At 52.9% G+C, this 70,265-nt stretch overlaps 1 protein-coding gene across 2 annotated transcripts; it reads right to left on the bottom strand.

The window, feature by feature from the left end:
- Positions 1-20,942: 20,942 nt before the first annotated feature.
- Positions 20,943-56,036, bottom strand: LOC115643941 (tripartite motif-containing protein 15-like). 2 transcript variants are annotated; one of them, XM_030547958.1, is made up of 8 exons: positions 55,960-56,036; positions 36,173-36,363; positions 33,497-33,592; positions 31,127-31,357; positions 27,965-27,987; positions 25,850-25,962; positions 24,588-24,620; positions 20,943-21,947 (listed from the first exon to the last, which is right to left on the bottom strand). In XM_030547958.1, the coding sequence occupies exons 2-8, from the start codon at positions 36,350-36,352 to the stop codon at positions 21,394-21,396; spliced, it is 1,230 nt and encodes a 409-aa protein (XP_030403818.1). In that variant the 5' UTR covers positions 36,353-36,363; positions 55,960-56,036; the 3' UTR covers positions 20,943-21,393. The 2 variants fall into 2 exon arrangements, with proteins under 2 accessions (XP_030403818.1, XP_030403817.1); XM_030547957.1 differs by lacking the exon at positions 55,960-56,036 and adding an exon at positions 36,547-36,624.
- Positions 56,037-70,265: the final 14,229 nt, after the last annotated feature.

Here is a 70,265-nt window from a genome sequence, read left to right as displayed (position 1 = left end):
GGGAAGCAGGCCAGCAGCCCCCCCCCAAGGGGCTGTAGGTGGAGTAACAGCAGTAACTGAGGTGGGGGGGGGGAACCACCAGCCAGCCAGCAAACAGACAGCAGAGAGAGGGGTAGGTGGTGGTGTCTAGCCCAGCCAGGGAAGCAACAGGAGCAGGAACAGCAGCAGAAACAGCAGCAGCGAGGGCCCAGCGCCCAGCAGGAACAACAGCAGCAGCAGCAGCAGGAGCCCTCTCCCTCCTTCCTCTACAGCAGAATGGTAGAAGAGAGATTTCTGGCCCCAGGAGAAGCAGGCTTCTGTTCTCTGAGTGACCAGAGCAGGGGCTGCACTAGAGTAATCAGGAACCTGCTAGAACCAATTAAGGCAGACAGGCTGATTAGATTACCTGCAGGCAATCAAGGCAGGTTAATCAGGGCACCTGGGTTTAAAAAGGAGCTCACTTCAGTTTGTGGGGTGCATGTGAAGAGCTGGGAGCAAGAGGCACAAGGAACTGAGAGGGAGAGGGTGTGCTGCTGGAGGACTAAGGAGTACAAGAGTTATCAGACACCAGGAGGAAGGTCCTGTGGTGAGGATAAAGAAGGTGTTTGGAGGAGGCCATGGGGAAGTAGCCCAGGGAGTTGTATCTGTCATGCAGCTGTTACAGGAGGCACTATAGACAGCTGCGATCCACAGGGCCCTGGGCTGGAACCCGGAGTAGAGGATGGGCCCGGGTTCCCCCAAACCTCCCAACTCCTGATCAGACACAGGAGGAGTTGACCCAGACTGTGGGGGAAGATCACTGAGGTGAGCAAATCTGCCAATAAGTGCAGGACCCACCAAGGTCGAGAAGGAAATTTGTCACTAACCTCAGTCATTTTTGAGTAAGGACAATTTGAAGCAATTTGCTTTTTCAGCAAAGCCCCTGTTAGCAAAACCAGCGTCTGGGAGTCAGTGGGTCAGAGAGAAGAAGGCTGCTTCTTCCCTGACTTTTTAACAACTACAAGTGAAAGTTTTGTAAAGGAACAAACACTGGGACAGACAAGTCTGTCTGAAGACAGAGCCCTTTATTTAACACGTTTACATGTGTGTTTCAATAAAAAAATGAGCCTGAAGAAACACCCCAGAGTGAACCCCCCAGAACCTTAGTAACAGCTGGTTTCTATTCCCCTTACTCTGTAATCCAGGGGATCGGTGAGAAGTTTATTTTCCTCCCCACTTGGTAACAAATCCATGCAAAAGTTCTATTAAGCTTTCATTTTCTTAGGACTTCTAGATTTAAGCAGGAATTTTTCTGTTGCATTATCAGAATGTCTTTGTTTTTAAATGTTTGTAACCCGTGTGTTGAGACACAGGTACAAGCTCCTGTGTTTGTTTTGGGTCCATAGATTTTATTTAAATAACACAGCACCAGGGCTGCTCAGAGAGGGGGACAAGTGGGGCAATTTGCCCTGGGCTCAGCAAGGGGGTCCACAAGAATGGCTGAGGCTCCCTCCCTGGCCCCGGCCCCACTCCCAGAGCCTCAGTGCATCCAGGAGCTTCGCTTGACAGCAGCAGCATGGCTCTGACGGGGTCTCTGAGCTCCACCCCGCTCTGAGCCGCATGGTCAGGGGGCAGGGCTGCGAGCCCAGGCCGAGCGGAGGATGCTCAGGCCCCACTGTAGCTTGCAGCCCTGCCCCCTTTCCACGTGGCTCTGAGTGGGGCTGAGCTCAGGGGCCCTGCCGGAGCCACACTGCTGCTGTGCAGGGATGGTCCTGGATGCGCTGAGGCTCCGGGAGAGGGGTGGAGGTGGGGGTAAGGTGCCAGGGCTGGGGGGGGGTTTGGATCAGGGGCAGGGAGTCCGAGGGCAGAGGTTGTGGGGAGGGAGGTCAGGGGACAGGGATTGGGGGGCTTGGATTGGGGGTGTTCTGGGGGGGTCTGTCAGGACTCAGCAGGGGGTGGATAGGGGTCGGGGACAGGGAGCAGGGAGGGGGTCCTGGGGTGGTGGTGGTGTCTCTAGGGGATGGTGAGGGGACAAGGAGCAGGATGGGTTGAGGATTCTGAGGGGGGTGGGCAGTTGGGGGGCAGGAAGTGTGTGGGGCGGTCAGATAGGGGGCAGGGCCAGGCTGTTTGGGAGGCACAGCCTTCCCTACCCTAGGGAACTCATTCAGCAGTTTGAGGCTTGCAGAGGAGCCAAGCTGTTAGCTTTTCTATTAGGGCTACTATCCCTTTCACTTCTCACATGCCAAATTATAGTCTATATTTAATTTCAGTGCCACAGGGTGTCATAACCTAGTCCCAGATTTGGATCTTAGCATCCAAAATATGGGGGTTAGCATGAAAACCTCCAAGCTTAGTTACCAGCTTGGACCTGGTACTGCTGCCACCACCCAAAAGATTAGAGTGTTTTGGGGCACTCTAGTCCCCCCGAAACCCTTCCCTGGGAACCCCAAGACCCAAACCCTTGAGTCTCACAACAAAGGGAAATAAACCTTTTCCCTACCCCACTCCAGGTGCTCCTGGAGAGAGACACAGACGCAAGCTCTGTGAATCTAAACAGAGGGAGTCCACCCTCTGTAATTCCAGTCCTGGAAACAAAAGCACTTTCCTCTTCACCCAGAGGGAATGCAAAATCAGGCTAGTAAATCTAACACACACAGACCTCCCCCTGACTTCTTCCTCCCACCAAGTCCCTGGTGAGCTGCAGACCCAATTCTCTGAAGTTCCCCACTAAAGAAAAACTCCAACAGGTCTTAAAAGAAAGCTTTATAGAAAAAGAAAGAAAAATACATACAAATGGTCTCTCTGTATTAAGGTGACAAATACAGGGTCAATTGCTTAAAAGAAATACGAATAAACAGCCTTATTCAAAAAGGAATACAATTCAAAGCACTTCAGCAACTATAGACATGTAAATACAAAAGAACATATAAATCCCTATTTGATCTTTGGTACTCACAACTGGGAAACAGAAGATTAGAAAGCAGGAAATAGAAAAACTTCTCATCCAAGAGAGAATACAGGCAGAAGATAAAGAACTCAGACACAAAATTCCCTCCACCCAGAGTTGAAAAAAATCCTGTTTCCTGATTGGTCCTCTGGTCAGGTGGTTCAGATTACTTCTTTCCAGGTGAAAGAGACGTTAACCCTTAGCTATCTGTTTATGACATAGGGAGATTCATGTCAGGGAAGGGTAACTTCATTTAAAATTAGCCACTGGGGGAGGGATCACATGAGAAGAGCAATATCCTTCCCCACACTACCAAGGGAGACCCCCCTCCCCTGCATTCCCTGATGCTCCAGAGGGGTTAATTCAGTGGTTCTCAAACTTTTGTCCTGGTGACCCCTTTAACATAACAAACCTCTGAGTGCGAGCCCCCCCTTATAAATTAAAAACACTTTTTTTATATATTTAACACCATTATAAATGCTGGAGGCAAAGCAGGGTTTGAGATGGTGGCTGACAGCTTGTGACCCCCAGTAATAACCTTGTGACCCCCTGAGGGGTCCTGACCCCCAGTTTGAGAACCTCTGGGTTAATTTAATGTTAACACTGTGTCCATTCACATGCATGAGCTATTTTGAGCATTTCAGTTCTCATAACATAGGCTCATCCCAGATTCTGGAACCAGCTCAAATGCTCAGTTCATGGAGTATGTACACCGTCTATACCAAAGACAAACCCACAGTAACCATCTCCAGTTTGTGAGGGACCCCATGGAGCCAGTCTCTAGGAAACAGATAAATTCATGGAGGTTAAGTCCATAAATGGCTATTAGCCAGGCTGGGTAAGGGATGGTGTCCCTAGCCTCTGTTCGTCAGAGGGTGGAGATGGATGGCAGGAGAGAGATCACTTGATCATTGCCTGTTAGGTTCACTCCCTCTGGGGCACCTGGCATTGGCCACTGACAGACAGGATACTGGGCTAGATGGACTTTGGTCTGACCCAGTCTGGCTATTCTTATGCTCCAAAGTTATGGAAACAGATATGAGCCAAGGAAGCCAGCAGAGTATGAGAAACCTGGAAAAATCTCTGACTGGATGGGCTCAGGCATTTGGTCACAAGCTGAGGTGGTTCAAAGTTTTGGATTTTTTTTTTAAGTAAAATTTTTTGTATTGTTTCTTTAAACAATCAAACACAGCAAGCAGCAAATATTTGGCCACACACTTCTGAAACCCCAAACCATGTTCAGGTTTTGGCAGACTAATTTCAGCTTTTCAATTAAAAAAAACCACAACAAATTTTGAAGGAAAGCAGACATTGTCCGTGATTTTTTTTCTGCTTTTTAAAAATTCCTGGTTTTTGATCTAGAAAAAGTTTTCACGGAAAATATTTGTCCAACCTTTTTAATGAGCTTTGGTGCCTTTTAGCACTAGGTGATGCTGAGAACCAGTGATACCTTGTAAAGAAGTTTTCTCAAAACTGGGTTTGTTCTGAGATGTGGAAGGTTTATTTTTCCGTGGGTGCGGAGCAAGTGGGGCAATTTGCCCTGGACCCCACGGGGTCCCCACGAGAATATAGTATTGCAATTTTTTGTGGAAGGGGCCCCTGAAATTGCTTTGCCTCAGGCCCCTAGAATCCTCTGGGTGGGTCTGGGCCAGAAGCAGAAACCAGGTGCTGAGGGAGCTAGTTACTGAAAACACAGATGCTGAGGGAGTTTAGGCACCTTCAGGGCTCAGCAGGAGTCTTGTGAATTGCAGTGGAGGCTCCAACTGGGGTTTAGACACTTAAGTAAATACTGTGATTCTAGACCCCCCGACAGGGAAACTGAGCTAAGGACGGGCTGGACACTGCACAGGTGTTCACACTCGGCTCACGCTCGCTGTGACTTATCTGAGCAGTCTCAGAACCACACTGTCATGCAGAGCATATTTTGATATATCACCGGCCTTGGCATTTCTAAGTGGGCCTGAGAAATAATCTTTCCCCCCTTCCCCTACGATAACCAATTCCTGAGCCACCCCCAGTAAACACTGGAATTGCCGGAGAATGTCAGGGAGAATCAGTGAGATGAGTCCCTGGGACACAGTCCAAGCAACTCTAACTTTGACACACAGAAACTGGTGGGCATGTGGCAGCTTTAATTCTTCTTTTACCTCCCCCCTGCCCCCTACCCAAAAAGTGCAGCCGAACTCCTTGAGCCTTGCAACCACAGTGATTAATGAACATCAGTTGCATTTTCAAGACTCCCTGCTAGAAAAGATGTTTAACGTGGCTTGGGTTTTACTATGGAGGGGGAAGAGAAGGAGCAAGGGGGGTGTTGCTTGGCTGAGGAGGAACAGATGGCAAGGAATGGACATAATTCTTTCCCAGTTGCCAAAGCCTGTGTGTTCTCCTCCCTGATCCTTCCCTCCGGAAAACAGGACCCTGGATCTTCATTTTGAAAATATGGGCACCCTGCCCATGCCGCTGCAGATTTCAAGAAATCTGCTGGAATGGGCCAGGCCCCCAACCATTGTCTATCCTGTATGAGAAGCAAACTCTGCTCCCCTGCAATGATTAAAAGGAAACTGTGTGAGCTGGAACTGGTGGAGTTTTCTGCTCCCGCGGGGGATTTTTCCGTGCACAGGGGATGCCCTTGTTCTAGGGCACTGGTTCTCAAACATTTGTCCTGGCAGGGATACGGGGAGGAGGTTTTGGATTCCTTGCAGTACTGAGTGATGCAGGGTTGGCAGAAATTGTGCCCACACTTGAGAATCACCATGTCATTACAATAATCCTAGCAAATTGAACGAAGGACAGCCTCTTGGAGATCTTTGTCCTGTCTTCTCGAGGCCATGGAACCTACTAGAAAGAGGAAAATTAGTTTAACTTTCACTTTGCTCCCCGATTGAAGCTGGCCTCCATGTTTCCTGCAGCTGCCTGCCTCCTGCTTCCTTGCTGATCTGTTGTGAATGTGTTTGCTGGGCCCTGGGATCCTTCAGTTCTCTAAAGGAGAAAATATAAGGAGATAGGAGAGAGGTATATAAAATAATGACTATATTGAACTCCTACATCTGTACAGATTAAACTTTAAACAAATATTTCCCCATGCAGTCATAAAGAGAATTAAGTAAGTCAAGTCACTGAAGAGATAAAAGCATTTCTAAATAAAAGAGCTGATCATAAAATCCCTCAACTTTCTAGAGGTCAACAGTATTGGCAGAATTATGGCAAAAATATGCCATTATATGGCACTTTCCTTCAGCCATCATAGTTAGAAATTTCAAAACAGAATCTGATGTGAATTAGAAATAGATCAGAGTTGCAACGTTAGTTTGATTGGGACTCTAACTTTGCCAAAGTTCTCGATCTAATCAGATCCATTTCTAATACAAATAACAGATGTAATTACTGTATGTTGCAACATTTAAAAACTTCCTATCAATTATCTAAACAATTAAATTAAAAATCCAGAGCTATAGAATGCCACGTTAAATCAGCTTCTTAATTTATTTGGAACATTCAACTACATTCAGTATTGCCAACACCACGTATTCAAAAACGATGAATAAGCGCTAAAAAAAATGTTGTTTTTTTGTAATTTGCCTTGTGGTTACTGAGCCATTAGATAACACTTGTGTCATGTTTTCGGTAGAGGTGGTTGAAACAGAATTTCTGTTCCATGGGAAGTTCTGACATTTCAAAATGTATTTTGATTCTGAATCAGAATTTAAAAAAATTGAAATTTTCCATTAAATGAAAATGTTGGAAAAAAATATTTTGGGACAGTCAACACATTTCATTTTAATGAAACCAAAATATTTAATTCTGCTTTTGACTTAAAAATAAGATGGTTTTCAAACAAAACTGTGAACCAATCCACTCTGAAATGTCAAAAGGAACATTTCAACAATTTTGATCTGAAACTCTGGCGCTGTGGCTTGTGGGGAGGGGGGGGCATTCTGGGTCCTGTCCCAAAGCCCCCTGATGCATCGGTTCACATCCAATAATTCCTGTGCTTCCGTCCATATTTGGCACAACGCTTCAACGTTTTTTATACTGTGTGTGGTCTGTCTTCCCTTTCAGTCTGTGGGAATGGATCCTGAACTGCTGAGGAATATGCTGATGAGTCTTGCCAGCACGTCACGTTTGGCAGTCGAGTTACTTCTTTAAGATCCAAACTAACAGTGAGGACTCCGACGATGATACCGACATGAGATTGCTCGTGGCATTCATGGACATGCTCAGCACCATGGAACGCCGCTTTGGGGCTTGGGAAACAGGACTGAGGGGTGGGATCACATCGTCATGCAAGTCTGGGATGACAAGCAGTGCCCGCAGAACTTTTGTGATGAGCTCACCCCCACCCTGAGGCGCAGGGACACGAGATTGAGAGCTGCCCTGCCGGTGGAGAAGCAGGTGTCTGTTGCAATCTGGAAGCTGGCAACTCCAGACAGCTACCGATCGGTCGCTAATCAGTTTGGAGTAGGAAAATCAACCGTTGGAATCGTGTTGATCCAAATTTGCAGGGCCATTAATCACATCCTGCTCAGAAGAACCATGACTCTGGGTAACGTGCAGGACATTGTGGCTGGCTTTGCACAAATGGGTTTCCCTGACTGCGGAGGGGCGATAGATGGGACGCATATTCCACTTCTGGCACCAGCCCAACTAGCCTCTGAATATGTTAATCAGAAGGGGGTATTTCTCTATGGTTCTCCAGGTGCTTGTGGCTCACCATGGGTGTTTCATTGACATTAACGCAGGCTGGCTCGGAAAGGTGCATGACGCACGCATCTTTCGGAACACTGGCCTGTTCAGGAAGCTGCAGGCTGGACTTTTTTTCCCAGCCCAGAAGATCACCATGGGGGAAGTCGAAATGCCCATTGTGATCCTTGGAGACCCGGCTTACCCTTTAATGCTGTGGCTCATGAAACCCTACACAGGGAGCCTTGACAGCAGCAAGGAGCAGTTCAACAACAGGCTTAGCTGGTGCAGAATGACTGTGGAGTGTGCTTTTGGCCATTTAAAGGGCCGCTGGCGCTCTCTGTATGGGAAGCTGGAGCTGGCCAATGACAACATCCCCGCGGTTATATCTGCATGCTGTACGCTCCATATCATTTGTGAAGGGAAGGGGGAAAGATTCACTCAGGCATGGAACTCAGATTCAACACCTGAAGGCTGAATTTGCACAGCCAGAGAGCAGGGCTATTAGCGGGGCCCAGCACAGGGCTGCAAGGATTAGGGATGCCTTGAGGGAGCAATCTGAGGCTGAAAGCCACCAGTAATGTCTGGTGCCCTGCACAGGAGTGAAGTGCAGTGGTTCCAGTGTTAGTAGGAATCTGTGTTTGCTCCACTGACTTGCAGTGCCTGTTTCTTTCCAGGGCTAAGGTATCTTTCACTTTATGCAATAATAAAGAATGTTTTCAAAGCCAAAAAAATCCATTTATTGAAAAGAAACACAACTGCTTGGGAAACAGAAAGGGCAAGGGGGTGGGGAACGGCACAATCGCACATTTGTGTATGTCCCGTTATCCTACTCAGCCTTCCTGTCTGGGGTGCTGGGCAATGACTGCTGCACTTCAGAATGGCTATGCTGCATGGTGATGGGGGTTGAGTGCAGTGGGTAAGGGTCGTCGTTTTCAGGGCTGGCTGGTGAAGATACTGGTGTGGGAGGCAGCTGGTGGCGATAAGAACCAGGAAGTTGGGGAAAGTGGGTTGGAGGTGACATGGGGGCACAAGAGAAAGAGTTGTGGTGCAAGGCCTGCAGGGGGTGTGGTACTGCTCCATCTGCATGGCTACGAGCGCCTGGATGGAGTCCACTTGGTGCTCCATGATGCTTATCAGCCGATCCGTGCTTTCTAACTCACGACATGGCCACACTGGCAAGGCACGTAGAGCGCTCCTGGTACTCCACCTCGGCGAGTGGAATAACATTTGACGCGCTCCCCGCTGGAGCACCACAGAGCCAGTGTGGACACCCGGGTCTGTTAGTTCACTCTGATCGGCCTCCAGAAGTGTCCCACAATGCCTGTTCTAGCCACTCTGGTCATCACTTTGAACTCTACTGCCCTGTCCTTGGGTGACCAACCATCAGACCCGCCCTTTAAATTCTCTGGGAATTTTGAAAATCCCCTTCCTGTTTGCTCAGCCAGGCGTGAAGTGCTCTCAGGGAATCTTTCCAGGTGACATGCCTCCACATGCCAGGTGACCCCAGCATGGAGCAATGGTGAGGTGCTGGACCTCATCCATGTTTGTGAGAAGGAAGCTATCCAGTCCCAGCTGTTTCAAATAAATTAAAAAGTGGATTGAACATGGCACTCTATAGTTCTGGATTTTTAATTTAATTGTTTAGATAACTCGTAGAAAGTTCTTAAATGTTGCAACATACAGTAATAATAAAATTACATCTGTTATCTGTATTAGAAATGGATCTGATTAGATTGAGAACGCCAGAACGTTGGCAAAATTCCAGTCCCAATCAAACTAACATTGTGACTCTGATCTATTTCTAATTCACATCAGGTCCTGTTTTGAAATTTAAAAAATAATTTCTAACTATGATGGCTGAAGGAAACTATAATGGCATATTTTGAACATAATTCTGCCAATACTGTTGGCTTCTATAAAGTTTTGGGGGGCATGGAATGAAGGATTTTATGACTGGCTCTTTTATTTAGAAAATGCTTCTATCTCTTCCGGAAGGAGTCCGGTGGCACCTTAAAGACTAACAGATTTATTTGGGCATAAGCTTTCGTGGGTAAAAAACTCACTACTTCAGAAAGCTTATGCCCAAATAAATCGTTAGTCTTTAAGGTGCCCCGGGACTCCTCGTTGTTTTTGTGGATACAAACTAACACGACTCCCCCCTGATGCTTGTATCTCTTCAGTGACTTGATTTACTCAATTCTGTTTATGACGGCATAGGGAAATATTTGTTTAATCTGTACAAATGTAGGAGTTCAATATAGTCATTATTTTATCTCTCTCTCCCCTATCTCCTTATATTTTCTCCTTTCCAGAACTGAAGGATTCCAGGGCCCAGCAAACACATTCACGACAGATCAGCAGGCTGCTGCAGGAAGGGCGGAGGCCAGCTTCAGTTGGGGATAGACACATTGCTGAGCAAAGTGAAAATGAAACTTACTTTCTTATTTCTTGTAGGTGCCGTGGCCGCAAGAAGCCAGGTAAAAGATCTCCAAGAGGCTGTTCTCTGTTCCATTTGCCTGGCTTCTTTTAACGATCCAGTGATTCTCATCGTGTCGGCACAATTTCTGCTGATCCTGCATTGCTCTGTACTGCAAGCAGTGCAAAACCTCCCCTCTCTATCCCTGCCCTCAGTGCAGAGAACCCTTCCGGGAAGCATGGGGGGCAAGTTTGTAGAAATTTTGGTGGTGCCCAGAACCTGCCCCCCAACTCCGCCCCCACCTGCCTAAGGCTCTGGGAGGGGGTTCGGGGGGGAGGTCTGGGGTGCAAATCCTGGGCTGGGGATTAGGGTGCAGGAGGGGTGCAGGCTTTGGGATGGAGTTTGGGTGCTGGGTGCAGGCTCTGGGCTGGGGCAGGGGGTGAGTATGCAGGACGGGGTGAAGGGTGCAGGCTTTGGGATGGAGTTTGGGTGCAGGCTCTGGGATGGGGGTGGGGGCATAGGAAGGGGCGGGGGTGCAGGCTCTGGGAGGGAGTTTGGGAGTGGGAAGGGGTGTGTGGGAAGGGGGAGGGGGTGCACCTTCTGGGGAGGGAGCTTGGGAATACGAGGGAGTACAGGGGTGAGGGCTGTGGGGCTGAGGATGAGGGGTTCATGATGTGAGGGGGCTCAGGGCTGGGATAGAGGATTAGGGTGCGAGGGGATGAGGGTTCTGGCTGGGGATGAGGATTAGGGTGCAGGGGGATGAGGGCTCTGGGTGGGGATGAGGATCAGGGTGCGGGGGGATGAGGGTTGGGGCTGAGGATGAGGATTTGGGGCATTGGAGAGGCTCAGGGCTAGGGCAGAAGGGCAGGGTAAGGGCAGCCGGCCTTGCCATTAGCGGATGGCAGGCGCTAGGACTCTGGGGCAGCAGACAGCAGTTCTGCCGGGAGCCGCTCTACCCCAGCAGCAGAAGCAGGCAGGGGAGAGGCGCCGCGCTGCTTTCTGTCAGGCAGGGACACGGCGAGGAGGGGGAGGACACGCAGGGGGAGGGGTGGCAGGGGGGAGCTGGGACCTGCTCCAGGCAGGGCCGGGGGAGAGACCCAGTTCCAAATATTGCTGGAGCAGGGCCCCCAGCCCTGAATATAACCTGCCGCCTCTGTGTGCAGTATTCAGCAGAGTAAGAGGTGACAGCCCAGAGAAATTGTGTAAGCCCGAGTGAGTGCCTTTTACTCTCCTTTCCAGTATCAGACAATATTCATGATATTTGTGAGGCGAGCGTGACTATTTCTAGTGGACTCATAGCTCTGTTTAGCATCTTAAAGCTGAGCGTGTGTGCAGATAATACGCCTGCAAGGGGGATAGTTTTGTGAACTGCAAAAGCCCAGAGCGTGCTAGTGATTTGGCAGATGCTTCATTTTTCAGAGCCGCTTTCCTTAAGATGTAGTGGTCTCTGGTAGGAGTATTCAGTCTTGGAGTTTTTTAAAAAACCTGAAAATTTGAACATTTTCAGTGTTGAAATGGAAAAACTGTGAAATTCTAATGTAAATTTTTTTTCATATTTTGAATTTCACAATGGGAATATTATATTTTTAATCAAAAATTTTCCCTGATCAATTTAGAGCATTTGTTTATTAACCACAATGAAACCATCATGATGATTCTAATTTTTTGACACCTTTAAATTTCCCTCCTCAATTTTTTCATCCACACTAGCGGCATCCAGATAAACATAAAATTAATTGCTAAATATATTTTTATAGAAAGAAAGAAAATTCATCTTGCTTTAAGATTTTTTTATAGTGGAAAATTATCGTATTTAGAGTTCTTTTTAAATAAATGGATAAATTATGCTATTTCTAGACTTTTCAAAATCTGATACATTGTATTATTTAGACATCTTTTCTTTAAAAAATGTGATTGTCATTTTTGGAGATTTTATCACCTATAAGGAAACTGGCTTATTTAGAGATTTTTTAATAAATGGGGAAATTGTATTTCTAAAATGTTGTTAAAATGGGGAATGTTTCTCGTTTACAGTTTTTCTAATCAATGGGAAAATTGTCCTATTTTCCATTTATAAAAAAATCTAGAAATAAATTTTGACATTTTATTTAAATAAATACATAAATAGGCTCATCTAGTGACTTTTAAAATAGAAAAACTGACATGTTTATAGACATAAATGGATACATTATCTGATTTCCAGAATTTTTAAGTGGATAAATTGTTTAATTTAATTTTTTTCATAAATTGATTGTCTTATTTAGAGAATCTTTTATAAAAAAGAAAATTGTCTTATTTTCCTCTCTTACCCCAAAATGACTGCAAGCATTTGCCCTTCACATGATAACAAAGAAACCTCAATTTTTTTATGTGTGGAAAAATATTTCAGCACAAAAAGATTATTTTTAAGGAAAAAAAAGTCAGGTCTGTGTTTAATGGAACTATCAGGCTGTAAAATTTAAAATGGATCAAACAAAATATCTTGTCCCCAAAAGCACAGTTGGCCTGAGGAACTCATGGCCATGAGATTTCATTGGAACCAATAGTTTAGGAAGATATGAAAGAGGATTGGACATTTATTGGGAGAAGAGAAATGTGGTCAAAATATTGGGTTTGCCTAGCTGAGAGCTAATAACAGCCTGACAGGGATAAGGAAAAATGCTTTATTTTGCAGAAAAATGGAGAGCCTTGTATTTTTGGTACAAAAAACGTTTATTTAATACAAAAATTAAGAATTTTTTTCTACACGCTCACACACAGGCTTCAGTCGTGCCAGCATTTGATTGGTGGTTAACAAACCCTGCACTTTTGCAATTTGCTTAGCAAAAACCAGCCAAGAACCAGCTTTAACTGCCTCAAAACTGATAAGGGGAGACAGTTCAAAAGTTGAGGGTACTGTGTCCATGAGGCTTCTGCCTCTTCCTACTGGCTGCTTGTAAGCTGTTAAGGGGGGCTACCAGTGACTTTCACAGAAACATCCAAAGTTAGAATAGTGAAACCTCAAAATAAAAATGAGTCTGGACCTAACATTGTCAGGGTTTAAACCGATCTCTGGAGATTTGGAAGAAATTTTCCCCACAGAGAAGTTATTCCATCACTGGTCTCTTGCACCAGCTAGTGTTGGCATGCTAAGGTGACTCTCCCTTTGCATCTCAGCAGAGTCCCTCCCCAACCCGACCCCATTAATTTCTTCCTCCCTGGTCAATATTTCACAAAATAACTGCAGCGAAATGCCTCACAAACAGGCCCCACGACCTTGATTGTGTGGTGGTGTCATAGTATCTTTCCCCAATCTGAACCTTAGAGTCCAGAAGTTGGGGTACTAGCATGAATTCCCCTAAGCTTAATTACCTGCTTAGATCTGATAAGCTGCCACCACTCAGGAATTCGAGTGCCTGGTACACTCTGGTCCCCCCAAGACCTTCCCTGGGGACCCCCAAGACCCAGTCCCTCTGGATCTTACCACAAGGAAAGTAAACCCTTTCCCTCACCATTGTCTCTCCCAGGCTTCCCCTCCCTGGGTTACCCTGGAAGATCACTGTGATTCAAACCCCTTGAATCACCACACAGAGAAGTTAAGTCTCCTGGAGAGAGAGACAGATTCACGCTCCGTGAATCTAAAACAAAGGGATTCCACCCTTCCACTCCCTTCTCCTTCCCTGTTAAGTACAGACTCAATTCTCTTGAGCCTCCACAAGGGGAAAAAAATCAGACAGGTCTTAAAAGCAAAACTTTTAATAAAAAGAAAGACCTTTTACTTTTTTCTATCTCTGCAATTTAGATGGTAAAAAGTTACAGGGTCTGTCAGCTTAAGAAATTGGAGAAACAGCCTCCTCCAATAGAAATACAATTTAAAATACTTCCAGCCAAACACACATTTGCACACAAAGGAACACAAATAAAAAGACTATACCGCCTTTCTACCTTTATACTTACAACATTGGAATAGAAGATTAGAGAGCCTGTAGGTACACGTGGTCACTCTCAGAGCCCAGAGAGAACAAAGCCAAACTCAAAAAACACAAACAAAGGCTTCCCTCCACCGAGATCTGAAAGTATCTTGTTTCCTGATTGGTCCTCTGGTCAGGTGTTGCAGGTCACTGTTTGTTAACCCTTTACAGGTAAAAGAGACATTAACCCTTAACTATCTGTTTATGACAGGTGGTTGCCTGCAGCGGACTGGTTTTGTGACCCATCAATTCCCTTCCAGTCCTGTGTCCTTGTCAACAGCAGAGAGGGGAAAAGACGAGCTTAGAGCACAGGGCTATAGGCTTCCTCGGGGTTACTTTCTCCCACAACATGTCAAACATTCTATACAATCTAGGATGGGAAACCTTTGTTATAAAGTCCCTGCAAAGACCCACGTAGCAAGAGACATTTGCAGCACACAAGAAGAGTTTTATTGGTACTACAAGGCCCAGGCAGATGGAGAAGGTGGTGGCAGAGACGATGAATGACTTACACACATACAGACATCTCGTTTCCAGAGCAGTCTCGTGGCAGCCTTGTTCCGTACCAGGATTCCAGACAGGTCAGTTCTTTGACTCCAGCGGACTCCAGATTTTTAACCCAGCACCCTCCCTGCCCAACCAAGACCTAACCAGACCCAACCAAGACCCATCCAGGCTTTGACACCATCAGTTATCAATCGGCCACAGTGAAATACTTCACGATCTTATCCCCCATCCCGGCACATCAACAGTGTACTGGGTGCTTCCGTCTGGCAGCTGGGAGACGTTTATGGTATTTGCTCCTTCCCCAGACATGAACACCAGCACCCGCCCGTCACTCTTCACCACCATCTTGGTGTTGTCCTGGATGCACTGGGGCTCTCTGGAGAACCCATTCTTTGCTTGCTCCAAGCAGGACTTCAGCCCTTTGGTCATCTCCCTCCAGCAGATCATCTTGACCATCACTTTGTCCAGGTTCTGCAGGCTCAGCACCAACATCCCACTGGGTAACTTCTCTACTGGACTGTCAAAGTTGGGGAGCTGCACCCTATAGTGGGGTGCTCTCTGGACGTAGGAGACCTGGATGGTGCTCTCGCTCTGGCCCAAGAAGAACACCAGCTCCTGCCCCTCACAGTGGATCACCAGCCGGGTCTTCTCCTGTAGGTAGCCGACCTCCCGGCTGAACGTCAGCAGCGCGTGCTCCAGACACTCCTGCATGGGGCGAGAAAGGCCACCCAGAGACGCCAACTGATCCGCACCTTGGCGATGTTCTCCACGCTCAGCACCTCCGGGCGGGTGGAAATCGAGGCACAGGGATCCATTGGTCCCTCGCACTGGTTCCAGGTGCTGCTGGCTGATGGGAATGGATGGAAACTTGGTAACAAACTCACAAGCTCTGAAAGTGGGAGAGGAAACAGGTCATGGGGTCTGAGATCTCCCTTTGAGGCACAGCTGAGATGAGTGTGTGGAGGACTCAGCCTCGTTGGGGGAATGGAGCTGGTGGAAAATGAATCGTTGGGTCTGATTTCACCCGTAATTCTACTGGAGCAATTCCACTGGCTTCTGGATTTACACCAGAGTCACTGAGATCCAAATCTGGTCCTGATCTGGGTTAACCCCCCAGCTCTGGGAGGGGAGTGGGGGCTGGTGGGTTAGAGCAGGGGGGCTGGGAGCCAGGACTCCTGGGTTCTCCCCCCGCTCTGGGCGGGGAGTGGGGGCTGGTGGGTTAGAGCAGGGAAGGATGGGGGAGCTGGGAGCCAGGACTCCTGGGTTCTGTTAGGATTTGTCTACACCTGAAGCCCAATTTGAATTAAGACTGGGTGCAAACGTAAAACGCAGTTGCTCTTCCTGACTCCGTCTAGGCCTCCTGGCATAGCAGAATCGCTCTGCAGTTCTACAAGCCCTTTTCTCCTCCTCTGCCCAGACAGGCGACAGAAACCAGGAGGAGTCTGTTACCCTTGATGGAGAAATTGAAAGTTAGGGGGGGCTGGGGGAGGGGGGTGGGGCTTGGCTACACCCTGAGGGATTTAGAAACAGCAACCTCCTGGCCAGAGACACAGGGAGGCGGGGGCCCTCGTCCATTTATCTGGCTCTCTGTCTGTCCTGGTACATTAAGCACTGGGAGGGCGGGTAAAGGTGGCATCTCAGGGCAACGAAGGAGCTGGGCACAGGGTTGGGATCCCCTGACTCCCGACCCACAGCCCCTGCTAGCCCAGCCCTACGCTCCCCCTGCTCTGCCGGTGCCCCTCACTCTCGACCTGCAGCCCATGCAGAGCTAGGCTAGGCTAGCAGGCAGCTGCGGGTTGGGAGTGAGGGGCACCGGCAGAGCTGGGGGGGCAGGGCTGGGCTAGCAGGGGCTGCAGGTCAGGAGTGAGGGGCACCGGCAGGGCTGGGGGGAGCCTTGGGCTGGAGGGGGTCAGGGGTCAGAAGCTGGGGAGGGAGCCTCCCGGACTTACGGCTGCTCCTGTGTCCAGCGGAGTCTGAGTGAGGGGAACGGGGTCCCTGTGAGATGATTCCTCCGGAGCAGGGACTTAACCTTGCACCCTGCGTCTGTCCTGTTTCCTCCTAACAAGAATGCCTGGCACCCGGCCCTGGAAGCTGCCCAGCTCTAAGCACAGATCTAGGGCTGCCCCGTCCCATCCACGGGGCCGGGCCAAGGCTCCTTCCCCTGGGATCCGTGTCTGGAGGGCCTGGGCTGGAGGGGACGATCATAGCCTGGGGGCTGCTGGTGCTGTTCATCCCCATGTGGAGCCAGCCCCCATCCCCTCAGCAGCTCTGAGCTCCAGTGAAATGTGGTGATGATTTTATTCACAAATAAACCACTTAAACAGCAGGAAATTAACCCAGGACGGCAGCTGACCCTCAGCAGAACCCTGGCCTGGCGCTCGTGTTACAGTGGGGGGGGGGGGGATCTAAGCCCCAGAAGCAGCTGCGTTTGCCCAAGAAACCACCAAAGAGGGCAGGGAGCAGCCTGAGCACAAGGGTTGCTGAGCCAGCTGGGCTGGGAGCCAGGACAAGAGCTTCCTGGCCAGGCCTCGTGGCTGGGGAGATCCGGGCACATGAGTCAATAGGAAAAACCAAGAGCCCTGATACAAAGGGAGAGAAGCTGGAGCCACGAGTGTCACGTGCCGTTGTCAACTTTGTATGTAAGAAATACAGGCCAGATGTCCTCACGCTGGTGATGTTCGCGCTCCGTGCTCCTCTCCAGGGCAGGGAAGGACACACTGTACCAGATCTGCACAGGCCAGGCCAGGCGAGCCCAGCATCGGGGGTCAAAAGCCACAGAGCTGGGTCAGGTCTGGCCCCTGTGACTTCCTTGCCAGGTCACCATGTTGCTACCACTCTTCGATCCAGCACCGCCTGCTGCCCCAGTGGCCTCCTCCCACGACATCTCCTGGGTGCTTCAGAGCGGCTGAGACTGGGGCATCCTGTGGGTCCAGTGCCAGTCCAGCCTGGGCTCACATGCCCATGTGCTGGGTCGGGCAGGAGCGGCCCCTCTGCTCCCTGCTGCCTGCCCTGGGCCGCTGGGTGTGAGGCAAGGACGGCCCCAGATGGGCAAAGCAACAATCTGTCTCTGCCCCTGCCTCCTGCAGCCCTTCACCGGCCACCTGCGGTGTCCCAGGCTCCTCGGTCCCCAGCCAGGCGGGAGCAGGGGCGCTGCCCGGGGACCGAACGTCGCAGCCGCCTCTACTGACCAGAGTCACCTCCGTACACACCGGCCCCTCAGGCTCCAGAGCCTTTTTGTAGCGCTGGATTACAAGATGATAATGAAGTGCCATCAAGGAGAAAACATCCTGTTTTTAAGGCGGTGTAGTGGGGCGGCTGCCCTGCGCCTGGGTAAACGGGTTAAAAGAGGCTGGGGCAGGCTGAGTGTGGAATCAGCCACAGCTGGGGCCGCGCCCCAATCAGGACACAGCTGGCCCTATGTCAGGGTTCCTCCCCCACTCTGAACTTTAGGGTACAGATGTGGGGACCTGCATGGACACTTCTAAGCTGAATTACTAGCTTAGATCTGGTAACTCTGCCACCAGCCAGAAATTTCAGTGTCTGGAGCACTTCCTGTCCCCCCAAAACCTTTCCCTCCCTGGGCAGCCTTGGGAGGCTTTTTCACCAAGTTCCTGGTGAACACTGATCCAACCCCCTGGATCTTAACACAAGGAGAATTTAACCATTCCCCCCTCCTTTCCGCCACCAATTCCTGGTGAGTCCAGATCCAATCCCCTTGGATCTTAACACAAGGAAAAATCAATCAGGTTCTTAAAAAGAAAATTTTTATTTTTCTTTCTTTAATTAAAAGCTATCTCTGTAAAATCAGGATGGAAAATACTTTACAGGGAAATCAGATTCATAAAGCCCAGAGGAACCCCCTCTAGCCTTCGGTTCCAAGTTACAGCAAACAGAGGTAAAATCCTCTCAGCAAAATAGGACATTTACAAGTTGAGAAAACAAAAATAAGACTAACACGCCTTGCCTGGCTGTTACTTACAAGTTTGAAACATGAGAGACTGATTCAGAAAGATTTGGAGAGCCTGGATGTACGTCTGGTCCCTCTTAGTCCAGAGAGCGAACAATGAACCAAACAAAGAGCACAGACAAAGACTTCCCTCCACCAAAATTTGAAAGCTTCTTAATCCTTTACAAGTAAAAGAGACATTAACCCTTAACTATCTGTTTATGACACCCTATATGAGGGCTGTGGGCCAGGAGCTGGAGGAGACTCTCTCCAGCTTTGGAGGGAGGAGGGCCTGGCTGACTAAGAGCAGGGGACCTGGACCTGGACCTGGACAAGGGCAAAGGGAGCTGGGTCACTCCAGCCTGGTAACACCCCCGGCTGCAGGCCTTGGCGAGGGCCTAAACAGGAACTGGTGTTGTTGAGGGGCAGCCAGGGCCTAGGCAGGGGCAGCTGCTCCAATCCACTTGCCAATGATGAGTGGCCATCACAGACTGCCGTCGGCCCCAGTGAGTGGGGGCTAGATGGTGACTGGCAGTAGCCACTGAGTCAAGGTGGGTTTAGAGGGTGGGTCTCCCTGGGAGGGGAGACTCAGATCTGTGGGTTACTGCAGTGGGCAGCACCCCAAGGTAAAGAGGCACTGGGCTCTGGGAGGGACACGGGGCCAGCAGCAGGTGAGACGCTGGCCTGCCGAGGGTGCTCTGTGCTGGCAAAAGAGCTAATTCCTGGACGACCAGCAGGAGGCGCCATGCTGGGGAGTTGTTGCATCGCTGTGGCGAGTTCGGCTCAGATTGTTCGAGAGATTCTCGAAGGACGTGGGAAAGGAAGCCCGTTTCAGGGAGAACCGCGGTGCCGGAGACACTGCGTGTCGATGGGAGAGCCGCGGATCAGGCTACTTTTGGAGTTGGTCCGTGATTTGAGGCTATTAATGCGGTAGAAATCTGGTTAACACCAACTCCCTGGCCCGGGGGGAGGCAGAAAACCAGAGGAGTCTGGATGACCCTTGATGTGGAAATCGAAAGTTAGGGGCCATCGGGAGAGGCTGGGGGGGGGTCCTGGTGATGTCCTGAGAGTACAGAAACAGCAAGTTGTGGCCAGAGACACAGGGAGGCAGGGGCCCGGGTTACTGTGTCTGTCTGTCCCCTTACAAGCCGCCTGCACTGGGTGGGGTGTTGAGTCCAAGGGGGCAGAGCTCTGGGGGGCAGGGGCTGCTGTGGGGGATGAGTCCAGGGTACTGCAGGGAGCCAGAGGGTTTGGCGGGGCTGGGTGTGGAGGGCCAGGTTCAAGGTGCTGGGAAGGAGGTGGGGACTCTGGGGGATGAGTACAGGGTGCTGGGGGAATCGGTCGTGGGCTCCCAGCTCCCCCTTTGCGCCACAGCGGAGATGAGTTTGTGCAGGACTCAGCCTCGCCGCAGGAATGGAGCCAGTGGAAAATGAACCGTTGGGGCTGCTTTTCCCTTTACTTACGCTGAAGTAAGCTGGTTTCTGGGTTTACACGGGGGAGAAGAGAACAGGGCAGGAAAAGGGAAAAGAGAGCCCCTTTGCAAAGGGCAAAGATAGACAGCACGTGGCTGAGTCAGAGAGAGGGATTCTGGAGATGGAGGCAACTTCCCAGGTTCCCAGCCCCTCAGGCTTGTTATCGCCGCCTTTGGAAGGGCCCGATCCAATGCGGTTCTCCAGCAGTGTCACAGAATTCATTTTCCTGAATCAATCCTAGAGTCCCAAGATTTTTAAACAAGACCCACCTCCCTCCCCTCCCCCTTTAACTACCTTATTATTATCTAAAAAAACAGACCCCAAGCATCTTTCCTGCCATGTAGCCCTTTCACACAGGGGCTTTAACAAAAGCTAAAACTATAAGCCCTTAGTAACAAACAACTTTTAAAAGTTTTAGACTAACCTTGGTCACTTTTCAGTAAGGACAATTTGAAGCAATTTGCTTTTTCAGCAAAGCCCCTGTTAGCAAAACCAGCGTCTGGGAGTCAGTGGGTCAGAGAGAAGAAGGCTGCTTCTTCCCTGACTTTTTAACAACTACAAGTGAAAGTTTTGTAAAGGAACAAACACTGGGACAGACAAGCCTGTCTGAAGACAGAGGCCTTTATTTAACACGTTTTGTCACGGAGTGTGGGGGAGTCCAGCCCTGCACCCCTCGTCCTGGGACCACAGTGACTCTCGGCCAGCCAGTAAAACAGAAGGTTTATTGGACAACAGGAACACCGGTTACAGCAGAGCTTGCAGGCACAGTCAGGACCCCTCCACCGAGTCCTTCTGGGCTTTCAGGGTGCTTGGATCCTAGCTAGGATACCCTGAATTCCCCCCACACAGCCCCAAGCCCAAACTCAAACTGCTTCCCTCCTGCCGCTCCCTTCCTTTGTCCCCTTCCCGGGCAAAGGTGTTGACCTTTCCCCTCCCTTACCTAGCTCAGGTTACAGGCCCTGGCATCGCCCATCCCCTAAAGTCCTCCCCTGCTCTCCCACTCCCCACACAGACAGTCCCTACTGCATCACACGTTTACATGTGTGTTTCAATAAAAAAATGAGCCTGAAGAAACACCCCAGAGTGAACCCCCCAGAACCTTAGTAACAGCTGGTTTCTATTCCCCTTATTCTGTAATCCAGTGGATCGGAGAGAAGTTTATTTTCCTCCCCACTTGGTAACAAATCCATGCAAAAGTTCTATTAAGCTTTCATTTTCTTAGGACTTCTAGATTTAAGCAGGAATTTTTCTGTTGCATTATCAGAATGTCTTTGTTTTTAAATGTTTGTAACCCGTGTGTTGAGACAGAGGTACAAGCTCCTGTGTTTGTTTTGGGTCCACAGATTACACAGCACAGGCTGGAGCTGTGGCTTTCCCTCCATGTTAAAAACAGAGAAGACTAATTAGGTGAGCCAGTGATCCATGCAAGGGGAGACAGGCTGAGTCCTCCAGGTCATAGAGATCAGGAGGAAGGGGGCTCGAGGAGCCTGTTTCATGGGGACAGGCAGGGCACCTCAGGGGCACAGTGTGAGTGGCACAAGACCATGAACCCGGAAGAACGGGCGGATCGTCTCCCCGGCGAAAGAGGCCGGCGGGAAAGTGGCGATCGACATCCCGCGACCAGCATCGAAAAATGCCACCTGCCCCCCTTCATAGTCCAGATAAACCCGGATCCTGCGGGGTGCCCAGATGTTGCGGTGTCCCCGGATCGGGTACAAGGGGATGCGCTGCGCAGGAGACGTGAGAGCCCAGTACGTTCCCCTTCTGCACCCCACAGCCCAGATCCCCTCCTCAGGGATAGAGTCGATCTCTGCCTTCCTATTCACAGACTCTCTGGCCACCCCGACATCACACATTCCCCTCCCTATCTCCACCTGCGCCCCAAACTCCACCTCCCAGTAATGGCTGCCCGAGCTGAATCCCTCACAGCCCAGCACACAGGGCCAGCTGTCAAATCTCTCAGGGTTGTTGGGCAGGTCCTGCTGTGTGACTCCCCAGCTCACACCTTTCCGATCCGCAGACAGGATGAGTCGGGGATGGGCCGTGTCTGGATCCAGGGTCACGTTCGCTGCAGAGAGAGAATCAGAGCGTGAGGGGCAGAGCCAGGGCCGGCTCTAGTGATTTTGCCGCCCCAAGCACGGCGGCACACCGCGGGGGGCACTCTGCCACTTGCCGGTCCCGTGACTCCAGTGGACCTGCCACATGCACGCCTGCGGGAGGTCCACCAGAGCCGCCTGCCGCCCTCCCGGCAACTGGCAGAGCACCCCCCGCGGCATGCCGCCCCATGCACGTGCTTGGCGCGCTGGGGCCTGGAGCCGCCCTGGGCAGAGCTCAGCCCCAGGGCAGGGTCTGATCATGTCGGTGACAGAACCTGCCCCAGCTGGGGAGTGAACCAGGCAACCTCCCCACTCCCGGATTTACCCACCTCTGCATGGGGGGCAGCGCTGAGATCTCAGCCGTGGGCAGGGGGGATTCACACCCTGACAGAGCCAGTTCAGGGACAGAGTGAAAAAGGATCAGCTCAGCTGAGCCAGGCCCCCAGACCCAGAGTCTGAGCCTCAGTGATTCCATCCTTGTGCTTGGGGGGAAGATGAGGGCGGTCAGAGGGAGGTGGTTTTAAGCCACCTTTGTCCTTCCTTTAGTCTCCCCGGCCCCTCGTTCCAGGGGCCTCAGGTCTGCGAAGCAGAGTCAGCCAGAGTGTGACGCCTCGTGTCTGTGCCCCCAGCAGAGCCGTCCCTTGGGGAGGGTGAATTGGGGTGACCGCACCGGGCCCTGCGCTTTGGGGGGCTCCACAGGCTGGTGTGACTGGCTGGCGTGGTCGGTCCCAGAAGAGACGAATCTGTCATTTCTGCCACGGACCCTGCACCCCCTAGGGCCGGCCCTGACCCCCAGCATGGCCCCAACCCACTGCTACAATAACAGCTGGGGGCAGAGTTGCTGTAGAGCCCCTCTGCCAACTTCACACGGACGGGGGTGGTTGCCTGGCACCGGAACTATTTTCTGGAGATTGTTTCCAGGCACATCAAGGCCCCTTTGCTCAGACAAAGCAGCACAAAAGGGCCTGACAATCAGGCCCTGGAACCTTTCCCCACCCATCATCATCACCCCACCCCTACCCCACTGCCCTCAGTTCACCCTCCCAGCAATCACTCTCTCTGCTCAGAAGCCACCAGCAATACAGCCCCCTCCCCAGTCCATCATCCCCCTGCTCACTTCAGACCCCTGCAGCTCCCAGGTCATAATAAAGCCCCCCACCCCCCGCCTCATCTCTGCTCCTCCTAGGGCTCTTCACCCTCCCTAGGCTTGGGGGCTACAGTGGGCGCCACTCTCCCACTTCCCAGGCCGGCAGGGGAGCAGCCGCACTGGGGTGGTGACAGCAGGAGCCCCAGCCGCGCCCAGGGCACTAACAGGATTTCTAAGTAAAATTAAGCCTCAGTTTTAGAGCTCTCAAATGTCGGGATTTTTTTTTCAGCCACAGCTCTATGGTGAGATCATGAGTGAGGCTTAATTTTACTCAGAAATCGCATCTCTCACGATTCATTCCTGAGAGTCGGCATGTCTGTGAATAGCTGATGTCTACCGAACCCCTTCTGACATTTTTAACATTTTTTCTTTTGACTTATAAAGTAGAGATGAAACAGAAATGTCTATTTTTGTATGTTGAATTTTCCCATTCTTCATTGTTCCACTTGTGCATTTGCTAATTGTCACGGAGTCCCCGGGCGATGCTCTGGAACTGCTCCCCACCAAGCCAGGCAGGACTCTGGGGAGCCTCCTCTCCCTTGGAGCAGACTTGTTCAGGGCAAGAAGCTCACACGTCTTCACCTCCTGGGTCTCTCCTTGGAGCATTCAGCATCCTCTGCCCCTCCGTGCGCTTCCCACAGCGAGTCCACCCCAGCGGGGTCCTGGGGAAGCCACCAGGTCCTGCACCCCAACTTTGCAGTCAGACGTGACTCTCAGCCAGCCACTAACACAGAGGTTTATTCGATGACAAGAACAGGGTCTAAAACAGAGCTTGTAGATACAGCGAACCGGACCCCTCGGCCGGGTCCATTCTGGGGGGCAGTGAGCCAGACCCCCACGTCTGCCCTCAGCCAGCTCCAGACTAACCACCCCTCCCAGCCCCTCCTCTCTGCTCAGCCCCTTTTCTGGGCCAGGAGGTCACCTGATCCCTTTGTCTCCAACACCTTCAGCTGGCACCTTTGCAGGGGAGGGGCCCAGGCCATCAGTTGCTAGGAGACAGAGTGTCAGGTGCACTGGCCCTTTGCTCTGCCAGATACTTAAGAACTGCCATGGGGACACTGAGGCACCAACACAGTATTCAGAGCAAACATTAAGAACATTCCTAGTTCGTCACACTAATAATACTATTGCCAGGGGATGTGATGTATGTGCAGAAAGAGTTCTGAGAATGAGATGAGATGTTCCTCTATGATTTTCCAAAAGGCTCATTTTTAAACTCTTATATCTCTGCACTCATACACTGCTTGCCCCCCACACACACACCCCAGCCCATCTGGGTAACTCAACCATTAGTTACAAATTCTAAGAGAGAAAAGAATCAACTTTTCTGTTTTTAGGAAAGATCTGGGCAGTAATATGGTGTTCAGCTCCTGTCAAATGGAAAATTGAAACAAAACCTGAACTGCCAATGAGCTAGCGTAATTCATAGGAAAGTTTTCACTTCTCCTTTATACGAGAAATTTACCTTTGTCCAACCGGCACCTAGACGACAGTGAGTCTGGAGGAAGAAATGGAGGAAAAAGACGAAATGTCAGGTTGTCGTGTTTAGGGATATATTCACATTGTTAATGTTCTAACACAAAAGCAAAATGAAAAGAAAACAAACTTTATGAAGTTCTAGTTAAGGAGGTTAAGTGCAATTCAGACCAGTACAAACCATTACAAACATCACTAAAAAATAACCACAAACATTAAAAACTAAGGACATGACCTAAGGTTACATGACAGACCCAGAGATGTTTTACCAGCAATTCAAAACCTCTGGCTGACCCATGACAGCTGACTTGGGCTCGCAGGGCTCAGGCACTGGGGCTGTTTCATTGCGGGGTAGATGCTCAGGCTTGGGCAGAGGCCTGGGCTGTGGGACCCTGTGACGGGAAAGGGTCGCAGAGCCCAGGCTCCAGCCCGAGCCCGAACCTCATGAGCTGGAGTCAGCGGACATGGGCCAGTCACAGGTGTTTAATTGCTGTGCAGACAAACCCTCTGAAACCAACACATCATTCAGAGACAGACCAACACACAGACACTTTTTCACGGATTAACATTCAATGATTAGTACTTAGTAAATCTGGCTCATCCTTCCTGGCAGCCCTGGGGGTCTCATTCTCTCCAGCTCAGGAGGATAAAAGGTGGAGAATCTCTAAAGCAGGGACGGGGAACCTATGGACCATGGGCCAAATCTGTCCTGTTGCTAAATTTCATCTGGTCCACAGCACCCCTCCCCTCCCCGCTGTGGGGATGGAGCTACAAGTGCCGATTCACCCTGCTGTGTGTGTGGATGGGTGGGAACCCCGAGCCTCCATGCCCCGTCTCCGTCCCCCTGCGGGTGAGTGGCATGCAATTTATTTTTTTGTGTGGGTCAATGGCCTGTGATAAAAAAAGGTTCCCCACCCCTGCTCTAAAGCAAGAGAGGGACTATGATGACACCGGAGGCCTTGCAGACAAAAAATCCAAACATATATACTGCAAGAACAGTGAATTCAGCAGGAAGCTCAAACTCACATTAATGTTCATAGCTGCTAGGAAAGGAAACCCGCAGGGAGTCCGAATGTAGGCCCCTAACCCAGCGTGTGTGTGCTGTACCCAGAGCTGAGCAGGGAATTCACAGGTTCCAAATGATTAGCTGACTATCTCAGTCCACAATCATTGTCCCGAAGAGATTTCCCCAGCTCTGTCAATTAGCAGTGTAACATAGGTGAGAAAATTCCCCAGGTGACTGGTTATTACCTTTGAATTTCTTCATTATGGTCTCCACAGATGCATTTCTTTGAGACGATTCCCAGATTCTCCATTTCAGCTCAGAAGAAAAGGCCTCTGGGTTCTGAAACTCTCTCACACACCTGAAGAACAACCCAGTGTTACTCGGTGTGGAGTTCTTTCATGTTTGTATTTTACTAAAATGTATTTTATTCTAGTGAATATGCTCTCTCCCTTTGCACCTGCCTCAAATGCAAGTGATGGGGGAATGGTGCAGAGAGGAGCGAGCAGGTGGCAGGGTCTCAGGGGAAGAGGCGGAGCAGGGGTGGGGCCATTGTTTGGGCACCAGTGGCACCCCACTTCTGGGGAGCTTCAAATGTTACTGCCTGTTGATGTCTTTAAATCTAGACTGACTGGCTTTCTGGATGGTGCCTTAGTCAACACACGCTAGGATTTAGTTAAGTACAAGTTATTAGGCTGAACACGGGAATAACTGGGTGAAATTTAAGGACCTGTGATACATTGGCACCGACTCTGTGGGTGCTCCGGGGCTGGAGCACGCACGGAAAAAGAAATGGTCAGTTTCCTAGCACAGGAGTTCTCAGCTTACAAAGGCCAGTGTGTGTCCACTCCCTACTGAGGGACGGCAAACGACTGAATGAACCTGCCCTGCCCAGGGAGCCTTGAGCAGTGCGAGTTGGTGCAGTTCTGGGGGGCAGGGCTGGAACTGGGGGAAACTGGCTGGCGCCTTCTATTGCTGGTTCATCAATGGCTGGGAGATGATTCATGTAATGCAGCTGGGCGGGTCCCTGCCTGTAGGTGTCTGTGTCAGCGCAGGGTCTGTCAGGCCTGTAGCTTAACATCAGCATCATGGGGCGAGAGGCAGGCCAGGTTGGGGATTTGAGGGCTCAGCAGTGCCACAGTCCAGGCTGCGCCCCGGGAACCCATCACACTGATGTAAATCTCGCTTGTGGCAAATTAAACCGATTCCTTCTTGTTCTGCCCTCAGGGGACGTGAAGAACAACTGGTCATCGCTCTCTGTAGAACAGCCTCAGACATAGTTCCCCTACCAGCCACTGATGGAGCGGCATTGCCTGGGCAGTGGGACCAGAGAGACTCTACACCCAAACCGTTTAGTGACCTGGCTGGAGGCTGAGTTGCAAAGAGGAAGCTGCAGCTCTTGGGGTGAGAGATGAGGCTGCAGAGTGAGAGAGAGACAACGGGGGGAGAGACGCAAGGGGAGGGCTTGGCCCTGGAAGAGCTAATCCCCAGAGCAGCCAGGAGGAGGCAGCACCTGTGGTGACTACAGCAACCTGGGACAACATCCCACAATGACATTTGCCTTTTTCACAAGAGCATCACACTGCCGCCTCCTTTTCTGCGTGATCCACTTCAACCCCCAGATCTTTTTCCGCAGTCCTGCTGCCTCCCCGGTGATTCCCCATTTCCTAGTTGTACATTTGATTTTTCCTTCCAACGTGCAGCACTTTGTCTCCATTGAATGTTCCCTTCAATTGATTTTAATCCTTCCTCCCTCCGCCCTTTGTCTCATGTGTCTGTTTAGACTGTAACCTCCCTGGGGCAGGGACTGTCTCTGTCTGTGTGTCTGTGCAGCACCCAGCAGGTTGGGCCCTGGTTTTGGCTTGAGCCTCCAGGCACTGCCATAGCACTGCTGATAACAGCACGTTATAAACTCCTCGAGCAGGGAACGTCTCTTCTATCGTATCTGTGACCATGCCCAGCACACGGCTACAGCTCACTGCGTAATTAGAAACAATTAATAAACAACTCATTGAATAGTCATCAGATGGCCCTGACTTTCCATCCCTACCAGCCTAGGTGGAGTTTGGAGTCTGTGACCTAGAAATGAAAAGCTCATTCTCCAGCCCCAATCCCCTGAGGTCTCCATTCCTCCAGCCACACTACAAATAACACCCTGTCTGTAGGTCAAACACTCTTTTCTCAGGCTGCTCTGTTCTGGAGTCTAGTCAAAATGACAACAGCTCCAAGATTAGATTTAACTCAGAGTGATTGGGAACCAGCTCCACACTCTGCGCTGCTGGACCGTGGGGAGCCAGGTCTCATGTCCAAAATCCCTTCCCTGCACTGAGAAGTGAAAGGGAGAGTGAGAAGGAGCCTCCTACCTGCTCAAGGTGCCTTTGATGTCCTAGAGGGGAGAGATAAAAGGAAATTCAGTCCCATCTCTCACACTAAGGATCCCTCCTGCTCTGGAGGGGACTCACTTTGTCTTCACAGTTTGAGGTTCAAAGAGAAAATTATTTGTTATTTATTAATGCAAACAAAAGCATTAAATGTGCTGCCTTTGCTCTTTTGGATAAGGGCTCTGACTGCAGGAGCTGGGCCCAGGAAGTTTCTATAAGGAGGCACACAGGCTCTCTGTGGAATGACATTTGGATGACCACCCGGCACATGGAATCAGAGGGCTCAGTCTTGCAATGTGCTGAACAAGGATCTCCCTAACACTCACAGGTTTGGGGAAGATCCCCTCCTGCAGACTCCAGTGGGTCCAGAGGGAGGGATGCCCCCATACTGTGCTGCTCCCATGCTATAAACTCTGTCACCACTTAGTATTCTGAAGGCCCGTCCTGTGGACTTCTTGACATGCACAGGAAGCTGGGGCTGTGTGAGAATAATGGGTGTGGGGGACAGAGTAACACAGGGCCAAACACTATCCTGCATGCCAGGTTCAATGCAGGAAATCTGAGGAGTGAAAACACCTGCGCACAACAGATACTGGTTGCAACAGAGAATCTGGCTCTAGATATCAGCTAGAGATATCCAGGATGGTATGTTTTATTTCTTGCCTTTTTTCCTTTTTTTGCTAGTGTACGCTGAGCCAGGATGAGCTCTACCCTGACATCTGGGGGTGAATTGTGGTGAGTTGTGGAAAAGAACTTCAGAGGCTGATCTTGTTTGCATAGGCACAACCACCCTGCCTAGCATGAGCCCACAGCAGCCCAAATGGTCACTTTGGCTGCTGCGGGATCCCCAGTTTCTCTGTTATTGGGGTAAGAAGAATAAAGTGTTGTTACCCTGATTATGTGAATCAAGGACAGTGGAACTGTTTTATGACAGAGGGACTCGCCATCAACTAAGTAGCACTTGCTAAACAAGGGACATGAGTTCCAAAACCCAGTGAATTGAGAGGTAGGTAGGTCTGCTTATCTATCTGACAGTATGGGCCCTGTTTGAGGCTCATCCTTCCTGCACTGTGGAATATCAGGCCTAGTTTTAATTCTATTAAGAGTCTAGTTACAGGCTGCTGAGCTGAATTCACTTTGGGCTACTGATGCACCAGCACTGAGGCTCCCCTACTACCAGCTGAAATCATTAAAGAACTAAAATTACTAAGAGCTGAAATTGCTGGGGGCTGAGATGGTGGGGGCTGGAGATATATTACTGCGTGACTGGTGGAGCAGAGCATGTTTGTGGGACAATTGGAGCAGCTCATGGGACAGCTGGTGGAGCAGAGCAGCTGGCAGAACAGCTCATGGTGAAGGCTAGAGCAGAACCCTATGGAGAGGCAGGTCAGTCAGTCTCGGACCACGTAAGGTGCCCCTTAACAACCCTGCGCCGCACCCCCCATCCTCCCATTTCCATGCAGGCTGGGAGGTAAAACTCCACAGATAAACTTTTGAACTCTGTGGCTGCACTGACCAGGGACAGAGACTTTTAGGTTGTTGAACTTTTGGGACTTTGGGGGATTTTTTGGGTTGCTGAATGTAAGACACTGAGGGGAAAAGGACACTGCCAGACTTACTTGGGGGTGGGTCTTTTGCTCATGGTTTGTGTTATAATCCTGTTTGTGGTGTTTCCCCAACATAATGCTGCATTGTTTCCCTCCTTCATTAAAAGGATTTTGCTACACTCAGACTCGGTGTTTGTGAGAGGGGAAGTAATGCCTCTTAGCCCACGTCCAGACTAACCCGCGGCATCGGCGGGTTAAAATTGATTGCTCGGGGATCGATATATCGCGTCTAGTCTGGACGTGATGTATCGATCCCTGAGCGCGCTTACATCGATTCCGGAACTCCATCAACCCGAACGGAGTTCCGGAATCGACACGGAGAGCCGCGGACATCGATGCTGCGCCGTCCAGATGGGTGAGTACCTCGATTTTAGAAATTCGACTTCAGCTACGTTATTCACGTAGCTGAAGTTGCGTATCTAAAATCGATTTTAATACCTTAGTCTGGACGTGGCCTTAGAGATGCCCTGGGAGTGGTATGTAATTGTCTCAGGTCACCAGGTGGGGGCTCGAGCTGGTTTTGCATTGTGTTATTGAAACAGAACCCCTAGATACTGAACCCGGCCCTTGTTGCTGCCAACTCAGATGGGCAGGGTTACACTAGTTAGAGGCATTTTTTGAAAAATAAAATCATCAGAAGGCTTTTGGAATTGTAATGACTACTTACACGTTCAGGCTACCATAAGTAACTAACAGCTTCCCTATCTAACTTTAGCTCTGGCAGACAAGATTATCACAGCCTCAGACCTCATGTATCAATTTTAAAGCCAATATTTTCCCTTTTTCTGATATCTAGGAAAAGTGGCAAAATCTGGCTTTAAATGGAATCTTAGCTTCAATTTTAGCTATTTCCATAATTAAAGACTGGTTCCATCTTTAACCTTTTGGCGTTAGCGTTTGGAACACAGGAAATGCCAGACTGGCTCAGACCGGGCGTCCATCTAATCACTATTCAGTCTCCAAAGGTGGACAGTGCAAGATGCTTCAGAGGAAGGTGTCAGATAATCTGCCTCCTACATTCTCATCCTTCTTTCTAACAGTTAGTGACTGGCTGAAGCAATGAAGCATGAGGTTTAAGATCACTCTGCGTATTCTTGTTATCCATATAAATATCTGATCACTTTTTGAGTTTGGCTAAATGCTTGGTCTCAACGACAAATTACGTGATTTGTGAAAAAGCGTTATTTGCATCAGTTTTGATTTCTTCACTTTCTAATTTTATTGAATGTCCCTTTGTTCCTGCATTATGAGACAGTCAGAACAGAGTTTGGAGTTGGCCATTTTTGGAGGAGTTTTCTCCCAGTAGAATTCAAAAGAAGAATTTCTTTTCATTTAGGGCTCAATCCAATGCTCGTTGTACTCAGGAAGTATATTTCCATTGACTTTACTGGGCATTTTATCAAGCCCTTAAGGAACAATAATGTATATTGTAGCAATATTGTACGTTCTGACCATTCAGTCCTACACTCAAAAGTGAAGGCTTAGGAGACTTTCTTGCCCTGTGAAAAGTTCTGGGGTGTTTCTAACACTGTCTCACCTGCAGGAATTCACTCGCTGGCTGCTGGCTCTTCTGCTCCATCTCACTGATCAGGGAACTGAAAGAGGATAGTTCCTCAGATATTTTGACAACATACTCAGCCCTCCCCTTTTCAATTTCCTGATTCAGCTCTTCCAACTGGGCCAGCCGGAGTTGCTCTTGTTCCTCCAAAAACTGGCGCAGTTGCTGAAATTCAGATACAATCTTCTGCTTCTCAGTTTCTAGCTGTTTCTGAAATGACGAGATACAAACAGAGAAAGCACAGGTCAAGGACAAGACTACAGAGTCAGCCATGGGACATTTTATGCACGAGGCAGCATGTATTGCAACGCCACAGAATTTAACTCCTGATATTTTATGGAGAACATACTCTATGCTCAGTAGACGGAAGATTTTCCAATAGATTTTCAAGAGTCCTAACTGGTGTTTAGAATATGAATTTTTCTTGCATGATGTGGATAATCTGTGATCAGTGGCTTCTAGAGAACCAGATCCTTCCAATAACAGGAGGCACAGCAGGTGTGGGATTCAGAACTGACTGGCAAGGATTATTTTAGTGGAGGAAACAGCAGAACTGGGGAACACAAGCTGTCCACAAAATACAGAGAGACATCAAGGGGCTTTTAAAAAAAAGTACTACAATTTGAGCTCCATCATTTGCCGCCATGAGTTCTGAAAACAGTTTTCGATACATAAAATTTGACTCACCATAAATCTTGGATTTTAAGCCACACAGTGACCTTGAACACAAATTGGGTTGCTGGGAAGACCCCTTTTTACACATGCAAATCTGAGTTTGCGGGTTGGTTAGGGATGAGTGCGTGTGAACTGGACAGACGCCCATGAATTCATGCTGTTTCTGGAGCACTCTCTGGCCTCAGATACTCTAGGAGCAAAGAAATCAGACCAGATCTGGACCCAGATCTTCTCCATGGCAATGTCTAGCAGCGATACCATTAAGGGCTTGTTCCAAAGCTCACTGAACTGAACAGGAGTCTTTCCAATGACGTCCTTGTGCTTTGTTTTAGGCACTAAGTGAACCTCCTCCTCTGGGGCAGGAGATTCCTAGAGCAGCTGCACTGATTGTCCAGCTGTGGTTCTCTCTGTTCAAAGTGCAGCTGGCCAAAAAATTGGAGGGTGGGGGAATTTGCAAAAATAATTGAAATTTAAGCGCTGTTTCCATTTCTCAGTTTTCAAAATGGAACTTCTTTTGATTTGTTTGAAAAATGTCAGAATAACGTTTGAAAAATGTCTCATTTTTCTTTTTTCCCTTTTCCCCAAATGGAACAAATTGAGGGTTCATTTCCCCTCATTTTTCTTTTTAGTACTTCCTCTCTGTACCTCTTCAAAAGAGCTCCCAGTTTTGAAAAAGTGGCAAAAAGGAAAAGGAAAAACTAAGGGGAAAAAACCTGGAAATTATTCACTTTAGTGCACTCAGGAGAAAAAAGGACTAAAAAGAGAAAGAAAGAAAGAGATAAACAACAAACGAATGTTTTAAAATTTCTCAGCTTTTTAAAAGCAAAATGAAAATTTCAGTTTGAAATGACACAAAAATGTTTGTTTCATTTTGAAATTTCCTGTCAAAAAATTGAAAAATTTGTTGCAAGTGACTTTTTCCCATGAAAAAAATTGTTTTCTACTAATCCCCTTTTATGTGCAGGAAGCTTTTTTTGGTTGCAACTTTTCAACCAGCTTTAGTTGAAAGACTAAAGGAGAAACTACTGGTAAGTAAAGAAATTACACTCGAATTAGCAGTGAAAGTATTTGGATGATTAAAGCTCGCTCTTTAATGCTTCATTTTCCTGCTTATTCTCGATTAAAGAGAACAGTTTTTCTTTACAATGGGAAGAAAGAAGTGATCATCTTTCACGGGTGAGAACGTGTTACTCACTATTCCTCTGATGACACTCAGACTAAGCAGTGGATTGATAATGTGGTCTGGTCCACACTAGGCAGGTAAATCGATTTAAACAGCGTTAAATCGATTTAACTCTGTACCCGTCCACACTACAAGGCACTTTAAATCAATTTTAAGGGCTCTTAAAATCGATTTCTGTACTCCTCCCCAACGAGAGGAGTAACCCTAACATCGATATTACTATATCGATTTAGGGTTAGTGTGGACGGAAATTGAAGTTATTGGTCTCATTCCTTTAATGTAGCTACCCAGAGTGCACCGCTTTGGAAATCGATGGTAGCCTAGGACCATGGACGCACACCACCGAATTAATGTGCCCTAGTGTGGACGCATAAAATCGATTTTATAATATCGGTTTTATAAAACCGGTTTTAGTAATTTCGATTTTATGCTGTAGTGTAGACATACCCTGTCACTGTGCACATCTGCATCTGAGTAATAACGGCACCTACCAGCAGTTCCTGGCATTTATCTTCCCCACTCAGTTTAAATGACAGAATCTCTTCTCTCTCTTTCTTCAAAATCTCCAAACGGCTCTGAATTTGTTTCTAACAAAAGAAAAACTGGTTTAGTTTTGGTTGTTTTTGGAGGATTTCCCCCCATTTATTTACATTTGCAAGAATGTCAGATACATAATAAAATGGGTGAGTGCTCTAACCACAACTATTCAGTCAGTCTCAGGCTTGTGGCCTTTCTCTCTGGCCCAGATGACATTTTATCCCCAGTGGAACAGCTTCTCCAGGGGAGAGGGAGGGAGCCCCACATCACAATACCCATGGGTAGGGCACTCCCCTGAGAGATGGCAGATCCCTATACCAATCTCTTCTCCTCATCAGGTGGAAGAGGGATTTCAACCAGTGTTTCCTACTTCCCAGGTGGGTACCCTAACCCCTGGGCTAAGAGTTAGGAAGGAGGCTGCCTCTGTGTGTATCAACTTGTGGGGCCTGAAGTGGCAGGTGTGTTCATAGGCCACCTACCAGGTTGGGCCCCACACTCTACCTAGGCAGCCGAACGCCTCTCTTCCTCCAGACTGTGAATTGCTCTAGGGCTTATGTGGGAAATAGGTGTCTGGATGTCTAGAGGGAGCCAGCACTGCAGTGTGTATGTCTAGAAATATAGAGATGGTGTAAAATGTGGAACGAGCCAGAAAGGCCCAGACCAACATTTTAGTCACTAACATTGTTGCAAAACCCATCAGGTGCTTTTACAGACAGTTAAGAACAATATTTTAGTGATGAGAACAGACTCATAACACATTGTGCTCCTGGGGGAATTCTGCACCGCTGCACAATGCAAGATTTTGCAAAAATTAATATTGGGCACCAAAAATTTCCTTTTTCCCCACAGAAATGGGCTGCAGAGACGTTGGCCACCACTAGGGGCTGCTGGATTTGGCAGAGCCCAGATCTGAAATAGGGACAATGCTGGGGGAGGGAACTGGAGAGTTCCCAGCAGCTGTTGCAGTTGCCAGCCCACCCTGAGGGCAGGGAGGAGGCAGCAGCAGACAGGAAACTCCATGCAAGCCGGGACCCAGCATGAGGCTGTTTCTCCTTCTGGATCCCTGGGCTCTGTGCGAGACGGGCTGTGAGTGTCTGTGCCAGGGGGAACCTCCCAGCTGGGCTCTGGGGGGGACGGGCTGTGAGTGTCTGGCCCCCCGGCTGGGCTCTGGCAGGGAGGAGGCAGAGAAGCAGGAATTGGGCTGTTTTCAGGGTTTCTTTAACTCTCTACCCCTGGGGGAAAATTTGTGTGTGTCTGTATTGTTACACACACAGACTTGTTGACAGGTATTTTGAAATAAATTACCAAAATAATTGAAACTGGTGTGATTGTTTAGTGTTATTTTGACAAACAAAATTTGCAGAATTTTAAAATATTGTGCGCAGAGTTTTAAATGTTTTGGTGCAGAATTCCCCCAGGAGTAACATTGTCACTAACTCATTTTGGCTCAAAACCATATTTTAAACAGCAATAAATAAATAAATGAATAAAATAAATAAAACTTAAAAGACCTCGGGGACAATATTTTACCACTGAGAACTGATTCCTAGCACGCTGCCATTAACCTTTTCCAGCGCAGAGCCAGTTTCTAAACACCTAGAAGGACCTGGGGCACAGGGTTCTGGAGTGGCCCAGAGGCTGAAATGTGCAATCAGAGCACATTGCCTTGTGGACAATATTGTACCACTGAGACCTGATTAACAGCTGACTATCATTAACCTCTTCCAGCCCAGAGCCAGTTTTTGAACGCTGATAGGAACCAGGAATACACAGTTGCGAAGTGGCAAAGGGACAAAATTTATACAAATAGCTCATTACCCTGAGGACAGTAGTTTAGGAGTAAGAACTGATTAGCAGCACACTTTTGTTAACCCATTCCAGCCCAGAACCATTTTCAAACCCAGGAGGAGCCTGAACCGTCAGTTCTGAAGTGGCTCGGGGGACCAAAGTTTCACATACAGGTGAGACTGATACAATGGTAATGAGAAACTCATCTGAATTGACCTTTAACCCGGGGTTTTCAGGGGATAATTCGTTTATTACTAAACCCATCGAGAATATTTGGTTCCACAGTGGCACAGGAAAACACCAGCCAAACCGGCCTTTCACTGCCTGCTCTGTGCAATGAAGGATTAATTATTAATAAAACCCTCTGTTCTGAAGTGAAGGGGGGGGGGGATGAGTTGTTTGTCTCCTGCTGCCTGGCTCTGAGTAAAAAGTCTGAGTCTCTCTTGCTCCTTTTTGCTTTGCAGCTGATTTGCTGCTTCTCTCTATGTACTTCTGTGTACCTACACAGCACAACACATGCACACAAGATGTTCTGTCGTTCCTAGCAGGATCTGTGGCCCAGGTCGGCAGCAGTTCCCAGCAGTTCCACTGTAACAGCACTGGGCTGTAGGTTGTACATTTCAGCCCCTGGGAATTCAGAGCTGACTTTTCTGGGTCCTTATTGGTGTTAAAAATGGTTTGGGGCAGGACCAGGTTAATAACGGTGTATTATGTCTGTTCTCATTGCTGAAGTATTGTGCGTAAGGGAGTCTAACCGTATCCACTGGTTTTTGCCATAATTTTTTTTTTTATTAAAATGCTGTTCCTGGCCATTATAGTTTTACCGTCCTGTGATTTCTTACCTTGTAATCCTCAGCAGCCTTCTCTATGGGAAGCACGGTGTGTTCTCTGTGATTTCCGGACAGGTGGCAAACCACACAAATGGATGTTTGATCCTCTTCGCAGAAGACATCTAAAGCCCTCTGGTGTTTTTCACACACTGTCCCAACTTCTGCTTCTTTTGCTGACTCCAGTGTCAGCATCCTGGCAGCTTCTACAATAGGGTTACCATATTTCAACAATCAAAAAAGAGGATGGGGAGCCCCGTCCCCAGCTAATCCCTCCTACTTCCCGCTTCCTGACTGCCCCCCTCAGATCCCTCAGCCCCCCACTCCCTGTCCCGTGACTGCCCCCTCCAGAACCCCCCCTGCTCCTTCTCCACCCCCCACCCACTTACCCTGCCACCCGGAGCAGTGTGTCGGGCTCCACGGGGAGCAGCAGAGGAGGAGGAGGAGGAGGAGAAGAGGAAGGGGAGGGGAGGAGGAGAAGAGAGAGGGGAGGGGAAGGGAAGAGGAGGAGAAGAGGGAGGGGAGGAGGGACAGAGTGGGGGGGGAGGGAGAGGAGGGGAGGGGAGGGGTTCGAGAGCTGCCAGAGGCCACTGATCTGAAGCTGCAGGGGAGGGGGAAGCAGCAGTGGCGGGTGGGGGAGCCTCTGGCTGCCGCAGCCCCATGCAAGCGGCTCAATCCGGCCAGCTCTGCGGGGGGGGGGGGGGGGCGGGAATCCCGGACACTTTTAGATATTTACAAATTCCCCCCCACACACACACACTATTTTTAACCCCAAACCCCGGCCATGCCCGGGAGAACTGGATGAAGGGTGACCCCGTCCCCGTTCTCCGATATTCCTCCGCTGCCTGCTCGGTTTGGAGTTTCTCTGGGAGAAGGTTTCTCTGCACTCAGGACAGGGGAAGTTTGTGGGATGCAGCACTGGCAGCAATGGTGGGATGCACTGAGGGATGCAGGCCTGGCAGCAATGGTGCCCACAAGCTAGAGATGCTGGGTCTTTAAAATCATCTAGACACACTGAACAAGTCAGTTCACGTAGGAGTAGTTGTGCTGGATTCACAGCAGGCCTGGCTGGTTCCTTTCCCTGTTCTCAGAAGTGGGCTGATTCTGAACGTTGCACAGCAAACAGGCCTTTCCTACATGTCCGCTGCCTCGTGTTACAGCTGGGAGGCTGGAACCTCCTTCTGGTCTGAGTTAGCCCCTGGAGGAGGCACCAGGACAGACTGTGGAGTGGCAGCACCTGACGCTGTCGGTCCCTGCAATGGTGCAGCCTGGCCCCTCTGCAGAACAGCTGATTGAAAAACAGCTCCTGCCACACCCACACCAGCACAGGGTTTACAATGGCTCCGGTGGCACCAGGCCCACAAAGGGTTAATCCAGCCTGGGCCACAGCCCAGCAATGGAAAGGGTCAGCAACTTCCCAGCACCAGCTGAACGCCCCAGCAGCCCGGGGAGCGCCGTGCGGGGGTGCAGGCGGTGCTGGGAGTTGTAGATCAGCCAGGGACCTGGGGCCTGCGCCGCCAGCTGCTCTACTCGTCCCAGAATGCCACGTGCCACGCTGCCGGCGGCCCCAGCTGAAGTGAGCGGAGCGGACCAAATAGAAACCCCAAGCCAGGGAGGGGAGAGTCTGGGTTGGCTCAGTGTGGGACCATATCTCCCCTCTGCTGCGGTAGGTCACCGTCAAGTTCTCCCCAGCCCCGGAGATGGACTCCAGCAGGGTCCACTGGACCGTGAGCCAGGTGTTTTCCTGGACGCTGGGTGGCTGCCAGGCCAGGATCTTCAGGGCCTGATCCAGACACCCTCCCAGCTCTGGCGTCAGACTCCCGCTCTGCTCCAGTTGGCTCTGGGCTGCCCAGGCTGAGCTGTTCCATGCTGGGGCAGATATGGGCCAGGGAGGTCAGCCAGCCGAGGCTCGTCTCCTTCAGCACAGCCCAGGCCCACTCGGCCTCGTACGGCGCCAGCTCATGGGGTCCTTTGCGGGACTGGAGCCAGCAGCACCAGCCCCATGGCCGGCACCACCCTTACCCACTGACTAATCTGACACTGGCCAGGAGGAGATGATTTCCTCACCCCTCATCATGGCCTACAATCATGGAGTCCTCCCCAATTCCATAAAACCAACCTACAAATCATGGTACGGGCCTCCTGAGATAAGCCCACCGCCCATGCCTGCCTTTCTCCCTCGCCCCCCCAAGGCCATATTGTAATTCTTGGGCGACGTACACACGTCACAACCGTCCCCACTGTCTCCCAGAGAGAATCCACCAGATGGTTTGCTACAGCCTGTCTGTCCAAAGCACCTGAGTCAGTGCGGGAGGAAGCTTTATCAGAACAGGAAAACGAACCCGAAGAGGAAGCTACCCCTCCAGCACACTTCTCTCATCTCTCCCAGATGAGGCTCTGCTGACCAACCCCATCACTAGGGGAAGATTTTAAGAACTTTCTGGATCTTACCAAGAGGGTGGCAAACAGCTGCATATTCCCCTACAGGAGGTGGCAGATACACGTCATAAGCTGGTGTCAATTCTGCACACCATCTTCTCATCTAGAATTGTCCTCCCAATTAATGAGGTGATTCTAGATCCTACCAAAGTCATTTGGCAGACACCAGCCTCCATCGTACTATCCAGCAACAGAGTGTACAAAAAAACCCCAACCCTACATCTCTACCCAAAGAGGCAGACTTTGTTTTCAACATCTGCAACCCAACTCCATCATAGTGGATGTGGTTAATGCACGAATCAAGCAACATGATGCCAAGTCAACTCCATACGATCAGGCTCGGCAAGATGGCGTATTCATCGACAACATTACTGGTTAGAGTCATGAATTACCGAACTGTCACGGCCAAATACAATTTTATTAATTAAGGGAAACCCAGTGTGTTTCTGGAACATTACTGGAAAGGCAAAAAGAACAGATTCAGACCATTCTTAGAGGAGATAGACAGTTAATAGCCAGACCGGTCCTAGAGATAGCACTGGATGTAGCTGTTACAGCTGCCCGCCCAGTCTCCGTGACAGTGGTACTGAGGTGGGTTGTGTTGTGTTGTTTTGGTTTGGTTTTGGCCACACCTCTCTAGATTGCCCAAAGAGCTACAGACTTCCAGTTTGAAGGGCCAAACTCTTTGCAAAGCTTTCTCCAGCTGCTGCCTTCCTCCGGCCGCACTCCTCCTTTCAGCCCCGACCCGCGGGCCTGCCCAGCTCTACCGCGGGAGGAGACCAGCAACCCCAGCCTCCGACTCGGCGCCCACACAGAACCTGAAAAGGAGCTGCAGCGGCTGCCCAGCCAGCGCCGGAGACCCTGGGGTGGCTGCAGCACCCAGAGCTGGAGAGAGAGACCCCCTAGGAAGGACAGAGGAGATGGAGGGAGTGCCCCCCAACCCCCCAGAGGCTCATGTCAAGACACTGAACAGCTGAGCTGTCCTGTATTGTTGGCAACCCTCTCCTGGTGTCTACCCCTGCAGCTGCCGTCTGCCCCATCCCCAGCACGTAGCCGGTCGCTCGCCCTGGGCATCGCTGCGGAGCTGGGTGAGGAGAAAGGGCAAGAAACGCGACCCATCAACCCACTGCCTGAGCAGCATCCGCTAGGTGCTGACTTTCCTGGTAGCCCAGGGTCCGTGAGGTCTGGTTTCACCTATGGCCCGGTTCACCTGAGGCCTGGGTTCTCTGAGGCCTGGTTTCCATGGCACTGGGTTCTCTGAGGCCTGGTTTCCATGGCACTGGGTTTCTCTGAGGCTTGGTTTTCATGACATCTGGTTTCTCTGAGGCCTGGTTTCCATGGCACTGGGTTTTTCTAAGGCCTGGTTTCCATGGCACCTGGTTTCTCTGAGGCCTGGTTTCCATGGCACTGGTTTCTCTGAGGCCTGGTTTCCATGATACCTGGTTTCTCTGAGGCCTCGTTTCCATGGCACTGGGTTTCTCCAAGGCCTGGTTTCCACAGCACTGGGGTTCTCTAAGGCCTTGTTTCCCTCGCACCTAATTTGTCAAAGGCCTGGTTTTCATGACACCTGGTTTCTCTGAGGCTTAGTTTCCATGGCACTGGGTTTCTCTGAGGCCTGGTTTCCATGGTCCTGGGTTTCTCTAAGGCCTGGTTTCCATGGCACCTGGTTTCTCTGAGGCCTGGTTTCCATGGCACTGGGTTTCTCTAAGGCCTAGTTTCCATGATACCTGGTTTCTCTGAGGTCTGGTTTCCCAGGTGCTGACCTTCCTGGTGGCCCAGGCTTCATGAGGTCTAGTTTCCCTGTGGTCCAGTTTGCCTGAAGCCTGGATTCTCCATGGCCCTGGTTCCCAGATGCCGGCTTTCCATGGCACTGGGTTTCTCTAAGGCCTAGTTTCCATGATACCTGGTTTCTCCTAGGCCTGGTTTCCATGGCACCTGATTTCCTGAGGCCGGGTTACTCTGAGGCCTCGTGTCCCTCATGCCGACCGCCCTCATCACCTGGGTCTCTCCGTTCCCTACAGCCCAATTCCTACACAGCTGGAGTCCATTGCACCCAGTGTCCCCAGGGCTGGTTTCTGTAGCATCCCTGCGCGTGCTCTGGCCAAGCCACAGATTTTGCTCTTTCCATCTCTCTGAGGGAGCCAACCCCGGCAGCCCTGTGTGGATTTGATGCCTTTGTGGGCTCGCTTAGCTGCTCGCTGCCTCTCTCTCCCCACTTCTCTATCTGATTCTGCGTCTCTCTGCCCAGGGGGGGAGGGGAGTTATGCTGGGGCAGGGGAGCACTGGGACGCTGGGGGACATCAGGCGAGGAGCTGAGCGGCTGCTTTGGGGTGGCCATTTCCCAGTTCAGCCGGGAGCCCCCCTGCATGCAGGGGAACGCCAGGATGAGGGTCTGTTCAGAGAGAAGGATCCTGGAGTTCCTCATGGAGGTGACAGAAGTCACTGCCCTGCCCACCCCCTCCACAACGAGGGGTGGGTGTTTCGGCCCGTAGTGCACCAAGTGGGGGCTCGTTCAGCCTGTCATGCACTGTGGGCCAAGATGGAGTTGCCATCTTTGTGAGGGGCGAATAGATCACCAGCTGCGGCCTCCATCTTGAACAGGGGCGACATTAAGGTCTGGGGCAGCCCGTCATCTTTGTGAGGGGCACGGCTAACCACGGGCAGGCGGGTTGGGCAGGGGACTGTTCCTGTGAGATTTGGGAGGGTGAAGACACCCTGAATGCCACCCCCCTGTGCCAGTGCGTACGGGGGGAGGGGCGCTAGAGGGGACACATGGATCTTGGGGCTATGGAGGTGGGAGGAAGAGGGGGCTGGAGGTGCCATATGAGGCCTCTTGGCCATAGAGAGGAAGGCCTTGGGTAGGACCAGGTTTGCAGTGGTGCCAGGGCCACACTCAGAACAGGCCCAGTGCCCACCCTGAGGTCCCTCACGGCTCCACTTTTCCCTCCCCCCATGTGTGGGGGGCTTCAGGAGGGAAGAGGAAGAAGATGAGCAGAGACAGAACCCACAAAACATGAATCTGGCCCTGCCTTGGGGGCTAGAGCACTCATTCATTGGGGTGGGGTGTTCGAGGGGGTCACAGAGACAAGGGCAGGCGAGAGGGGCTATTCGGGGCCCCAGGACAGGCTAGAGGTGGGGCGAAGGGACTCGGTAGGCAGGGAGGGGGGATGTGGGAGTATAACCACCATGGAGATGCTAGGGAACGGGGGGCAATGGGCCTGTAGACGGGTTCCGCCGGGGCTCGACCCTCCCTGAGGGGGAGGGGAGCCACACCAGCCTCAATGTCTTCCCTGCAATTACAGTCTGCTCTGGCCTTTCGGCAGGTCAGAGTAGTGACAAAGTCGGAGGGGGCCCAGCCCTTGGTTCGGGCGGGGCACCAAACACAGTTACAATAGTCCAATTAGCTCTGGCCCTTTGGGGCAGGGCAGAGCAGTGGGAAAGCAAAGCAAAGGCAGTTCTGGCGGCCCCTCGCCGTAGTAGGGGCGAGGCGGCTTGGGTGGCCCCTCGTCAGGCGGCCCCTCGCCGCAGTAGGGGCGAGGCGGCTCGGGCGGCCCCTCGCCGCAGTAGGGGCGAGGTGGCTCGGGCGGCTCCTCGTCGTAGTAGGGGCGAGGCGGCTCGGGCGGCTCCTCGTCGCAGTAGGGGCGAGGCGGCTCGGGCGGCCCCTCGTCGTAGTAGGGGCGAGGCGGCTCGGGCGGCCCCTCGTCGCAGTAGGGGCGAGGCGGCTCGGGCGGCCCCTCGTCGCAGTAGGGGCGAGGCGGCTCGGGCGGCTCCTCGTCGCAGTAGGGGCGAGGCGGCTCGGGCGGCTCCTCGTCGCAGTAGGGGCGAGGCGGCTCGGGCGGCTCCTCGTCACAGTAGGGGCGAGGCGGCTCGGGCGGCTCCTCGTCGCAGTAGGGGCGAGGCGGCTCGGGCGGCCCCTCATCGTAGTAGGGGCGAGGCGGCTCGGGTGGCCCCTCGTCAGGCGGCCCCTCGCCGTAGTAGGGGCGAGGCGGCTCGGGCGGCCCCTCGCCGCAGTAGGGGCGAGGCGGCTCGGGCGGCCCCTCGTCGCAGTAGGGGCGAGGCGGCTCGGGCGGCCCCTCGTCGTAGTAGGGGCGAGGCGGCTCGGGCAGCTCCTGGTCTCAACCTCTGGCTGGGGCAGCCTCCCAGTCCCGAGCGTCGGCCAGAACTTCTGCTCCTGCCGGTGGCCAAGTTGCAACTGAAGGCTGGGGCCTGGCTTTTATTCTTCCGGGTCGTCGCCTGACCCTTTGAGGGGCGGGACTTCCGCTCAGTGGCCCTGCCCCCTTGGATGACTGAGGGGGCTTGACCCTCCCTGAGGGGGAAGGGAGCCACACCACCTCGTTACACACACCCCCCAAGTCCGGCCCCCACCTGTCGGGGCCGGGCTGTCCCATCTCCTCGAGGCGGGACAGGAAATCCACGTTGGCATGGTCCTTGCCCACCCTATGCTGGATGGTGAACGCATAGGGCTGCAAGGCCAGATACCAGCACATGATGCGGGCATTGTTGTCCTTCATCCTCACAAGTCATTGAAGGGGGGCGTGGTCCGTAATGAGGGTGAATGGGCCGCCCAAGAGGAAGAACCGGAGGGCCTCGAAGGCCCACTTGACCGCGAGGGCCTCCTTCTCAATCGTGGCATAATTTCACTCTCGGGGAAACAGTTTCCGACTGATATACAGCACGGGGTGATCACCTCCGTCTCCTTCTTGGGACAAGACGGCCCCCAAGCCAACGTCAGACGCATCTGTCTGGAGGACAAAGGGCTTGTCGAAGTCGGGGCTGTATAGAACTGGTTCTCGACACAAGCAGCCACGGAGCATTCTGAAGGCTGCCTCACACTCGGGGTTCCATTGCACCGTCCGAGGGCTGCTCTTCTTTAGTAGCTCGGTCAGGGGGGCTGCTGTGCACGCGAAATGGGGAATAAACCGCCGATAATACCCCACGAGCCCCAGGAAGTGCCGCACCTGCCGCTTTGTTGTCGGGGTGGGGCACTCCACCAGGGCCTGCACTTTCCCCACAAGGGGCTTCACCTATCCCTACCCGACGGTATAGCCGAGGTACGTCGTTTCTTCCCAGGCTATCCGGCACTTTTGGGGGTTTGTGGTCAATCCCGCCTGTCGAAGGGTCCGGAGAACCGCCGCGACCCGGGTTAGGTGGTCGTCCCAGCAGCGGCTGTAGATCACCACGTCATCCAGGTAGGCAGCGGCATACTTCTTGTGAGGCCACAAGAGGTGATCCATGAGCCGCTGAAAGGTCGTGGGGGCCCCATGGAGACCGAAAGGCATCCTGGTGAACTGGTACAGTCCGGACGGAATGGCAAAGGCGGTCTTCTCTTTGGACGACTCTTCCAGCAGATTTGCCAGTACCCCTTGCTGAGGTCCAGCGTGGTGATGTACCGGGCCTCCCCGAGGCGGCCGAGCAGCTCGTTGACTCGGGGCATCGAGTAGGCATCGAAATGGGATATGGCATTAACTTTCCGGAAATCTATGCAGAAGCGTCGAGAGCCGTCAGGCTTGGGTACGAGGACCACCAGACTGCGCCACTCACTCCGGGACGGTTCAACGACCTCCAGGGCGAGCATGGCTTGAACCTCTTCCTCCACCACCTGGCGCATTTGGTATGGTATTGGCCGGGCGGTCTCCCACACGACCTTCCTTGGTTCGGTCTGGATCCTATGACAGGTGACAGTCATGCAGCCCGGTAGGGCTGTGAAGGTCCGTCGGAAGGCCCGCACGAGACATTTGGCCTGTCGCTGTTGCTCGTCCGTCAGGGCGCTCCCCAGCACGGGTTCCATCACCTCCTCTGTCTGGGCCACCTCTGGACATAGTTCCAACTCTGGCAGACATGGGTCGATTAATAGGCCCTCTCGGTCACGCCACGGTTTCAGCAGATTAACATGGTATATTTGCTTCTCCCTCTGGCGACCGGGTTGGCAGATCTCATAGTTGACAGGCCCCACTTTCCTGAGTACCTTGTAGGGGCCCTGCCACCGGGCCAACAATTTCTATTCGCTGGAGAGCAGGAGCAGTAGGACTCGGTCTCCGGGGCCAAATTCCCGTGCACGCGTGCCTTGATTATAGCTTCGCTCCTGCCTCTCCTGGGCTGCTTTTAGGTTTTCCCGCGCTAGGGACCCCGCTTGAGTTAGGCGTTCCCATAGCTGGAGGACGTACTGGAGGAGCCCCTGGGTCGGAGAGGCCGACTGCTCCCACATCTCCTTCATTAGGTCCAGCAGGCCCCGAGGCCTCCGCCCATATAGGAGCTCAAAGGGGGAGAATTTGGTCGATGCCTGGGGGACCTCTCGGACAGCCAGGAGCAGCAGCGGGAGGAGTTGGTCCCAATGGCGTAGCTCGTCTGGCGGGAACCTTCTCATCATGTCCTTGAGGGTCCGGTTGAACCGCTCTACCAATCTGTGGGTTTGGGGGTGGTAGACAGAGATCCGCAGTTGTTTTACCCCCAGGAGTTGGCAGACTTGGTTTAGCAACCGGGATGTAAAATTAGTGCCCTGGTCCATCAGGATCTCCTTAGGCAGCCCCACGCGGGCGAAGACCTTCACTAATTCGCCCGCGATGGTCTGGGCCGTGATGCTCCACAAGGGGATGGCCTCTGGAAACCGGGTGGCATAGTCGACCAGGACCAGGACGTATTGAAAGCCAGCTGCGCTCCGGGGAAGCGGGCCGACCAAGTCCATTGCGACGCACTCAAACGGGGTGTCAATCAATGGCATGGGAACCAAGGGCGCTTTGGGTGTTCGGGCTGGTGCGGCCAGTAGAACCGAGCCCGAATTCGTGCCAGGGTCTTTTCATACCCCAGGTGGTCCACGGCTGGTACATCATGGGCCAAGCTCATGACCGCCTGCCGATGGCATCGGGGCACGAGGAGTTGCGTCCGCGGTTCTTGTGTGCGGGGGTCCCGCTCCACCCGATAAAGCCGGTCCCGGAGGAGCTCAAAGTGGGGCCACTGTGTAGCCCAGCCAGGGTCTATAATGGACCCATCAATTGCGGCCAGCTGTTCGTAGGCCCGTTGGAGAGTGGGGTCGGCCCGCTGGTCCCAGCAGAAGTTCGTGTCAAAATGGGGTGCAGGGGGCTCTCCCTCGATTAACTCCTCGGCCTCTGGGGTTTCTAGTCCGGCCCCCTCGGGGGTTTCCGGGGACTCAGCCGCTAGGGCCGGTATAGACCGAAGGAGCCCGTCAAAGGCAGGCCAGTCATGTCCCAGGATGACAGGATAGGCCAGTCGAGGGCCCACGCCGACGATCAACGACCGAGTGAGGCCGTTAACAGTCAGGTGGGCCCGAGCACTGGGATAGGACCGAACATCCCCGTGGATACATTGTAGGTAAATGGGCCCCAGACTAGGATCGATCGGGGGCCCCAGAGCCTGACGGACCAGCGTTTGACCACAGCCTGAGTAGACCAAGGCCGTGGTGGCTTGGTCCCCCACGAGTCCTGGGACTGTGAGCTTCGGGGGCTGAGGCCGCCGGGCCCGGCCCTCTCCTGCGCAACCTGCCCGAAGTCACACTCCATCTCTGGGCAGTCCCGCTGTAAGTGGCTGGTCCTCCCGCATCTAAAGCAAGGTCCTACTTCGGAGTGTCTGCGCCGGGGACTGGTGGCCTGAGGGCTTCGGGGGCTTTGGCGGGGCTCCGACGGACCCGCAGGGGAGGTCCCCGAACCTGTGTGCGGGCCAGGCTCCGCGCGTTGGGTTCGCAGCACTGGTTCAGAGCCCAGTCCATGACTCAGCCGCCGCTGTCCCGGCGGGCTGGATCCTCTCCTGCTTCCACGAGTCTGGTCGGGCCCCGAGGCGGGTGGCCGGAAGGCCAGCCCCACAGGAGCCTCCGCCGCGAGGAAATCCTCCATCAGGGAGACGGCTGCCCCCAGGGTGGTAGGCCGGTGGCAGAGCACCCAGACCCTTCCTCGAACCGGCAGGATATGTACAAATTGTTCGAGGACCACCTGCTCCGTCACTTCCTCCGCCGTCTGAGTTTCTGACTGCAGCCAGCGGCAGCAGGCCTCTTTCAGGCCTTGTGCAACAAAGCAGGGACGGGCACCGGTCGGATAGGTCTGGCCCCGGAACCGTTGTCGGAAGGTTTTGGGGCTGACATCCAAGGTGTCGAGGATCGCGGCCTTCACCCGATCATAGTCCTTGGCGTCCTCTGTGGCCAACCCGTGGTAGGTCAGCTGGGCAGGCCCGGTTAAATACGGGGCCAGAAGGGTGGCCCATTGCGCTCGGGCCCATCCAGTGACCAGGGCCATGCGCTCGAAGGTGACCAAGAAGGCCTCACGGTCATCCCCCGGGCCCATCTTGGTCTGGCGCAGGGGCGCCAGTGGCCGGGGACCCGCGGGGTCCTCCCTGTGGCCCCTTCGGGGACTCGGGCAGCAGGCCCGAGAAGCGTCTGTAGCTGGGCCCCGAGTTGCTGGATGAGTTGCTGCTGGTGCTCCAACTGAGCGACATGTTGCTGTCGTTGCTGCTGGAGGTGGGCGGCATCTCGCTGTTGCTGCTGCTTGAGATGGGCGGCCTCCTGCTGTTGCTGCTGCAGCAGTTGCGCCGCCTGCTGCCGTTCCTGGCTCTCCGTCAGCAGCTGGACCAGCCGTTCAACATCCATGTTCCCGGTCCTGGGGACACCGGCTGCACTAGCGTCCTTCTACCAGCCCCTTCTCACAGGGGCACGGGTTCAGAAGGTCCCTTGTCAGGTGCCAGTTGTAGACGGGAGGGGGAGGGGAGCCACACCGGCCTCGATGTCTTCCCTGCAATTACAGTCTGCTCTGGCCCTTCGGCAGGTCAGAGCAGTGACAAAGTCGGAGGGGACCCAGCCCTTGGTTCGGGCGGGGCACCAAACACAGTTACAATAGTCCAATTAGCTCTGACCCTTTGGGGCAGGGCAGAGCAGTGGCAAAGCAAAAGGGGCCCAGCCCTTGGTTCGGCCAGGGCACCAAACGCAGTTAAACAGCTCTGGCCTCTTCAACTGGGCAGAGGGGGAATCTGCCACCCGGTTACGGGTGGCAGGGGGAACGCAGGCCCATCCACTCCTCTGTGTTCCAGCCCGGGGCCCTGGTAGCAGCCGTCACCACTACCGGTGGTCAGTGGGGTCCTGACCACAACACACTGACATGGGCAACGGTAGCTCTGCAGCCTGACTGGAGTCAGCTGCCCCCAGGCTACTTCCTAATTCCCCCTCTATTCCTACTGGTCCGGGGCCTCTGGTCCAGAGACGTCCAGGACCATCGGTTCCTCCCAGTCCGGGCTGGGCGGCAGGTCTGGTAGGGTTTCGGGGAATTCGGGCCACGCCTGATCTGGCGGCCCCTCGCCGTAGTAGGGGCGAGGCGGCTCGGGCGGCCCCTCGCCGTAGTAGGGGCGAGGCAGCTCGGGCGGCCCCTCGTCGGGTGGCCCCTCGTCGTAGTAGGGGCGAGGCGGCTCGGACGGCCCCTCGTCGCAGTAGGGGCGAGGCGGCTCGGGCGGCCCCTCGTCGTAGTAGGGGCGAGGCGGCTTGGGCGGCCCCTCGTCGTAGTAGGGGCGAGGCGGCTCAGGCGGCCCCTTGTCGGGTGGCCCCTCGTCGTAGTAGGGGCGAGGCGGCTCGGGCTGCCCCTCGTCGTAGTAGGGGCGAGGCGGCTCGGGCGGCCTCTCGTCGTAGTAGGGGCGAGGCGGCTCGGGCGGCCCCTCGTCGTAGTAGGGGCGAGGCGGCTCGGGCGGCCCCTCGTCGTAGTAGGGGCGAGGCGGCTCGGGCGGCCCCTCGTCGTAGTAGGGGCGAGGCGGCTCGGGCGGCCCCTCGTCGCAGTAGGGGCGAGGCGGCTCGGGCGGCCCCTCGTCGCAGTAGGGGCGAGGCGGCTCGGGCGGCCCCTCGTCGCAGTAGGGGCGAGGCGGCTCGGGCGGCTCCTCGTCGTAGTAGGGGCGAGGTGGCTCGGGCGGCTCCTCGTCGTAGTAGGGATGAGGCGGCTCGGGTGGCTCCTGGTCTCGGCCTCTGGCTGGGGCAACCTCCCAGTCACGAGTGGCGGCCGGCACGTCTGCTCCTGCCGGTGGCCGAGCTGCAACTGAAGTCTGGGGCCTGGCTTTTATTCTTCCGGGTTGCCGCCTGACCCTTTGAGGGGCGGGACTTCCGCTCAGTGGCCCCGCCCCCTTGGATGACTGATGGGGCTCGACCCTCCCTGAGGGGGAGAGGAGCCACACCGCCTTGCTACAGGGCCCCAAACTCAATAGAGATGCAGGGAGAAGTACTGGCTGCCTGGGGCTAGGGGAAGAGGGGGTGGCAGAAGGAGGCAAGCAGAGCCTTGGCCGGCCATTGTAGGGCCATAGCCCCTTTCTCAGCCTCCCTTGTGCCCCATCCCCGGAGTCCTTTCTGCTCCCCCCCATCACCGTGGTGCCTCAGACCGCCCCACCTCACCCCCAGAGGCCTGCTCTTCCCCCACTCCCCTTTGTCGATTGGGGGGTGCAGAGGAACATTTTGAGGGTAGCGGTGATTCTGATCAATTTGGAATGAATCCATTTCAGAATGAAAGAGTCTCCAGGGGAGCTAACGGTGTCCACATCGGCACTTTTGTTGGTGAAACTTATGTCTGTGAGGGGTGGGTTTTTCCCACACCTCTGACCAATGTAACATTTTACTGATAAATGGGCTAGTGTAGACATGACCTTAGTAAATGCTGATTTTCTGGATGGCCTCCTGTAGACAAACCCTGAGTTAAATGCACTCAGGCATCCTCATGGACGAATTGTAAATAGTTTTTATTATGAAACAAGCCCCTAGAAAACCCTTTAAATAAAGCAGAAATAATTCACAGGGTTTTACAAGTGCACCGAGGGAATGTTCCACTTCCACCACCCATACACTATAGCCCAACGCTTGCAAGGCACCACTCCCTACACCTGTAACCCTTCTGCCTGTCAGAGTTGGTAGCAACAAGGGCCGGGTTCAGTATCCAGGGGTTCCCTTTTAATAACAATGCAAAAACCGGCTTGAGCCCCCACCCAGTGACCTGGGACACTTACATACCACCCCCTGGGTGCCTCTAAGAGGCATTACTTCCCCTCTCGCAAACATGGAGTCTGAGTGTAGCAAAATCCTTTTAATAAAGGAGGGAAACAATGCAGCATTATGTTGGGGAAACACCACAAACAGGATTCTAACACAAACCATGAGCAAAAGACCCACCTCCAAGTAAGTTTGGCAGTGTCCTTTTCCCCTCAGGGTCTTAAGTCCAGCAACCCAAAAAATCACCCAAAAGTCCATCAATCCAAATGTCTCTGTCCCTGGTCAGTGCAGCCTCAGAGTTCAAAAGTTTATCTGCAGAGTTTTACCTCCCAGCCTGGGTGGCAATGGGGGGAGGGGGCATGGGGGTGTTAAGGGGCATCTTACATGGTCTGAGGCCAACTACCCCACCTCTCCATGGGGTTCTACTGCAGCCTGCACCTTGAGCCACTCCCCTCACCAGCCGTCCCATGAGCTGCTCCAGCCATTCCGCAAACTGCTCCACTCCACCAGCCGCTCGGTAATATATCTTCAGGGGCCCCCCAATTAACACAGCACTCAGCAATTTCAGCTCTTAGGGATTTCAGTTTATGGTAGAGGAGCCTCCGTGCTGGCGCACCATTGGCCCAAAGTGAATTCAGTTCAGCAGCGTGTAACTAGACTCTTAATGGAATCAAAATTAGCTCTGATATTCCACAGTAGGGAGAGAAGAAGGTGCAATTACTCTTCCGGGCCCTCAAAAGGTGCCCATACTATCAAGTACAACTACCTATCCCCAGTCTCTCTCCATTCACTGGGTTTTGGAACCCATGTCCCTTGTCTAGCAAGTGTTACTCAGTTGATGGCGAGTCCCTCTGTCATAAAACAGTTCCACTGTCCTTGATTCACATAATCAGGGTATCAGAGGGGTAGCTGTGTTTGTCTGGATCTGTAAAAAGCAACAGAGTCCTGTGGCATCTTCAAGACTAACATGTCGTCTGAAGAAGTGGGTATTCACCCACGAAAGCTCATGCTCCAGTACATCTGTTAGTCTATAAGGTGCCACAGGACTCTCTGTTGCTTTATAATCAGGGTAACAACACTTTATTATTCCTGCCCCAATAACAGAGAAACTGGGGATCCCACAGCAGCCAAAGTGACCATTTGAGCTCATGCTAGGCAGGGTGGGTGTGCCTATGCAAACAAGATCAGACCCTGAAGCTCTTTTCCCCAACTCACCACAATTCACCCCCAGATGTCAGGGTAGAGCTCACCCTGACTCTGCTTGCACACCCCTTTCCACGGCCTACCCTTGCACATGTACAGCCATGGGACTCAAACTATGAACCACAAGCATCCCTGAAACAACTCCCCCGGGTGTTAATGTTTTCTGCGGCTGGCTACTCTGCCTCCCAGCTGTTGTTAAGGCTGTCCCTTTGCTCTCACAGCTCTTGTGCAGAGCACAACATGTGGTTACAATGTTCTGAATTTTTCCTGCTGCTTCCAGCCCATCCCTTAAACAGTGTCATCTGCCCTTCAGGCAGCCCAATGCACTCCCCCACCATTCTGCAGCTACCAGGGCCATAGTGAAATGTTCGTTCTTTTTGTCCACATGACCTGTGTGTCACTTCATTAACCAGGATATCAGAGGATAAGCTGGGTCTCCCAGAATAAAAGGTTCAACCTCCATGCCATTAATGTCCATAGTGTTCCTAGGGGAAAACAGCCCTTCCTCTGTTCATTTAAACAGCATTGAGTGTTGAAAGATCCTACCAGCACAGACTCTCTCAAACCACCCTGCCTGTCAATCATTGGCACCCCATGGAGAAATGCCACTTTGTGTTTATAAATTCTGTGCCTTGGTTAGGGGGTCAAATGACAGGCACATGGGTCCCAGCGGCTGTCCCCACACAGTTTGGGAACCCCATGTGTGCAAAGCAACCAGTGATTTCTTGGGCATTACCCAGCAGCGTGACCTGGTTGGCCAGCACCTTGTCAATGGCACAGCCGACCTGCCTCAGCATGGCCCCAACAGTTGATCTCCCCGGGCTGAATTGGTTGACTACAGAACAGTAACGTCATGGGGTGGCCAATTTCCAGAGGGCAGCGGTGAGCCACTTCTCCCTGGTATGGGCACCATGTGTTACTACGTGTCGCTGAAGCTCTGGAGTCAGCTCTGCACAGAGCTCAGAACAGGTAACCTTCCCCAACCGGAAATTATCTCACCACTGCTGGGTTGCCCCAGCCCTGCAGAACCGTCCTTTCCCACCGATCCACGCTGAGTTCCCAGGCCCAGCAACAGCGCTGAACCCTGTGCAGCTGATCCAGGAACTGGCCCTCTCGTTCCAACAGGTCAGTATTGTCCTGTGCCTCCTGCTGCCCCCAACACAGCGTGGTCTCTGCCAGAGCATATTCTCCTGCTCCAGCATCATCTGCTCATGAACACTTCTAAGCTTAATTACTAGCTTAGATCTGGTAACGCTGCCACCAGCCAGAAATTCAGTGTCTGGCACACTCCCTGTCCCCCCCAAAACTTTCCCCTCCCTGGGCTGCCTTGACGGACTTCACCAAGTCCCTGGTGAACACAGATTTAAACTCCTTGGATCTTAAAACAAGGAAGAATCAACCATCCCTCCTCCCTTCCCCCCACCAATCCCTGGTGAGTTCAGACCCAATCCCCTTGGATCTTAAAACTAGGAAAATCAATCAGATTCTTAAAAAGAAAGCTTTTAATTAACGAAAGAAAAGGTAAAAATCATCTCTGTAAAATCAGGATGGAAAATACTTTACAGGGTACTCAGATTCATATAGCCCAGAGGAAACCCCCTCTAGCCTTAGATTCAAAGGTACAGCAAACAGAGGTAAAAATCCTTCCAGCAAAAAGAAACATTCACAAGTTGAGAAAACAAACATAAGACTAATCCACCTTGCTTGACTATTATTTACAATTTTGAAACATGAAAATCTGATTCAGAAAGATTTGGAGAGCCTGGATGTACGTCTGGTCCCTCTTAGTCCCAAGAGCGAACAACGAAAAAACAAACAGCACAAAGACTTCCCCCCACCGAGATTTGAAAGTATCTTGTCACCCTATTGGTCCTCTGGTCAGGTGTCAGCCAGGTTTACTGAGCTTCTTAACCCTTTACAGGTAAAAGAGACATTAACCCTTACCTATCTGTTTATGACACAGACCAAGCTACCTCTGTGTATTGGCGGTTGCCACCATGGCAGAGGGGAGCAGTGCTGGATACAGGCTGGCTGGCAGCAGGTTGACAATGGTGCAAGCCCAGGCCGAAAGGAACCATGGGGGTGCAGACAGCGGAAATCTGGGACTTTTTAAAAAAAAAAGTTTGACCCACCTGGCTTCCCACAGTGCACAGCAAAAACAATCCCAGGATGCTCGCTGCTCAGAAGTGAAGCAAAGAACCATGGGATGTCCCTGGAGGATGCTACACCATCAGTTCACAGCAAATGGCCACTGTGTATTCCCACTTTCTGAGCTGAAAACAGATTGGGCCCGTTTGCATCCTGCAAGTTACCCGACACGCACAAAGAGCTTTGGATTAAAGCCCCCATGTAGGTGCATATTTAGCCTCTGCCCAACACTGCAGTTTACGGGAGAAGTCTAGCAATCCATGGCCACCATCCTGACACCTGAACCATGTATTGGAATCTCCCCTCCTCTCCTTCACACACGGTGATTAAATTCTCCCCCCGCCCAGAGACAAATTTCATCTCCCCCATGCCCCACCGGATCAGCAGCCTGGCATTCTCCTGCACGCACTGGGGCTCCTGAACGAACTGGTCCAAGGCGTGGGAAATACAGGCCCTTGGGGTACCGGTGTCTTCCTGACAGGACCCCAATTTTCTCAACACTCTCTGGAGGCTGTCGGCGCTCAGTGGTTCTGGGTGGGTGCGTAACTGAGCCAGGTACATGTGCATGGGGAGCTCCCCAACCTCATATTGGGGTCTCCCATCCCTGTAGGGCACAAAGATCTCACACTGCCCCTTCCCTGACAGGAACTCCAGGGTCCCTCCATCCCACCAGATCCCCATCCTGGCGTTCTCCTGCACACATGGGGGCTCCCGGCTGAACTGGGAAATGGCCTCCCGAAAACAGCTGCTCAGCTCCTCGCCCAGCGCTCCCCAGCGCCCCAGTCTGTCCCGCACCCTCACTAGGTTTGCGATGCTCAGAGGTTCTGGGCTGGCGTGTGACCAAGTCACTGGCCTGTCCCCTCCCAGCTCTGTGACATGATAATGGGGTTCCCCATTGGTGAGGAGCACCAAGATCTCACACTGCCCCTGGCCAGAGACAAACTCCAGCTCCTGCCCATCCCACCGGATCAGCAACCTGGCGTTCTCCCGCACACACCAGGGCTCCCAGATGAACTGGGAAATGGCCTCCCCAAAGCAGCCGCTCAGCTCCTCACCCAGCACCCCCCAGCGCCCCAGTCTGTCCCGCACCCTCGCTAGGTCTGCGACACTCAGTGGTTCTGGGCTGGTGTGTGACCAAGTCACTGGCCTGTCCCCTCCCAGCTCTGTGACGTGATACTGGGGTTCCCCATCAACGAGGAGCACCGAGATCTCACACTGCCCCTGGCCGGAGACGAACTCCAGCTTCCCCCCACCCCACTGGATCAGCAGCCTGGCGTTCTCCTGAACACACTGAGGCTCCTGAACGAACTGGTCCAAGGCGTGGGAAATACAGGCTCTCAGGATACTGGTGTCTTCCTGACAGGACCCCAATTTTCTCAACACTCTCTGGAGGCTGTCGGCGCTCAGTGGTTCTGGGCGGGTCCGTAACCGAGCCAGGTACATGTGCATGGGGAGCTCCCCAACCTCGTATTGGGGTCTCCCGTCCCTACAGCACACGGAGGTCTCACAGTCCCCTTCCCCCGACAGGAACTCCAGGGTCCTTCCATCCCAGCTGATCCTCATCCTGGCGTTCTCCTGCACACATGGGGGCTCCCGGCTGAACTGGGAAATGGCCTCCCGAAAACAGCTGCTCAGCTCCTCACCCAGCGCCCCCCAGCGCCCCAGTCTGTCCCGCACCCTCGCTAGGTCTGCGATGCTCAGCGGCTCTGGGCTGGTGTGTGACCAAGTCACTGGCCTGTCCCCTCCCAGCTCTGTGACGTGATACTGGGGTTCCCCATCGGCGAGGAGCACCGACATCTCACACTGCCCCTGGCTGGAGATGAACTCCAGCTCCCCCCCGCCCCACCGGATCAGCAGCCTGGCGTTCTCCTGCACACACCGAGGCTCCTGAACGAACTGGTCCAAGGCATGGGAAATACAGGCTCTTGGGGTACTGGTGTCTTCCTGACAGGACTCCAATTTTCTCAACACTCTCTGGAGGCTGTCGGCACTCAGTGGTTCTGGGTGGGTGCGTAACCGAGCCAGGTACATGTGCATGGGGAGCTCCCCAACCTCGTATTGGGATCTCCCGTCTCTGTAGTGCACGGAGATGTCACACTGCCCTTCTCCCGACAGGAACTCCAGGGTCCCTCCATCCCACCAGATCCCCATCCTGGCGTTCTCCTGCACACATGGGGGCTCCTGGCTGAACTGGGAAATGGCCTCCCCAAAGCAGCTGCTCAGCTCCTCGCTCAGCATCCCCCAGCGCCTCAGTCTGGTCTGCATCCTCTCTAGGGCTGCAACGCTCAGCGGCTCTGGGCTGGTGTGTGACCAAGTCACTGGCCTGTCCCCTCCCAGCTCTGTGATGTGATACTGGGGTTCCCCATCGGCGAGGAGCACTGAGATCTCACACTGCCCCTGGCCAGAGACAAACTCCAGCTCCTGCCCATCCCAGCGGATCAGCAGCCTGGCGTTCTCCTGAACACACCGGGGCTCCCGGCTGAACCCCTCCCAGACTCTGTAGAAACAGGCCCTCAGCGCAGCAGTGTCTCCCTGACAGAGACCCAGCTCAGTGTAAAATTCCAGCAGGTTGTCAGCACTGAGTGGGTCCCTGCGGAAACGTAACCGGGCCACATACAAATGCACTGGGAGAGTCTCGACATGAAAATGATAACGAGGATTTCCTTCCTGATAGGAAACAGAGAACATGTACTGCCCCTGCCCCGACAGGAACTCCAGGCTGCCTCTGTCCCAACACAACCTCATCCTGGCGTTCCCCTGCACACACGGGGGCTCCCGGCTGAACTGGGAAATGGCCTCCCCAAAGCAGCTGCTCAGCTCCTCACCCTGTGCCCCCCAGCGCCCCAGTCTGTCCCGCACCCTCGCTAGGTCTGTGATGCTCAGCGGTTCTGGGCTGGTGTGTGACCAAGTCACTGGCCTGTCCCCTCCCAGCTCTGTGATGTGATACTGGGGTTCCCCATCGACCAGGAGCACCAAGATCTCCCACTGCCCCTGGCCGGAGATGAACTCCAGCTCCCCCCCGCCCCACTGGATCAGCAGCCTGGCGTTCTCCTGAACACACCGGGGCTCCTGGCGGAACTTCTCCAGGGCGATGTTCAGGCAGCTGCCCAGCTTCACACCCAGCTCCCTGCTTCGCTGCAGTCTGTCCCGTGCTCCCTGCAGGGTCTCCATGCTCAGCAGCTGGGGGCGGATCATGGTGTGTAACCTGGCCAGACACACGTTCCCCGTGGGCTCAGTGACGTGGCTCCAGGGCTCTCCATCGGTGTCACACACGCATCTCACACTGCCCCTCCCCTGAGGTGAGGGTCAGCTCTGCCCCCTCCCTGGGGTCGCCCATCCTGGCGCTGTCCCTCACACGAGGGCTCCCTGCTGGACTCAGTCGAAGCAGCTTCTCCGGGATTTGGATGCTTCCTGCTGGTGATTCACTCTCTGTGCTGTGATGTGCAACTCATCACATTCACAGACTTAGGTTGGAGCCTGCTGAAGGCCGATCCATGGCCCGATCTGTCACTTGCCCGTTCCTCCTGCCTTCTCCCCTCTCTGTCTATGGAGACACACCCGCCCCACGGGCCCAAGATCCGGGTCACAGGCTGGTTTTGTGTTGCCCTTAGTGGGGCTCTAGGTCGGAGTCTTGCGGAGCGTGGTCGAAACGGGCTCTCAGCTCTTCCGTCGTGTCCCCCTGGGATTGCAGCTCCCACCAGGTTCTCAGGGCAGAGCGGATGCCGGTCGCATGGATTCAGTTAGGTCCTTCTGGGATGTCCTTGTCCCAAGGACTCTGCTCAGCTTCTCTCCTGCCCTGCTCCAACATGTCCTGAGAACCAAACGAGAGACGCCCGTTTCAACTGGAGAACAATAGGGCTGGTCAGGGGCACAGGCGCCGGCTCTGTGGGTCCTCTGGGGCTAGAGCGCCCACGGGGGGGAAATGGTGGGTGCGCTGAGCACCCACTGACAGCTCCCCCTCACTCCCCTAAGGCCTCCCGCCTGCTGGTGGGTCTCACAGATCAGAGCCTCTCCCTCCCTCTCTCCCTGCTCCTCCTGCCACTGCAATCTGCTGATTCGCCATGTGCTGGGGGCTCTGTGGGGGGAAGGAGGAGGAATGAGGACATGGGGCACTCGAGGGAGAGGCGGGAAGGGGCAGGAGTGGGAAGAGGCAGGTAGGGATGGGGCTCTGGAGGAAAGGGTGGGCCTGGCACAGAGCCAGAGGTTGAGAACCCCCCCAGCACATTGTAAAGTCAGTGCCTGTGGTCGGGGGCGAGAGTCTGGAGTCTCCCAGAGCTGTAGGGCTCAGCCCCAGGCAATGGCTCCCATGGAGCAGCCACAGAAGAGAAGTTTTCCTGTCTGTAACGGCACCAGGCCGGGTGTCCAACATGCAGCCCGGGGCCGGATCCAGCCTTCGCTCTGCGTTGACGTGGCTGCAGAACATGTTCAGACTGTGCAAGGTTTGGGAGCGGAGGCACCAAAGGAACGAGGGGCTGTGATGCTGACTGTCAACACGCTGGACTTGCAGGTGTCTGGCAGATCACTGCCATTCACTGTGCCTAAATTTGGTGCCTGGTCTCCTACACAACGAACGAGGAGAGCCAGGCACAGAGACAGCGATTCACAAAAGCCATCAGGGTGGGCAGGGGGCAACCTAAGCCAGCCAGTGGGAGGGGTGCATGGTGGATAGATAATTGAAGTCACTGGAGCAGGGGGAGTGGATCCTGGGTCTCCCACATCCTGGGACGTGCTCTAAGGAGCTTCAGAGTTTGGCTTATACCATGAGCTGTCAGCAGTGGTGGGCTGTTATCTGCTGTATGGACCAGCTGCTAGAGGGGGACACAACGCTCACTTTGCCAGGGATACAGCAGTACCCTGTGACCCGCCAGCCCTGTTGCTCACAAGCAGGTGCCTGCTGGGTCACTGGCTGGGACGGCTGATCTGGGCTGGAGAGGGAGCTGTTTGCAGTTTGTGCTTTGTGCAAAGGAAGGGAAAGACCAGCGAAAACCTGGACGTAGCAAGTTATGGCTACGCTCGAGGAGATAAACAAACACTGGAAATGCCCTGATAAGGTCACCTAAATAACTATGTGTCACCCTCCTGAGAACAACTGAAAACAGGAAACAGCCCGGTCGTCAAGGAAAGAAACACACCAGGGTATGTTGTGAAATACACAACTGAGGCCACCCAAGTGACCTTAACTCTGCCCTTTATGTCACTCCTCGGAATGCCTGAAATCCAGGGTCCATCACTGAGATACGTCCCCACTTCTGTCTGAACCATGAAGTAGCAGAGGGGTGACCCACACGTCTCTCCAGACAGCAAGAGCCTCTTAGATGGTGGAAATGGGCATGGCTGGAGGATGAAGAACCTCATGGGATGCCACAACATCAGAGGATTGCCCCAAATCAGGATTAAAAACATCCTACATTGTGAGCTCAGATGTCCGCATACGGTGGGTGCTGTACACTCACCTGTCCAATTCTGGCTGCACCCGTCTCCGTGAGACGAGAGGGGAACATGAGATGTAGGGTTGCCAGTTTTGGTTGGACATATTCCTGGAGGTTTCATTGCATGACATGATCTTTAACTAATGATTAAGCTTTAATTTCTGGAGACCCCAGGACAATCCTGGAGGCTTGGCAACCCCACTAGAGGATGACAAAGGGAGAGTAACCCCGACACATGTCATCCACTTACAGGTGTGGGCTCCAGGGGAGAGCCCTGAAAGCGCCCCGATCCCATCTCTCTCCCCCAGCTTGGGAATGGTCAACGCCTTTATCCTCATTAAATTTTCAGTTGCCAAATGACAGCAGACACCATCTGAGAGAGGCTGCTCAGAACTGGGGCTGGGCTTTTTCTGATCAACATGGACTTTGAAATTAAATTAGACCTACAAAGCTGGATTTTCCACTTTCCACTACCGCTATGTCACTTCTTGTAAACACAGAGTTTGGGAAAGGAGGGTCAGTTCTGGTCTGTGCCTGCCACTTGTGCTGGGAGGGGAGAGACACAGCGCAGGGTGTAAGGCCCTTCACCCGGCCCGAGCTGCCTGAGATTCCCGTCCAAGGTCTTTGGTTCTGAAAGGAAGGGACAGCGACATATGGAGGACATGGAAATTCCCCCAAGAGCCTGGGCCAGGCACTGTCACATCAGCTGTTTTGGATACAGGGAGCCTCCTCCCCATTCCCAGCTCCGCTCCCTCTGCCGGCAATTCCGGCCACGTAACTGGGATTAGTTATTATTAGTTATTCCCCCACGCAAACAACTTCCATCACTTAGAGTTTAGTTTGCTGAACTCTTTTCAGAACCAGCCCTGGCTAAATGCACCCAAACGCTCCCACTAAGATAACTGCAAGATAAGGTGACATAACAAACCATTTTGACATCAGTCTAACCAGTCAGATCAGTTCCTCAACTGGTGACATTCACCACAGGTCAGCTGATGTCAATGATCCGCACCCAAATGTCCTTAACTCTGACCCTAAAACAAAAACGTTCCCAATAACTAGAATCTAAATTCATCTTGTCCATTTGTCATAGATTCATAGAGGTTAAATCCAGAAGGGACCCACAGTGATAATCTCACCTGACTTCCTGTATCACACAGGCCAGAGAATGTTATTCTCTGTCCCTGAATCAAGCGTAATAAGGTACAGTGGAACCAGAGCATATCTTTTAGAAAGACCAGTCCAATCTTAATTTAAAGGTTCCCGGTCATGGAGATCCCACCACACCACATGAGAACCTGTTGCAACAGTTAATTACCCTTAATTGTTAAACATCTGTGCCCTATTTCCTGATCCAATTTTTCTAGTTTCAACTTCCAGTCCTCAGATTTTGTTCAGCCTTTGTATGCTTGATTAAAGTGCCGTCTACTATCAGAGATTTACTCCTTGTGTAGGATTGCATATAACCAGACTGAGCTTCTTAACTCTCTCTAGCCCAGATGGAAACTAGGAACCTCACTACCTTTCTGGACTGATCTTTCTATATATTTTTCCATGGTACCCAGTTTCCCTGATGCCGGGTTTCTCCATGGCCCAGTGTCTCTGAGATCTGGTTGCCATGACACATGATTTCCCTGACACCTGGTTGCCAAGGTAGCCAGTTTCCCTGATGCCTGGTTTCTGTTTAGTCTGGCTTCTCTATGGCTTGGTTTCCATGGCACCCGGAGTCCCTGAGGCCTGTTTTCATTGGAACCTGGTTTCTGAGGCCTGGTTTCTACACAGCCTGGTTTCTCTGAGGTCTCGTTTCCATGGCACCCAGCTTCTTTGTGGGCCTGTTTCCCTGAGGCTTGTTGTCCTTGAAGCCTGGTTTCTCAGGCCGTTTCTGTACAGCCTGATTTCCATGGCACCTAGTTTTTCTGAGGCCTGGTTTCCATGGCTGCGGATTTACCGAAGCCTGGTTGTATGGCACTGGGTCTCTCTGAGGTCCGGTGTCCATGGCACCTGGTTTCTCGGAGGCCTGGTTTCCATGGCACCTAGTTTGTCTAAGGTCTGCTTTCTATGGCACCTGGTTTCCATGGCACCCAGATTCCCTGAGCCTGGTTTCCATGGCACCTGGTTTCTCTGAGGCCTGGTTTCCATGGCACCTAGTTTGTCTAAGGTCTGCTTTCTATGGCACCTGGTTTCCATGGCACCCAGATTCCCTGAGCCTGGTTTCCATGGCACTGGCTTTCTCTTAGGCCTGGTTTCCATGTGTAACGAAGTGGGAATGTTCTTAATATTTTCTCTGAATACTGTGTGGGTGCCTCAGTTTCCCCTGTGCATTTCTTAAGTATCTAGGTCTGGGATAAGGGTGTGTGATTGTTGTAGAGCCTTAGAGGGCAGGGGCTGGCTGATCATTGGGGTTCTCCAGGATAATGGCTGTGAGCTCCTGTTGGGGGGTGACTGTGTCTCTTTGGGACAGGATCCAGGCCCTGCTCCCATAACGGCCGAGGGTTTGAATTTGAATCCAGGGAACTAATCAGCAGAGCCTGAAATTGTCAGTGAAAATGCAAATGACCTGGCTGGCAGGAGGGGCTGCTGGGCTTAGGATCCCTGCCTACCTGTAACCAGCCCCCTGGGGCTGAGGGGGAGGGAGAGATGCTCCCCGCCCCCCTGCACACCGGAGAGGGGGCTCACGCTGGCTCTGATGCTGCGACCAGAGCAGAGAGCTCGCTGCCTGTCCCCACTGGGACAGCAAGGGCAGCGCTGAGCACAGGGGGAGCTGAGACCCCAGCTGAGTGGGGGGACACCCAGGCAGGGCAGGTCGGCTGCTAACCAGGTTTGCCTGGTCCAGACGTGCTGCTGGGAAGTGATTACACAGCAGGGAGGGAGCTACCAGGGACAGGGCTCAGGGGAGCTGTGACCCCAGGCCCAGCCAGCGAGAGGGAGCAGGTCCCACTCCCTGCCCCAGCCGCTGAATCCCAGACCGAGCTGCAGAGGGATCCCTCCTTGGAGAAGCTGAGGGAACTTGCTGGCCACAGCGCTGCAAACCCCCTTGGGGAAGGCTGCAGGGACAGAGCCCTGCCGGAGAAGGGATCCCTGTACCGGGAATGGGCTCCCCATGGGGAAGTGGAGTCGTGGGGGATCAGGAGGCAGCTGGTGGTGCCCTGGAAGTATCGCCGCCAGCTGCTGTGCCTGGCCCCCGATGTCCCTCTCTCGGGACACCAGGGGATCCAGCAGCTGCTGCTGAACTTTTACTGGCCCGGAGTCTGTGACGTGTCCCGCAGTACAACAGGCCCTGCGACCCCTGCCAGAGATGGGGGAAATCCCAGGATAAGAGTGAAGCTTACTTGAGACCCCTGCCCCTCTTAGAGGAGCCTTTCCAGAAGGTGGCTACGGACGTAGTGGGGCCCTTCTCCAGGCGACTCGGTCGGGGAAGAAACACATCCTGGTGGTGATGGATTTCGCCATGCGCTACCCGGAGGCGGTGGCTCCGTCCTCCACCGAGGCAGACACCATGGCAGACGCAATGCTGCCCATCTTCAGCAGAGTGGGGGTCCCCATCAAGGTCCTTACAGACCAGGGGTCCAATTTCATGTCAGCCCCGCTCTGGGGCTTGTGGGAGAAATGTGGGGTCAGGCCCACCTGGGCCTCTGCAGATCACCCTCAGTCCAACAGGCTGGTGGAGAGATTTTATGGGACCCTGGGGATGATGCTGAGAACTTTTATTTATGATGCAGCATCTGCGGGACTGGGACAAGTGCCTGCCCCACCTGCGGTACAGGGAAGTGCCCCAGGAATCCACCGCGTTCTTCCCTTTCGAGCTGCTCTACGGGAGAAGCGTGAGGGGACCCCTGGACCTGGCAATGAACGATCGGTGGTGGGATAAGGGTTTGTGATTGTTGCAGAACCCTAGAGGGCCAGTGTGATGGTGTCTGCACAGAGAATGGCCGACACCCTGTCTACTGACAATTGATGGCCTGGGCCCCTCCCCGGCAAGGTGCCAATGGAAGGTGTTGGAGAACAAAGGGATCAGATGCCTCCTGGCCCGGGAAAGAGACCAAGGCCAGAGGAGGGGCTGGGGGAGTTTCAGTTTGGAGCTGGCTGGGGAGACAGGGGGAGGCCCAGCACCGGGGTCTGGACTCCCCACCCCCCAAGAGTGACCCGACTGAGGGGTCCTGTTTTCTGTACCTCCAAGCTCTGTTCTGGGCTGTGCTCCTGTCATCTAATAAACCTTCTGTGTTACTGGCTGGCTGAGAGTCACAGTGAAGTGCAGGAATTGGGGGGCGTGGGGCCCTGACTCCCCCACACTCTGTGACACAGCTACCCAGAGGGATTTTACAGCTAACTGGCTGGCTGGGTGTCCATCAAAGGGAGCTTCCCCCCACTTTATTTGTCACAGGGGCTGACCCCTCTCTGGCAGCTTTCCTGAGCAGCCGTGGTGCCTATTGGCCTGGGTTCGAAGGAGCCACCCTTTCTCCCGAGTCAGAGTTGCCTATTGGCATGAGTTGGGCAGGGTAGGGGAACCCGGGCCCACCCTATCCTCCGGGTTCCAACCCAGGGCCCTATGAAACCCCTTACCCGGGGTCAGGTCTCCGCATACTCACAGGCATCTGCTGGGCCACTTCCTACCCTTAGTTGTGTCTTGGGCGTCTCTCCCACCGGTAACAGCTCAACGTCCCCTTCGGTGCCTGCAGCTGACTAGGCTCCCGCGCCGTAGTCTGGGCGTTCGGCTTTGGAGGTCTGGAATCCCGGTGGTTTCTCAGCAGGGGCTCGCAGTGCATGTCCACTCTCCTCCCCGCCAGTGCAGACTGAGCCGAGTTGTTCCCTTTTATACGCTCCCTCTGCCGCCGGGGGCATGCCCAGCAAGGGCGAGGGGGTGTGGACTCTGGTCCCAAAGCACTTCTGTCATCAGAACAGGGTTGATACAGCCTGTCAAAGGGAGAATGTGGTCTGGTGGGTTAGAGGAGGCAGGGACTGGGAGCCAGGACTCCTGGGTTCTCTCCCCGGCTCTGGGAGGGGAGTGGGGGCTGGTGGGTTAGAGCAGGGGGGGCTGGGAACCAGGACTCCTGGGTCCTGTTAGAACTTGGCTACACTGACGCCTAATTTGGATGGGGGCCAGGTGCGTGCGTGAACTTCCTGTGCACTTCATGACTCCATCTAGGTGCATTCTCATTGTTGAATGGCTCCACCTTTCAACAGGCCTTTTCTCCACCCCTGCTCGGGGGGAGGCAGAAACCAGGAAGAGGCTGAATTACCCTTGACGGGGAAATCGAAAGTTAGGGTCTTGCGGGAAGGGTGTTTCTGTGTCTGTGGGAGGGTGTTCTGGGGACATCTTGAGGGAGCAGAAACAGCAAGTTGTGGCGAGAGACACAGGGAGGCAGGAGCCCGGATTACTGTGTCTGTGTGTCCTCTTACAAGCCGCCTGCTGGGGCTGCTGGGAGGGATGAGTACAGGGCACTGCAGGGAGCCAGAGGATTTGGGGGGCTGGGTGCCGGCAGATAGGTTCACAGGGCTGGGATGCAGCTGGCAGACTCTGGGGGACAGGGGGAATCGGTCGTGGGCTCTCAGCTCCCCATTTGAGGCACTGTAGGGATGAGTTTGTGAAGGACTCAGCCTCGCTGGGAGAATGAAGCCAGTGAAAAATGAAACGTTGGGGCACAGTTTTCCTTTGCTTATGTAGAAGTGAGTCAGTTGGGCTCCGGGTTCACACTGGGGACACAGAGATCAGAATCTGGCCCTGATCTGCATCCCTAGGACGCCTGGGTTCCATCCTGGCTTTGGGAGGTAATGGGCAGGGGGCTCTGGTGTTTAGAGCAGGGTGGAGCGAGAGTCGGAGCCAGGCCTCCTGGGTTCTCTCCTGGCTCTGGGAGGGGAGTGGGGGCTGGTAGTTAGAGCAGTGGGGGCTGGGAGCCAGGCCTCCTGGGTTCTCTCCTGGCTCTGGGAGGGGAGTGGGGACTGGTGGGTTAGAGTTGGGAGGAGGGGGCTGGATTAGCTGCAAACACAGGTGTGGGGGCAGGATTTTAATTACACTCAGGGCGAGGCTGTAGCTGGACTGGGGGATTGTATCTCCGCACCTGGCTCTTCTTCCCCCTTTGCTTGCAATAAACCTCTGGCTCTGGCTGGACCCCATGACGTGGAGCTGTTTCCAAGGGGCGAGACCAGAGACTTTAATTGCAGAGCCCGAACGGAGAAGGGATTCCTGTACCGGGAATGGGCTCCCCAAGGGGAAGTAGAACTGGGGGGAATCGGGAGGCAGCTGGTGGTGCCCCAGGAATCCACAGGGTTCTTCCCGTTCGAGCTGCTAGATGGGAGGAGAGTGAGGGGACCCCTGGACCTGAAGAGGGAGGATTGGATGAAGAAGGGGGAAGACCCCCGGGGGAATCTCTTCCCTGAGGTGGGAGACAATCTCCCCATCAGGTGTTCCCCATTCAGAGTCACTGGGAAAGCAGCCCAGAACCTGGAGAGAGAGGTCAGGGACATGCTGGCTTTAGATGGGATCCAGCTGTTTTACAGCCCATGGGCCTCACCTGTGGGGCTGATCCCCAAGGGAGACAGGATGATCTGGTTTTGTGGGGGCTGTGAGAAGCTTAAAGCCATCACAGTGTCTAATGCTGACCCCATGCCTAGGCCTGGGGAGACTCTAGAGAAGCAAAGGGCGATGGAGAACTTGGCCCGGGCAGACAATAATAACGTGCATCTTTAGCCAGACCTGGGAGGAACAGGTGTCCCAGGTGAAGAAGGGGCTCGGCTGCCTCAAGGAGGTGGGACTGACGGTAAAAGCTGAAAAGTGCAAGGGGGGACGGCAGAGGTGTTGTGTCTGGGGCACAAGGTGGGGAGCAGCTGCTCAAGCCCAGAGCTGGCAAAGGCCAAGCTAAGGGCTCTTAACCAAGAGAGCCCAAATTGCTGCCCAAAGTGCTGGGAAAAAACCCCGTCCCAGTTTAAACCCCATGGGTATTGGGAATAGCAAAAGGGTTCAAGTCGCATAAACCTTCCCACATGTGGTCTGCAAGTGCCATCAAGCACACCCGACCTAAGGGAGGGCGTGAGACTGGACTGTCCTGGTGTAACTCACACCAAGGGATGGGAGAGATGCTGGGGCATCCACGGGAACGTTGGTGGGTTCGAACTTCCCCAGGTCACTGGCTGAAGTGACCTCGCTCAGTTCGGTCTCGAAGGGGGGAGAGATGTGACGAACTGGGAAAGTTCTTAATGTTTGCTCTGAATACTGTGTTGGTGCCTCAGTGTCCCCATGCCAGTTCTTAAGTATCTGGCAGAGCCAAGGGCCAGTGCCCCTAAATGCCTGACACTCTGTCTCCTAGCAACTGATGGCCTGGGCCCCTCCGCTGCAAAGGTGCCAGCTAAAAGTGTTGGAAGCAAAGGGATCAGGTGACGTCCTGGCCCGGGAAAGGGGCTGAGCAGAGAGGAGGGGCTGGGAGGGGTGATTAGTCTGGAGCTGGCTGAGGGCAGACGTGGGGGTCTGGCTCACTGACCCCCAGAATGAACCCGGCTAAGGGGTCCGGTTCTCTGTACCTACAAGCTCTGTGTTAGACCCTGTTCCTGTCATCGAATAAACCTCTGTGTTACTAGCTGGCTGAGAGTCACGTCTGACCGCAAAGTGGGGGTGCAGAACCCTGTGGCTTCCCCAGGACCCCGCTGGGGTGGACTCGCTGTGGGAAGCGCACGGAGGGGCAGAGGATGCTGAATGCTCCAAGGAGAGACCCAGGAGGTGAAGACGTGTGAGCTTCTTGCCCTGAACAAGTCTGCTCCAAGGGAGAGGAGGCTCCCCAAAGTCCTGACTGGCTTGGTGGGGAGCAGTTCCAGAGCATCGCCCGGGGACTCCGTGACAGGGACGAACACCAGGGGCGCTGGAACGGGGTGCTCGGGTGTTCCCATCATCCTGGGGATCAATGAGGGATGATCAGACTCCCCTGTGCTTGGCTGTTGCTGGTGCCTCTTGCCTACAAGCACTGAGCAGTGGGTTCAGACAGCCGGGGCTCCTGGCTGCCATCCCCCTCCTGCTCTAACCACTAGCCCCCACTCCTCTCCCAGAGCCAAGGAGAGAACCCAGGACTCCTGGCTTCCAGCCCCTCCCCTGCTCTAACCACCAGCCCCCACTCCTCTCCCAGAGCCGGGGAGAGAACCCAGGAGTCCTGGCTCCCACCCACCCCGCTCTAAACACTAGGCCCCAGTCCCCTCCCAGAGCTTGGGGGAAAGTTCACGGCTGCTTCTCTGCCCAGCGGGGTCCAACTGGGGGAATCAGGGTCCCTGTGAGATGATTCTCATGGAGCAGGGAGTGAACCCAGCACCCTGACTCCATCCTGTTTCCTCCTAGTGAGGATACCTGGCACCTGGCCCTGGAACCTGCCCAGCTCTAACCACAGGTATTGGGCCGCCCCGCCCCACTCCGGAGGCCAGGCACAGGCTCCCTCCCCTGGCTACAAGCAGGAAATTAACCTAGGATGGCAGCTGACCCTCAGCAGAACCCTGGCCTGGCGCTCGTGTTACAGTGGGGGGGTCTAAGCCCCAGAGCCAGCCGCATTTGCTCACGGAGCCCCTGGAGAGGGCAGGGAGCAGCCTCAGCCCGACCCGACAGGGATGCTGAGCTGGACGGGCAGGGAGCCGGGGCTCAGAGACCTTCCTGGAGGGGCCGTGTGGCTGGGGAGCTACAGGTGCGCTGAGTCAATGCAACGAACCTGGGGCCCAAGAGGAGGAGAGAGGCTGGAGCCATTGTGATGCTTGTAAAGACTCACGGACTTTTTTTTCAGGGGACAAAGCAACACGCCGCATTTATTTAAAATGCTACACAAGCATTACAATCAGTGTGTGCATATATTTATACACACACAGACACAGACACACACACCACACACCGAAAAGGCTCTGCAGCTGGGGTTATAGGTACCGGTCCTTATCATTGCTCAAGTCAGCCCAGTGGCCAGCCCCTGTCGGACACGTCTGATGCTCCGTCATTGGTGCAGAACAAACCCAATGACTCCTGGCTTCCGCCCATCAGTGTCTCTCATGTAAATCCATGGATTTTGCAGTGTCCGCTGGGATTAGATAATCACAAATTTGCCGTTCTCACAGTGATCTTCCATCAGTGACGCTTGAATCCTTAATCAGAAACTGGGCGCTGGATGTTTTCACAGCTGCTCCTCATCTTATACTTTGTTTTTAGTTTGGGGCGGTCGCCTTTGCACTTCAGGGCCATATTTGTACCACTTGGATCAGAAAGGGACCTGGAGAGGTCATCTAGTCCGATCCACTGCAGTCATGGCAGGACCAAGCATCATCTAGACCATCCCTGACAGGCATTTGTCTAACCTGCCCTTAAAGACATTGAATGTTGGAGATTCCATAACCTCCCTGGGCAATTTATTCCAGTGCTTAATCACCTAGACAGTTAGGAAGTTTTTCCTAATGTCCAACCTAAACCTCCCTTGCTGCAGTTTGAGCCCATTGCTTCTTGCTTTATCATCAGAGGTTGAGGTGAAAAATTTGTCTCCTTCCTTCTTTTAACCTTTCAGGTATTTGAAGACCGTTATCATGTCCCCTCTCAGTCTTCTCTTCTCCAGACTAAACAAACCCAGTTCTTTCAGTCTTCCCTCACTGCTCATGTTTCCTAGACCTTTCATCATTTTTGTTGCTCTTCTCTGGACTTTCTCCAATTTGTCCACATCCTTCCTGAAATGCGGTGACCAGAACTGGACACAATACTCCAGCTGAGGCCTGATCAGCGCGGAGTAAAGCGGAAGAATGACTTCTCATGTCTTGCTTACAACTCTCCTGCTAATACAGCCCAGAATGATGTTTGCTTTTTGTGCAACAGTGTTACACTCTTGACTTATATTTACCCTTTTATCCACTCTGACCCCCAGATCCCTTTCCGCAGTGCCCCTTCCTAGGCAGTCATTGCCCATTTTCTATGTGTGAAACTGATTGTTCCTTCCTAAGTGGAGCACTTTGCATTTGTCCTTATTGAATTTTATCCTGTTTTCCTCAGATCATTTCTCCAGTTTGTCCAGATCATTTTGAATTCCTGTCCTCTAAGACACTTGCAACCCCTCCCAGCTTGGTATCATCTGCAAACTTCATAAGTGTGCTCTGTGTGCCCTGAGCTAAATCATTGATGATGACATTGAAAAGAACTGGACCTAGAACTGATCCCTGCAGGACTCCACTCGTGATGCCCTTCCAGCATGACTGTGAATCATTGATAACTGCTCCCTGGGAGCGGTTATCCAACCAATTATGCACTCACCTTAGCTCCATCCAGGTTGTATTTCCCTAGTTTGTTAGTTAGAAGGTCATGTGAGGCTGTATCAAAAGGCTTTCTAAAGTCCAGGGATATCACATCTACCACTTCCCCCGATGCACAAGGCTCATTACCCTGTCAAAGAAAGCTATCAGCTTGGTTTGATATGATTTGTTCTTGACAAATCCAGGCTGACTGTTACTTATCTCATTATTATCTTCTAGATGTTTGCAAATTGACTCCTTAATGATTTGCTCCATTATCTTACCTGGTACACAAGTTACGCTGGCTGGTCTGTAATTCCCCGGGGTTGTTCTTATACCCCTTTTTATAGATAGGCACTCGATTTGCCCTTTTCTAGTCTTCTGGAGTCTTTCCCGTCTCCCATGACTTTTCAAAGATAATTTCTAGTGGCTCCGATATCTCCTCAGTCAGCTCCTTGAATATTCGAGGAAGCATTTCATCAGGCCTTGGTGATTTGAAAACATCTAACTTGTCTAAGTAATTTTTAACTTAATCTTTCCCAATTTTTGTTTCTGATCCTACCCCATTTTCACTGCCTCCTTGAAATCCATTGTCTTAATTTTGCTGTTTTCCCTCCTACCAGTCCTTAGAATCATGAATTCAATCATAGATTCATAGACTCTAGGACTGGAAGGGACCTTGAGAGGTCATCGAGTCCAGTCCCCTGCCCTCATGGCAGGACCAAATACTGTCTAGACCATCCCTAATAGACATTTATCTAACCTACTCTTAAATATCTCCAGAGATGGAGATTCCACAACTTCCCTAGGCAATTTATTCCAGTGTTTAACTACCCTGACAGTTAGGAACTTTTTCCTAATGTCCAACCTAAATCTCCCTTGCTGCAGTTTAAGCCCATTGCTTCTTGTTCTATCATTAGAGGCTAAGGTGAACAAGTTTTCTCCCTCCTCCTGATGCCACCCTTTTAGATACCTGAAAACTGCTATCATGTCCCCTCTCAGTCTTCTCTTTTCCAAACTAAACAAACCCAATTCCTTCAGCCTTCCTTCATAGGTCATGTTCTCAAGACCTTTCATCATTCTTGTTGCTCTTCTCTGGACCCTCTCCAATTTCTCCACATCTTGCTTGAAATGTGGTGCCCAGAACTGGACACAATACTCCAGTTGAGGCCTAACCAGCACAGAGTAGAGCGGAAGAATGACTTCTCGTGTCTTGTTTACAACACACCTGTTAATGCATCCCAGAATCACATTTGCTTTTTTTGCAATAGTATCACACTGTTGACTCATATTAAGCTTGTGGTCCACTATGACCCCTAGATCTCTTTCTGCCATACTCCTTCCTAGACAGTCTCTTCCCATTCTGTATGTGTGAAACTGATTGTTCCTTCCTAAGTGGAGCATTTTGCATTTGTCTTTATTGAACTTCATCCTGTTTACCTCAGACCATTTCTCCAATTTGTCCAGATCATTTTGAATTTTGACCCTGTCCTCCAAAGCAGTTGCAATCCCTCCCAGTTTGGTATTGTCCGCAAACTTAATTAAGCGTACTTTCTATGCGAACATCTAAGTCGTTGATGAAGATATTGAACAGAGCTGGTCCCAAAACAGACCCCTGCGGAACCCCACTTGTTATACCTTTCCAGCAGGATTGGGGGGCATTAATAACTACTCTCTGAGTACGGTTATCCAGCCAGTTATGCACCCACCTTATAGT

Source organism: Gopherus evgoodei, unplaced genomic scaffold (assembly GCF_007399415.2).
Source record: "Gopherus evgoodei ecotype Sinaloan lineage unplaced genomic scaffold, rGopEvg1_v1.p scaffold_78_arrow_ctg1, whole genome shotgun sequence".
Taxonomy (NCBI): domain Eukaryota; kingdom Metazoa; phylum Chordata; order Testudines; family Testudinidae; genus Gopherus; species Gopherus evgoodei.
Note: the sequence above shows the minus strand (reverse complement) of the source record. Positions and strands in the feature narration are given on the sequence as shown.

What these genes read in the sequence shown, in the direction of transcription:
- LOC115643941 (XM_030547958.1), bottom strand. Translation starts at nt 36,352, where the DNA reads ATGCTGACACTGGAGTCAGCAAAAGAAGCAGAAGTTGGGACAGTGTGT. An exon ending in ATAAATGCCAGGAACTGCTG is followed by an intron (nt 31,358 to 33,496) that starts GTAGGTGCCGTT and finishes TCGTCATTTCAG; the next exon opens with AAACAGCTAGAAACTGAGAA. An exon ending in TAGGTGCCGGTTGGACAAAG is followed by an intron (nt 21,948 to 24,587) that starts GTAAATTTCTCG and finishes CTCTCTCTGCAG; the next exon opens with CGAACGTGACCCTGGATCCA.